Below are 72,089 nucleotides of genomic sequence, written 5' to 3' on the forward strand. Positions count from 1 at the left end.
TTGGGTATGAACTATGAGGTGATACATGCATGTCGTAACGATTGTATTCTGTACTGGAAGGAGCATGCCAATAAGGAAAGTTGTCCTACATGTAAAGCAAGCAGATGGAAAGTGAATAGTGTTGTAAGATCAAGAGTCTCACATATACCATGGAAGGTGTTAAGATACTTCCCATTAACACCAAGGTTAAAAAGACTTTATAGCATATCATGGATTGCAGAGAATATGTTGTGGCATTCAAAGGGGGCTAAAAATGACTCGTACATGCGTCATCCTGTGGATTCTTCTATGTGGAAGTTTGTAAATAGAAAATTTAGTGATTTTGTTGTAGATCCACGTAACGTTCGGTTGGGACTTGCAACAATCGGATTCAACCCCTTTGGGCATATGAGCATCTCATATAGTTGCTGGCCTGTTATGGTTGTTCCATACAATCTTCCACTTCATTTATGCATGCGGAAGGAATTTATTATGTTAACACTTTTAATTCCTGGAAAAAATGGTCCAGGGCATGACATCGACGTATATTTACAACCATTAATCGAAGAATTAAATGAATTGTGGAAAGGGTCGATAACATATGACTCGTTCGGGAAGAACAGGTTTACAATGAAGGCGATTTTATTATGGGCAATACATGATTTTCCAGCCTATGGACATCTTTCTGGGTGTAGGACAGGAGGAAAGTATGCATGTCCTGTTTGTAGTGAGGAGACTGACTCTGTTTGGCTAAAACATGGAAAGAAGTTTGCTTATATGGGGCACAGAAGATTCCTCCCAAGAGCTCATATCTTTAGGAGCCAAAGATCTCGATTCAATGGGAATGATGAAAATCGGCAGGCTCCAAAACGTTTGTCTGGAGAACAAGTATTGGTTAAAATGAATAATATACAAACTAAGTTTGGAAAGTATATAGGAAATAAGAGGAAGAAGACCACAGATGAGGAGTTTAACCTTACTACTTAGTCAAAGAGATCAATCTTCTTTACATTGCCGTATTGGGAGCATATGCCCATTCGTCATAATTTGGATGTGATGCATGTCGAGAAAAATGTTATTGAGAACTTTATTGCAACAATTATGGATATGAAGGACAAGTCTAAGGATGGTTTACAAGCCCGTCAGGATCTTATGGCTATGAAGATAAGATCAAAATATTGACCAGAGGAAAAAAATGGTAAGTTGTTATTGCCTAAGGCTCCTTTCACATTATCCAGATCTGAAAGAGAACTCATTTGTTGAACCTTGAGTGATTTAAAAGTTCCGAGAGGGTATAGTGCAAACTAGAAACGTCATATCAGTATGGATGACTATCATCTCAAGGGCCTTAAGTCACATGATTATCACATTCTAATGTAGCAATTACTACCTGTATTATTGATGCATTCATTCAAGAAAGAAAAGTCATTGCGCGCTACCATTATACAATTGTCAAGATTCTTTAACGTCATATGTTCTAAAGAAATTCATCGTATGGAGCTTCAAGAAATGAAAAATAAAATAGTGGAAACATTATGTGTTTTCGAAAAGTATTTTCCACCATCGTTTTTCGTTTCTATGACACACCTTGTTGTGCACTTAGCGGAGGAGGCACAAGTTTGCGGACCTGTCAGATATCGATGGATGTATCCTTTTGAGAGGTAACTTTAACTGTTTTAATTTATTAACCTTTTCAAAATACCATATATTTTTTCATCAATACCTGATTTTAATATTTAGCAAGATGATGAGAACATACAAGAAGTATGTGATGAATTAAGCTTACCTAGAGGGCTATATTGCGGAACGCTATATTATAGAGGAATCTATGATGTACTGCATGGAATATTATCCTGATAATACAATAGGAGGTCATAAGCAAGGACTAAAAATATTCAATGATGATGAAAATGCTGGTGATTCCCAGAATGATAAGAAAGGAAAAGTTCATGATCTTACTACAGTGCAATACCAACAAGCACGTAGATGGGTTTTGCAACATCACGTTGAAAATCATCAATGGGAGGAGTAAGTTAATGAAGTATATTATTCTTTTTTTATATTTTTAAATGGCTTATGGTAATAAATATTGTTATATATATATATATATAATTAATTGTTATGATGTGGAATTTGTAGGAAGTACCAAACATACATCCAGGGCCAAACACGTACGGGACAAAATCGAAAGGGTAATCTGTCAATAGGAAAACCAATGGAATACATTCCTTAGTTAAGACATCAACTAAATAATCAATAAATGTCTCAATTTAAGAGAATTGCTGATGGTCCTGACTTCAAATGCATATCATATAATACTTACTCAGTAAATGGATATGTTTTTAACACTGCGAATTCTGAAATGAACAGAACAACACAAAACAGTGGAGTCTCAATGAAAGCCCTAACTAGCTTTAGGGCAAGCGCCAGGGATAAGAATCCTATAGAAGAAGAAGTCACTTATTATGGCATCATTAGGCAAATTCTTGAGTTGAACTACTTCGACTTCAGAGTAGTACTCTTCTATTGTGATTGGGTGCATATTGAAGATAAAATGAATGGATGTTTCATAGATCCCGAAACAAATTTGATATTTGTCAATCTAGGAAGGTTTAGACGGAACTTAAAGGAAGACGATGAGCCGTTCATTCTTGCATCTCAGGTAGCTCAGGTCTTCTATTATAAGGATCCAACTAGAGATGATTGGCATGTTGTACTGGATGCTCCTAAGAGATTGACGAAAGATGCATATGCATTTGAAGATCCACTTGAGTTTGAGGCCAGAAGGAATGTAGGTTCTTCAGCACTTTCATTAATCGATGATTTAAATGAAGAAGAAGATGTACAGGAAAAATCATGGGTAGAGAGTGAGCCGAGTACCTCAGGTCATAGGAAACGGAAAAGAAACTAAAAAGATTCAAATCAGTTTGAAAGTGAGTTGAATTCTATTTAGTAATGATTGTTACAATTTTTTAGTTATCAAAATATTAATAGAATGCCAATTACATAATAATGAGATGTTGTTTTGTTTTATAAAATTGCAGGAATCATGTCGGATTTTGGTGGTTCATCAGCTTCAGCCCAAAGAAGCAATACAAGGAAGAGACTTGAATTGAATGAATATAAACAACCAGTTGGAGAAACATCAGCGCCTTTTAACACATTTTTAGGGCAACTTGGCAGGACACATTGTCCAATTTCATTTGCTGATTGGCGCAAAGTGCCTGGTGCAATTAAAGACAATATCTGGTCTATGGTTTTGGTGAGCATGTTTGTTCTTTATTTTATTTCTAATTCTTACTCGATAACATTGTTTGATTATTAATTTAATGAAATAGGCCACGTATGACATCAATGATGAGTTAAAAGAATATGCATTTTCAAAAGTAAGCAAAGCTTGGAAGGTATGGAAATACAATCTGCGAAAGGAATATGATAAATTTGATAATGATGTAGAAAGAAGAAGAAATTGTCCCATTGGTGTGAAGCAAGAGGATTGAGACATTTTCATTAATCTACAATCCACAGAATTATTAATCAATCTTCGTAAGAAGGGAAAGACTTCCAGAGCACAGGTGAAATGCCCTCACACGACTGGAAGACGAGGTGCTGCTAGGACATTAGAGAAAATGGTAATTTATACTACATTTTTTGACAATTTAATTGATGAATATAAATTATTGTTGACTAATTTGCTTATATAATTACAGCGAAAAGAAAATCCAAATACTATCATCACGAGGACTGATTTGTTTGTCGCCACTCATAGCAGATCTGATGGGTCTTACCCAACACAAACACATCTTGAAACGGCGGTGAGAATACTTTTTCAATTTTTAATCATTTTTTTATTTAAGTACAATGAAGGATTTATTTTAACAATTATCTTCTAACAGGAAAGAATATTATCGATAGCTGGCAGTGATCCTTCTAGTAAGCACAAGGATTTAGACCACGACCCAGTTTCACAGGTTTTCCATCAATTCTACTCACTTTACAAACATTGTCGTTGGTTTTTTTTAATAATAATATACACACATCACTAAACTCAAAAATTATTGGTTAGGTTTGTGGTCGTGATAGCAGAGGCCGGGTTAGGGGCATGGGTTTGGGTATTTCTAAGACTACTATGAAGGTTGCCACCCCCTACATCATAGAAGCTCGGTCGGAGAGGAATGCACGTATGTCCATTGAGGCTAAATTTGAAGCATCAATGACTCAAATGCAAGAATTCCGTACGATTGTTGAGCAACAATTTGCTGAACTTAGGCAACAAATTACTTATCAAAGCCAACTGCTTCACCGCTCCCCTGATACAGCTGCATCTCAGGTGCTGCATTTGCCGTGATCAAATGATATAATTATTATTTTTAAAGATAAAAGTAGCATTATTATTTACATGAAACCATTATTTTATTTATAGGCCCACCGTCGATCTGGTGAGCCCTCAAGTATTCGAGAAGACTCTGCAACAACTCCATCAATGGAACAAATTTGCCAATTGAGAGATATCCGTGGTCGGACTGTTGCTAGTGGGCGGATGGTGTCAGATACTACAGGCATCCCTCCAGAATGCATCAGAGTTGTAATAGATGATATTAATGTTCGCACAGCAGAGTTGTTTAATGATGACAGGACATTTGAAGATATTCAATTGGGTGAAATTGTTGTCTGGCCCAAGTTCCTGATGAAAATTTGAATATTCAGTAGTTTTGTTTTACTTTTTGAACTTTAGGACATTGTATGACGAAAACTTGATTATTCACTGAAATCCTTTTTTGATCAAGTTGTCTTTTTTATTTATTTAATAGTTAGCATCCTTTTTACTAATTATGGCTTGTTGTCATTTGTTTTTTATTAACCAAGTCACTAAAGGATTTCAATTTCAAATGTAACTGAAGTATTGATAGAACGTTATCTCTTGTTGCAGTAGGAGATGTAACAAGAATATACATTGATTGTGTATTTGAATTTTTTTAAATGCACCAACCAGAAACGATTTGAGACGACGTTCAATGATACTTTGTTAGATATGAAATTTATGACCTTTAGTTACTTGGTTAATTAAAAAGAACTACGTAGTGGCTTGATCCCAATCTGACTTTTTGGGTACGTAGGCAGCCGTTCATAATGTACTAGAATATCGGTGCAGCCACAAATCTTTTTCCTCCTTTGAATTGTAACAGACTGTATCGGTTGCATTTTTCTCTGTCATTCAAGTTGTGGCTATCAAAGATATAATATCATCTTCTTATAGGGAAACATTTAATGATGTGCGCAGGTAAATTCATTTTTTTATTATTCCTTATATTGTTTCCCAGTTATATTTGTGTTGGTTTCAGAGTACAAGTAGCAATAGAAAGTGTTGGTCGATTGTGGCTTGTGGACAAAGGGATGAGTAACCAACAATACGAATATGGGAGGCCTTCCCCGTATCTAAATGCATTTAGATATAATTTTGTTGTTTTTAAATGTATTAGATCGAAATTGATCGAGCAGACCCGGATGTGCGTCGGAGCTATCCGGGATGAGCGGGGGTCCCTGAAAGGTGGGAACCATTGTTATGACTATGATGAAGCTGTCCATTTCCTATGGACAGCATTGGAGTGGCATGACCATTTGGACAGGCCATGTTTATGTATTAACTCGAAATTGATGGAGCAGACCGGATGTGCGTCGGAGCTATCCGGATGTTGAGCGGGGTCCATAGAAGGTGGGAACCGCTGTTATGACCATGATGAAGCTGTCCATTTTCTATGGACAGCATTGGAGGGGCCTGGCCATTTGGACATGCCGTGTTTATGTACTTGATCGAAATTAATGGAGCAGGACCGGATGTGCGTCGGAGCTATTCGGAAGAGCGGGGTTCCCTGGAAAGAGGGAACCGCTATTATGACCATGATGAAGTTGTCCATTTTTTATGGACAGCATTGGAAGGGCCTGGCATTTATGTCGGATGGCCATATTTATATCTGTATTTGCTTTGCAGGGACCATACCCTTAACCTAAACCAAAACCTAAACTTGAACCTACACCTAATCCTAATCTTAACTCCCTAACCTAAACCTATACCTAAACTTGAAAACCCAATCATAAACCCCATCCCAAACCCAAACCCGATATCCTAAACCTACACCTTAACCTATTCTCAATTCCCTAAACCTAAACCTAGACCTAAACCTAAATCTATAGCCTAAACTTAAATCCCTAAACCTTAACCTATAACCTAACCCAAACCTTAACCTAAACCTTAACCTATAGCCTTAACCTAAACCCGTAACCTATAACCTAAACCTAAACCTAAAACCTAAATGTATTCTCAAATCCCTAAACCTAAACCTACACCTAATCCTAATCTAAACTCCCAAACCTAAACCTAAACCTAAACTTGATAACCCAAACCTAAACCCGATCCCGAACACGAATCCGATTTTCTAAACCTAAACCTTAACCTATTCTCAATTCCCTAAACCTATAGCTTAAAACCTAAACTTATACCTAAACCTTAACCTAAACCTTAACCTAAACCTATAACCTATACAATAAGCCTAAACCTAAACCTAAAACTGTAACCTATAACCAAAACCTAAACCCAAAACCTATATGTATTCTCAAATCCCTAAACCTAAACATACACCTAATCCTAATCTCAACTCCCTAATCTAAACCTAAACCTAAACCTAAAACTTAACCTATAACCTGATCCTGAACCCGAACCTGATTTCCTAAACCTAAACCTTAACCTATTCTCAATTCCCTAAACCTATAGCTTATAACCTAAACTTAAACTTAAACATAAACCTTAACCTAAACCTATAACCTGTAGCCTTAACCTAAACCTGTAACCTATAACCTAAATATAAACCTAAAACGTAAATGTATTCTCAAATCCCTAAGCCTAAACCTACACCTAATCCTAATCTCAACTCCCTAACCTAAACCTAAACCTAAACTTGAAAACTAAAACCTAAACCCAATCCCGAACCCGAACCCGATTTCCTAAACGTAAACCTTATACTATTCTCAATTCTCTAAACCTATTGCTTATAACCTAAACCGAAACCTAAACCTATACCTAAACCTAAACCTATAACCTAAACATAAACCTAAAACCTAAAAATGTATTCTCAAATCCCTAAACATAAACCTACACCTAATCCTAATCTAAAATCCCTAATCTAAACCTAAACCTAAACTTGATAACCCAAACCTAAACCCGATCCCGAACCCGAATTCGATTTTCTAAACCTAAACCTTAACCTATTCTCAATTCCCTAAACCCATTGCTTATAACCTAAACCGAAACCTAAACCTATACCTTAACCTAAATCTATAACCTATAACCTAAACATAAACCTAAAACCTAAATGTATTCTCAACTCCCTAACCTAAACCTAAACCTAAACTTAAAAACTCAAACCTAAACGTGATCCTGAACCCAAACTCGATTTCCTAAACCTAAACCTTAACCTATTCTCAATTCTCTAAACCTATAGCTTAAAACCTAAACTTAAACCTAAACCTTAACCTAAACCTTAACCTAAACCTATAACCTATACCATAAACCTAAACCTAAACCTAAAACTGTAACTTATAACCAAAACCTAAACCCAAAACTTAAATGTATTCTCAAATCCTTAAACCTAAATCTAAACCTTAACCTAAACCTATAACCTATAGCCTTAACCTAAACCTGTAACCTATAACCTAAATATAAACCTAAAACCTAAATGTATTCTCAAATCCCTAAACTTAAACCTACACCTAATCATAATCTCAACTCCCTAACCTAAACCTAAAACTAAACTTAAAAACCCAAACCTAAACCCGATCTCGAACCCGAACTTGATTTCCTAAACCTAAACCTTAACCTATTCTCAATTCCCTAAACCTATAGCTTATAACCTAAACTTAAACTTAAACATAAACCTTAACCTAAACCTATAACCTATAGCCTTAACCTAAACCTGTAACCTATAACCTAAATATAAACCTAAAACGTAAATGTATTCTCAAATCCCTAAGCCTAAACCTACACCTAATCCTAATCTCAACTCCCTAACCTAAACCTAAACCTAAACTTGAAAACTAAAACCTAAACCCGATCCCGAACCCGAACCCGATTTCCTAAACGTAAACCTTATACTATTCTCAATTCTCTAAACCTATTGCTTATAACCTAAACCGAAACCTAAACCTATACCTAAACCTAAACCTATAACCTATAACCTAAACATAAACCTAAAACCTAAAAATGTATTCTCAAATCCCTAAACATAAACCTACACCTAATCCTAATCTAAACTCCCTAACCTAAACCTAAACATAAACTTGATAACCCAAACCTAAACCCGATCCCGAACCCGAATCCGATTTTCTAAACCTAAACCTTAACCTATTCTCAATTCCCTAAACTCATTGCTTATAACCTAAACCGAAACCTAAACCTATACCTTAACCTAAATTTATAACCTATAACCTAAACATAAACCTAAAACCTAAATGTATTCTCAACTCCTTAACCTAAACCTAAACCTAAACTTAAAAACTCAAACCTAAACGTGATCCCGAACCCGAAACTGATTTCCTAAACCTAAACCTTAACCTATTCTCAATTTCCTAAACCTATAGCTTATAACCTAAACCTAAACCTAAACCTAAACATAAAACCTAAATGTATTCTCGAATCCTTAAACCTAAACCTACACCTAATCCTAATCTCAACTCCCTAACCTAAACCTAAACCTAAACTTGAAACTCAAACCTAAACCCGATCCCGAACCCGAACCCGATTTCCTAAACCTAAACCTTAACATATTCTCAATTACTTGAACCTATAGCTTAAAACCTAAACCTTAACCTAAACCTATAACGTATAGCATAAACCTAAACCTAAACCTAAACCTGTAACTTATAACATAAACCTAAACCCAAAACCTTAATGTATTCTCAAATCCTTAAACCTAAATCTAAACCTTAACCTAAACCTATAACCTATAGCCTTAACCTAAACCTGTAACCTATAACCTAAATATAAACCTAAAACCTAAATGTATTCTCAAATCCCTAAACCTAAACCTACACGTAATCCTAATCTCAATTCCCTAATCTAAACCTAAACCTAAACTTGAAAACCAAAACCTAAACCTGATCCCGAACCCGAACCTGATTTCCTAAACCTAAACCTTAACCTATTCTCAATTCCCTAAACCTATAGCTTATAACCTAAACTTAAACCTAAACATAAACCTTAACCTAAACCTATGACCTATAGCCTTAACCTAAACCTATAACCTATAATCTAAATATAAACCTAAAATCTAAATGTATTCTCAAATCCTTAAACTTAAACCTACACCTAATCCTAATCTCAACTCCCTAACCTAAACCTAAACCTAAACTTGAAAACTAAAACCTAAACCCGATCCCGAACCCGAACCCGATTTCCTAAACGTAAACCTTATACTATTCTCAATTCTCTAAACCTATTGCTTATAACCTAAACCGAAACCTAAACCTATACCTAAACCTAAACCTATAACCTATAACCTAAACATAAACCTAAAACCTAAAAATGTATTCTCAAATCCCTAAACATAAACCTACACCTAATCCTAATCTAAACTCCCTAACCTAAACCTAAACATAAACTTGATAACCCAAACCTAAACCCGATCCCGAACCCGAATCCGATTTTCTAAACCTAAACCTTAACCTATTCTCAATTCCCTAAACCCATTGCTTATAACCTAAACCGAAACCTAAACCTATACCTTAACCTAAATTTATAACCTATAACCTAAACATAAACCTAAAACCTAAATGTATTCTCAACTCCTTAACCTAAACCTAAACCTAAACTTAAAAACTCAAACCTAAACGTGATCCCGAACCCGAAACCGATTTCCTAAACCTAAACCTTAACCTATTCTCAATTTCCTAAACCTATAGCTTATAACCTAAACCTAAACCTAAACCTAAACATAAAACCTAAATGTATTCTCGAATCCTTAAACCTAAACCTACACCTAATCCTAATCTCAACTCCCTAACCTAAACCTAAACCTAAACTTGAAACTCAAACCTAAACCCGATCCCGAACCCGAACCCGATTTCCTAAACCTAAACCTTAACATATTCTCAATTACTTGAACCTATAGCTTAAAACCTAAACCTTAACCTAAACCTATAACCTATAGCATAAACCTAAACCTAAACCTAAACCTGTAACTTATAACATAAACCTAAACCCAAAACCTTAATGTATTCTCAAATCCTTAAACCTAAATCTAAACCTTAACCTAAACCTATAACCTATAGCCTTAACCTAAACCTGTAACCTATAACCTAAATATAAACCTAAAACCTAAATGTATTCTCAAATCCCTAAACCTAAACCTACACGTAATCCTAATCTCAATTCCCTAATCTAAACCTAAACCTAAACTTGAAAACCAAAACCTAAACCTGATCCCGAACCCGAACCTGATTTCCTAAACCTAAACCTTAACCTATTCTCAATTCCCTAAACCTATAGCTTATAACCTAAACTTAAACCTAAACATAAACCTTAACCTAAACCTATGACCTATAGCCTTAACCTAAACCTGTAACCTATAACCTAAATATAAACCTAAAACCTAAATGTATTCTCAAATCCTTAAACTTAAACCTACACCTAATCCTAATCTCAACTCCCTAACCTAAACCTAAACCTAAACTTGAAAACTAAATCCTAAACCCGATCCCGAACCCGAACCCGATTTCCTAAACCTAAACCTTAACCTAAACCTATAACCTATAGCATAAACCTAAACCTAGACCTAAACCTATAACCTATAACCTAAACCTAAAACCTAAATGCATTCTCAAATCCTTAAACCTAAACCTAAACCTTAACCTAAACCTATAACCTATAGCCTTAACCTAAACCTATAACCTATAACCTAAACCTAAACCTAAAACCTAAATGTATTCTCAAATCCCTAAACCTAAACCTATACCTAATCCTAATCTCAACTCCTTAACCTAAACCTAAACCTAAACTTGAAAATTCAAACGTAAATCCGATCCTGAATCCGAACCCGATTTCCTAAACGTAAACCTTATACTATTCTCAATTCCCTAAACCTATTGCTTATAACCTAAACCGAAACCTAAACTTATACCTAAACCTAAACCTATAACCTATAACCTAAACATAAACCTAAAACCTAAAAATGTATTCTCAAATCCCTAAACCTAAACCTACACCTAATCCTAATCTAAACTCCCTAACCTAAACCTAAACCTAAACTTGATAACCCAAACCTAAACCCGATCCCGAACCAGAACCCGATTTTCTAAACCTAAACCTTAACCTATTTCTCAATTCCCTAAACCTATTGCTTATAACCTAAACCGAAACCTAAACCTATACCTAAACCTAAACTTAAACCTATACCTATAACCTATAACCTAAACCTAAACCTAAAATCTAAATGTATTCTCAAATCCCTAAACCCAAACCTACACTTAATCCTAATCTCAACTCCCTAACCTAAACCTAAACCTAAACTTGAAAACTCAAACTTAAACCCGATCCCGAACCCAAAACCGATTTCCTAAACCTAAACATTAATGTATTCTCAAATCTCTAAACTTAAACCTACACCTAATCCTAATCTCAACTTACTAACTTAAATCTAAACCTAAACATGAAAACCAAAACCTAAACCCTATCCTGAACCCGAACCCGATTTCCTAAACTTAAACCTTAACCTATTCTCAATTCCCTAAACCTATTACTTATAACCTAAACTTATACCTTAACCTAAACCTATAACCTATAACCTAAACATAAACCTAAAACCTAAATGTATTCTCAAATTCCTAAACCTAAACCTACACATAATCCTAATCTCAACTCCCTAACCTAAACCTAAACCCAATCCCGAACCTATTGGAAGGGTTGAATGTACCATGCATGTGATAGAATAGAAGATATTTGTCCGGTAAACCAAGTATTTTAGTCTAAGTCCGTTTCTGTTGAGAGACAGAGAAGCATGCCCACCTGTCCACCTTTGCACATGTGTTATGGACCTAAACTCTAAATGGTCGATGGGATGCAACACTCCATGATAACTCTTAGGGACCAATTTTCATCTTAATCCAAAACTTTGGTGGGCTATAGCAAAGAGAAATGCAAATTAAGGGAAGAAATTATTTTCTTTGGCCATGGCCACCAAAGTTTTGGATCAAGGTAAAAGTTAGGCCGTAAGAGGTTTCATAGGGTGCTGAATTACATGGACCATTCAGATTTTGGGATGACAATCACATGTGATGAATTGGGCTATATATATAGTTTAGCTAGCAAATAACTTCTATTTTATTATGTGCATGTGATATCCAACCCTTCTAATACTTATATATGGTGTTGGATTTTTTTTTTTCAGGTGAAAGACAAAAAGAAAATTGCTGTTGATTTTTTTCCTTTTTTAATTTATGATGTTAAACTTATATGTATTTATGTGTGGATGAATGCAATGTGGATAAGATTGCTTGTGTTTGGATGGATGTAGTTTATGTTTGGATGAATGTAGTTTATGTTGGATTTACGTAGTTTGGGTTTAGATGGATGTAGTATTTGTTTGGATGAATGTAGTTTATGCTGGATTTACATAGTTTAGGTTTAGATGGATATGAATGTGAATATGATGAAATATATTATATAACAGGTGTATATCAGGAAGAATATGATGAAGTAACAGGTGTATATTGACCCTTTTTTAAGGACGGTCTGTGGCCGTCCTTTAAAGGCCCATAAGAGACGGACCATGACAGTCCTTTTTAAGGACGGTATATGACCGTCCTTTTAAAGGACGGTCTATGGCCGTCCTTTGAAGGACCATAAGAGACGGACCATGACAGTCCTTTTTAAGGACGGTCCATGACTGTCCTTGTAAAGGACGGTCTATGGCCGTCCTTTGAAGGCTCATTACAGACGGTCTACGACAATCTTTTTTAAGGACGGTCCATGACCGTCCTGTAAACAGTCTTTTTAAGGACGGTCCATGACCGTCTTGTAAAGGCTCGTAAGAGACTGTCCAAGACCGTCCTTTTTTAGGACGGTCCATGACCGTCCTTTTTTCGTCAATAAAAATGACTGTTTTCAACCGTCCTTTAAGTAATACGACACGTCAAAATTTGACGGCCCTTGCGACGGTCCATGACCGTCCTTTTTCGTCATTTGAGACGGTTTTGGACCGTCCTTTTTTTGCAGTTTTGGCGTAGTGATTTAGACAACAATAGGGCATAGTTTCACCATGGCCAAACTTACTTTTCAATGTGGTGGAGGAGACTGGGCATAGCTTTTCTCTCAACTGTTACTTTGATGTGGTTCATCTGAATCAAATGTTAGCCTATTTTTTGGCCGCGAGTCTATATAAGAGATTACAGATTTAATGGTTAGAATGGATTTGAGTTACGATACATTCAAGCTATATGGGGCTCACTGTGATGTTTAAGTGACATAGATCTTCATTAGATGCATTGCTCCACGCAGGCCTAGATCCTAAAATTAGTTGATCATTAAGTCAGGTGTGTTGCATCAAAGATAAAAATGGGGAATAGTTGGCTTGCCCTGCCTCAACCTATCTGTCGGACATCCTTGTATGTTCTTGTTCAGATGATCCCAACTGTTCATTTGGTGGATACTAAAATGTGGATGAGTCGAGGATCAAAGTTAATGCTGATTGGTCAACATAGTCAGCCAATGAATGAACTTTTTCCCATTAAGTGTGGACTATTTACTGTTTTTGACCTTCTTTTAGATCCAATAGAGATTACCAATAATTGACCTGAAAGGCAACTGTAAATGATTCATGAAGTCTACTCGATGATCTACACCTAGATTAGATATAGAGGGTTCAACTTTTTCCTTGTATGCAATCCAAGTTGGTTCCAAATAAAAGTTTGGAGAAGGGAACTCATATGGTTGATCTCAAAGTGATCTAGTAGTCCACTAGTAGGAAAGAGTTCAAGGAGGTGGCCAAAGACAGCAAGCTTATGGACCTTGAAATGGCTAGGGGAGGACTGGTCCAACTGAGGGTAAAGGCTGAAAAGCCTATTAACAAAATGCGCATGTTCTGCCCTTTTATTTATAGCCGTTTTCAAGCTACTAGGGCGCTGACGTTTTCTTTAAGGCTCCTTATATATATATCCATCAGTTTCTAGATGAAGAGCTGCGAATCATCTAACTGGATGGTAAGAACGATCGACTGGCATAATTCCTACATCATGGGCTATCCATGGTAAGTGCATGAATGATGTGTGGTTCAGATCAGTAGACCATGCTGTTTTGTGGTCCCTATTCAACATTTTATAATCCATCATGGATGATGAGCATCTCAATCTTGATTATATTTAACATTGGGCTCTGTATATCTCATTAAATGGACTATGTCACTTACCTCACACCCTCATCAGATTGACTTAAATTGATAGGGGGAGGAGATCGAGTCAGGGTGGGATAACACCGAGCTTGGACAAGCCGTGACAGCCTACTTTAATGTATGTGTTATATATGGACGTTGGACGAGGACCATTTGTTTTTCCAGCTCATTTTAAGGCATGGCCCCAAAAATGATATAGATCAAGATCTCTGGTGGACCACACCACATGAAGCATTGGTGATTGAGCACCCACCGTTAAAAACTTTTTTGGGTTTCAAAATTTTTAGATTAAGATGATAGTCGTGTCTTCCCATTATCCTTAAAAAAAAAAAATAATAAAAAAAAAATAAAATAAAATAAAAAAAACCCAACCTGTCGACTGATTGGATGGCAAATAAAGATTTTGGTGGGCATTTTGAAAATTTGTACATAGGTATGGTACAATTTCCTTATTGTAGTATACTTGACCCTTGGATCCGCCTATTTTTGGGAAACGGATTGGCTACTCCCCCTGCCACCAGCCAATGACTGGTGGTCGGTGTTTTGTAGGCTGCACCATGATGTATTTATTTCATCCATGCCATGGATCATTTTAAGGTATGAGAGCAAAATTAATGTATATTCCAATCTCAAGTGGACCACATTACAGGAGATAGAGTTGAATGAACGTGGGTCCCTACTCTTGGTCGGGTGGTAGACTCTTGGGAGTTTCAACACCCGTGAAGGGTTCGAGTACCCATAGGTAGTGAAATTCCACTAGCATGAGTGTGTGGGCTGTGTGTGCGTGTGTAAATATTTTTTATTTTTTTAAAGGTGAATGAACATAGACCATTAAAAACTTTTTAGAGCCCATAAAAGTTTTGGATCAAGCTAATATTTTCATCTAGGTCTTATGACCTAATCAATGGCTTGAATGACAAATAAACAGTACAATGGGGCCTTAGGAGGATTTTAATGGTGGATATCCAATCACTATTGTTTTCCTGTGGTGTGGTCCACTTAAGATTTATATCCCTCTCATTTTTGGTATCAAACCCTAAAATGATCCGTAAAAATGGATGAACGGCATGGATGAAACACACATCTTGGTTGGGTCCACATAGCACCAACCACCAGCCACCGGGCTAGTGGCAGTGGGAGTAGCCAATCCGTTTCCCTGTTTTTGAGCGCATCGCCTAAAATTACGTCAAAATCGATGGGAGTGGATAAACCCCCGCATCACCGGTTGGATAGGCGGATTGGGTACTACCCCACCATTGGAGACAGACGTTCCTATTTGAGACCCACTGTGATGTATATACTTTATCCACGCCGTTCATCTACTTTGATACATCATTTTAAGACATTAATATAATAACTAGGCAGATCAAAGGCACAAGTGTACCACACCACATGAAGCTGTAGGAACCGAACTTCTACTTTGAAAACTTACTAGTGCCACCGCGATGTTTATTTGCCATCCAACCTGCTCATAAGATTACCTGGACATGAACTGAAGGAAAACATAAATATCAGCTTGATTCAAAACTTCTGTAGCCCCTAAGAAGTTTTCCATAGTAGGCTTTCATTCCCATTGCTTACTTTGGTGTCGTCTACTTAAGCCTTCAACTTTCATATTTGTTGGGCCCATCCCAAAAATGATATTTCAAAATGGATGGACAGTAGGGATAAAATATATACATCTCACGGTGGGCTCTACAGAGCCCTGACAGGACCGTCCATCTCTACCTTGGTACTGGTGGTGGTATCGGCGTCCCATTTGGACAGGAGCGCGGATCCTTTGTTTCCAGCGGACGCGGTTTGCGTACTAGCCCCGCCTCTAGCCCCGAACAGGCAGTTCTGTGGGCAGGCCCACCGTGATGTATCTGTTTAAGCCATTAGAAAAAAATGAAGATGATCCAACGATCAAGTGGACCACACAAATAATAAGCTTGGTTGCATTAAATGCACAAAGCAGGAAATGCATGTTGCATTAAATGCAAGAGTCATACTGGTGTGGTTCATTTGAGCATTGGATCAACCATAAATTTTTTTTTTCTTCTTGCCTTAAAATGATCTGATAAAAGAGATGGACGGCTTAGATAAATAGATAGATCACGGTGGGCCCACCCACAGAATTGCCCGTTCGGGGCTAGAGACGGGCGGGGGTAGTACGCAATCCGCGTCCGTTTCGAGCTCAGGACATGCGGAGGCTCTGAGGGCCACTGAGGGGCTACCGTGATGTTTGAATTTTATCAACACCGTCAATTCATTTTTACATATCATTTTAGATTATTGGACTAAAAATAAAACTAATCAAAGGCTCAAATGGACCACACCACAGGAAGCAGCGGTGCTATGGATTCCCACCTCCGTATTTTTTATTTGCCATCCAATCTGTTGATACGGTCATATACACCGGGGTGAACTGAGAAAACAAATATCATCTTTATTCAAAACTTCCGTGGCCCTCGAGAAATTTTCAAAAATAGTAATTTAATCCCTAGTGTGTGGTCCATTTGAGCATTTTATTTTCTTTATTTTTGGTTTTATAATTTAAAATTGTATATATAAATGAATAGACGGTTAGGATAGAATTCAAACATCAGGGTGGCCCCTCAGTGGCCCTCAGAACCTCCGCCTGTACCGAGCTCGGACAGGCGGGGGTAGTACCTCGTCCACGCCCTTCCAGCGCACCCTGGCTCCCCGTATCCTGGAATGGATTTCCTGTGAAAGATTCTCGCAGGAAGTTCCTGCGCTGGGAAATGGATTGGATACTCCCCTGCCACCAGGTAATGGATGGTGATCGGTGCTCTGTGGGACCCACCATGATGTATGTGTTACATCATGCTGTCTATCTATTTTTATAGATTATTTTAGAGTATGGGACCAAAAATTAGGTATATCCCAATCTTAAGTGGACCACATTACAACAAACGGTGTTGAATGAACGTGGACTATTACAAACTTTTTTGGGGCCTATAAAAGTTTTGGATAAAGCTGATCTTTGCTTCTTTTTTTTTTTTTTTTTCCTTCATCTAGGTCTATATGACCTAATCAAGAGATTGGATGTAAAAATAGTACAATAGGCCTCAGGAGGATTTTAATGGTGGATATCTAATCATTATTGTTTTCCTATGGTGTGGTCAACCTGAGATTTATATACCTCTCATTTTTTAGATCAATCCCTAAAATGATAGGTAAAAATGGATGAACGGCATGGATGAAACACATACATCATGGTGGGGTCCACATAGCACTGACCACCAGCCACCGGGCTAGTGGCAAGGGGAGTAGCCAATCAGTTTCCCCTGCGCTAGAACCCACTGTGATGTTTGAAAGAAATCCTCCCCGTCCATCCGTTTTGTGAGTTCATTTTAAGACATGATGCCAAAAATGAACGGTTTTCAAAGCTCAAGTTTGCATGATTCAATGGGGCCACTACTATTGGTTTCTAGGGGATCAACCACCTTAATCAAAATATCCACGATGTGTTGCCGCAAGAACCAAAATATGAAGTAGGTCCGACCTCTAGGTTGGTCACACCATCAGTCAATGTGAGGACAATGTTAAGTTGAAACAGGCTTTCGTGTGGTCAGTTACGTCCTTCGCATTAATTTCTAGGTTAATGGATGACAAAAAGGTGGGGTCTAACATGGTGGTTGGTCTTTCGGGAAATCTGTGCCCTTGACCGGCTTTTTAAGGTCATGTTGGGCCATGGGCCCAAATATGAAGTAGATCTGAGTCATATATGGACCACGCGATTGATCACAGTAGGATAATGCTCACCACTAAAATAACTTACTTAGCCATGCATGGTGTTAATCATATTTACAAATTTGACATCGAATTCTCAAATAACTTCTATCATTCATTATGTCAGAATGTATCGTCTGATTGTCTTGAAATTGGACAGGCATTCCTCGTTTTTTATGCTTTTTTTGTCGGTTAAATTTAAATCTCGATCTCCCAAGTATATCCAAGATGCTCTTTTAACTAGTTAACACACCCCGTGCTTCAAGACCGAGGTTGCACACATCTAGTTAAAACATCACGCGACGGTTTGATCATATAATCTGAGATCTTTATAGTGACTGAATTATCCTAATATTTTGATGGCTCGTTTGGGAGATTCAAATATAATGGACGGTCAGATGACATGCTAAAAATATGAAGACTTGATGGTTAGTGTTCTAGTCATGTATCTAAATAATTGTACTGTTAGTTTTGTAAATGGATGAACATAAGGTGAATTTCTGGAGTGATTAAGAGATAAAACATGTGTATCCTTAGGTTGAGTGTCTTATTCACAAGTGTAAGTTTCTCAGATTGTAGTTTTGATGGTAGGTTAAACATATTCATACGTGATGAACAAGATGAACGGATCAGAATCTTAACTTAATATGTGTATGAGTAAATGTAGAGATCAAGTATCTAGTTTACTTTGATCGGGTGTTCCAAATTAAGTGGACGGTTACATGTCTCTATCTAGCAATGCATATTTAACTGAACGAGTTAGTTATGATAGACAAGTGAGAATATTTAGGTATATGATGAACATGTTTTAAAATTAACGGTCAAATTGCTTGAATTATAAATGAGGATTATTCGCAACGGTTAAATTCGTATTGGAGGATAGATGTAAGGCTAGGATAGCTAGATTGGCATCGTGTGTGTGTGTGTATAATAAGTTATATTTTATGGCAACATTCGATAACTTTAAATACTCGAGTATTGAAAAGTTTAGGGTGTTACACAAAGTGGCAAATTTCTACTAGACAAAATGACAGGATTATAGGTCAAAGTGATGGAGTTCTACTAGACAAAGGGACGAGCTTTCTATACAAAGTACCGTAGTTCTACTAGACAAAATGATGGGGTCTTATTTTATAAAGTAGTAATGGAATAATTTCCTTTGTGGTATATTTAAGCCTTGAATCCGCCTATATTTTAGCCCATCCTCTAAAATACTTTGTCAAAATCAATGTAAGTGGATAAAACCCCTGCATCACGTCCATTGGGTACTACCCACCATTGGAGATGGACAGTCCTATCAGGGAATCCGTGAGACCTACCATTCATCTATTTTGATGGATCATTTTAAGACATTTAACCATTAACGAGGCACATCAAAGGCTCAAGTGTACCGCACCACAGGAAGTAGGAAGCAGTACGGATTGAACTTCAACGGTTGAAAACTTACTGGTGTCCACCGTGATGTTTATTTCCCATACAACCTGCTCTGAAGATCACCTGGACATGAACGGAGGGAAAACATAAATATGAGCTTTGGTTTGGTAGGCTTTCTTCCTTTGGTGTGGTCGACTTAGCCTTCGATCTTCATATCTGTGTGGCTAATCCCGAAAATGATATCTAAAAATGATGGACGGTATGGATAAAAATATAGACATGACGTTGGACTCCGACTGTCCGTCTCTTGCTAGGTACGGGTGAGGGTAGTATCGAATCTGCGACACTTTTGGACAGCGACCTGATTCAGTATTATTTATAAATAAATAAATAAATAAGAACGAAAGAGAAACAGAAAATAATATGGTAAACTGGGACCCACCAAAATTATCTGATCATTCTTATAAGTAGATTCCTCAAGTCATCAAGCGTTCAGAATCCACTCCATATTTGTCTCCTCACTTTTGCTTTCCTTCTTCACAAACTCTAATATGGAGCTCCCACCTATGACCCTATGGGCATTTTGGTCATTTCTCCTTATCTCTTCCACTCACGTTCCATGCTTCTTCGGATCAGCCGCTCACTTCTCCAACGAAACCGAACACCTTGCGGTGCTCCACTTTAAAGATCTGATAACCGACGGTCCTCTCCATTCCTTGAGCTCATGGAACCATACTCTCCACTTCTGTCGCTGGCAAGGAGTCACATGCGGTGGTTGCCGCCATCCTCAAAGGGTCACTGCCTTGATCCTCACAAACAATAACTTGGTGGGCCCCATATCTCCCTTCGTAGGGAACCTCACCTTCCTCAAGAGAATCGATCTCGCAAACAACCGCTTTAGTGGACCGATTCCTGAACAGATGGGTCAACCGCTTTAGTGGACCGATTCCTGAACAGATGGGTCAGTTGTTCCGCTTGCGGTATCTCGGTCTGGACAATAACACACTCACCGGAGAGATTGCAACAAATCTGACCCACTGTTCGAAACTCGAAGTCCTTTATCTTCAGCGGAATCAGTTGTCAGTGAGGATTCCAACTGAGATTGGCTCTCTATCGAAACTCACTGTATTGTATCTTGGTGAGAACAATCTTACAGGAAGCATCCCACTTTCACATGGAAACCTTTCGTCTCTCTCTTTCCTTTACACTACAAGAAAATAGACCTTTAGCCACAATTTTTTAGCCTCAGTTAAAAAAATAGTGGCTAAATGTGTCTTTTAACCTCGGTTGTTAAGGAACTGAGGCTAAAAGTTCATCTTTCGCCTCAGTTGTATAGGTACCGAGGTGAAAAGTCTACCTTTTAGCCTCAGTTGTATAGGAACTAAGGCAAAAAGTCTACCTTTTAGCCTCAGTTGCACAGGAACCGAGGTGAAAAGTCTAGTTTTTAGCCTCAGTTGCATAGGAACCGAGGCGAAAAGTCTACCTTTTAGCCTCAGTTGCATAGGAACCGAGGCGAAAAGTCTAGTTTTTAGCCTCAGTTGCATAGGAACCGAGGCGAAAAGTCTACCTTTTAAGCTCGGTTGCATAGGAATCGAGGCGAAAAGTTTAGAGCCTCAGTTGCATAGAAACCGAGGCGAAAAGTCTACCTTTTAGCCTCAGTTGCATAGGAACCGAGGCGAAAAGTCTAGTTTTTAGCCTCAGTTACATTAGAACCGAGGCGAAAAGTCTACCTTTTAGCCTTAGTTGCATAAGAACCGAGGCGAAAAGTTTAATTTTTTAGCTTCAGTTGCATAGGAACCGAGGCGAAAAGTCTATCTTTTAGCCTCAGTTGCATAGGAACTGAGGCGAAAAGTCTATTTTTTAGCCTCAGTTGCATAGGAACCGAGGCGGAAAGTCTACCTTTTAGCCTCAATTCCATAAGAACCGAGACAAAAATTCTACCTTTTTAATACTACGAACACTGATTGTAATTCATGATCTTTCTTGTACCAGAAGGGTAGGGACTGGCACTACTGCAGATATGATCGGGCAGTTTAGAAAATCGCTACGTTAGGAAGGAAGATTTGTTAATATTTTCTCTTCAACATCATTTTAGCATGACTAACCAATTGTCTTGGAAAATTTTTTAATACTTCGAACACTGATTGTAAGTTTGGCACCTTTTTTGTTTAATTATATTATGAATTTATATTGGAAACCTGAGAATTAAGCAGTGGTATTGGTGGTGAGTGTAGAAACGTGAGTTGCAATCAACTTCAAGGCGAATTGGGTGGCCAATTTAGTGGACAACTAACTGGTCTCTCGACATTGTGAGTTAGTTCTCTCTTCTCATTAAAATGGCAACAATTCTTAGCTGCTTTAGCATCATGGGAAAATGTTTTCTCATTAATCTATTGTTGACAATGGGTGAAATTGGTTTTGTTGAGTTTCCTTATTCAAATACACTAGTGTATTATTTGTAAACAGGAGGAAAAAAATGTAAAGAAATGGTGGTCTTTTTAGATCTTCCTCGGCGAGTCATTCCGAGTATAGTAGAAGAATGGAAGAGAAAGATAAGCCTCGCAGTTATGATTTTATTTAGAAGAATGGAAGAGAAAGATAAGCCTCGCAGTTATGATTTTATTTTAATTTTGTGAAGAATAAAGCTTTAAGTTTTTGTTCCATAGACATACGGGTAAATTTTTGTACCTCTTATTTCTTTTTCTCTGTCTCTAAGATTTTTAGGTTTTGGTTTAACTCTTTTCTGAAAAACTAGAACCTTGCAATATTTTTCATCACCGTCATTCATTTTCCATTCCCACAGGTGTTGGCAAGTTTTTCTTGCTTTCCTAGTTCATGCCCATGGGCTGTGTCCGTTGCTATCTTGTCATGAAATGCTTATTATCCTCATGGATGATGTTATATGGTTTTTGTCGACTCTAACAGTTGCATGTGGAATGCGTCTTGAATGGTTTCTTGTCTATTTTTTGTTCTCATCCTTCCTCCTTAGGATGTGCCTGTAATGACATTGGTTTGCTTAATCCACACAACTATCCTTATTGGAGGGGTGAACAGTTCCTTAAAGATTAATATTTTATTTTACTTTTTGGTTGATTCACACTGCTGTTGTTTTCTGCTTGTGGTTGACCCATTCAAGCTGCACTTTTCTTATACATGTGATTGGTTCGGACAAAATCAATTTTGACCTGCTCTTAGATGTTGTACCCGTGCTTTCTTCTATTTCATTACATATTTTCTTTTCCAAGATTTTCGCATGATATGGGTCAAAAACATGTTTTTTGTTCTTTCTTCTATCTCTAAGTTCTTCCATTGAGGACCTAGTTCATCTTGCTGATCATGGTAGTCTTGCCTATGTCAGTCAATTCCTTTCAATAACATATTGCAATTTCTAGGCAACCTCATTGTAGTTTTCATTGCTTCGTACCTCACAGGGCACCTGAACTTCTATTGGGAGCAAAAGCAATATTCAACAGCTATTGACATGTGGTCGCTAGGTTGTATAATGGCAGAAATTTTAGTGAAGGAACTGTTATTCAATGGTAAAACTGAATTTGATCAGCTTGACAAGGTTTCTACTCTGCACAACTTCTTCTCATGCCTATTATTAGTTGCACTGTTTTAATCAGTTATTGTGGTTTTACTTCATTTCAGATATTCCGAACTCTGCGCACACCAAGCACAAAGATATGGCCGGAGTTTGTTGAATTGCCTGGGGTCAAGGTCCACTTTGTAAAGCAACAGTAAGTACTTGTTCTCCCTGTTTCTGATATTCATTCAAATTCATTAAGAGGCATACTAGATATTTAGTTGTGTTCTTATTCTCGCCACTGTTTTCCTAGGCTTCTAGCTATGGGTGATGCTGGTCAGGCTTTCTGGTTTGCCTTGTTGGCAATTTTCAGTTGCGCGGATGTAGCTTATGTTTGGAGTAACCACTGACCTGTTTTTTTCAGGTATAACAAGCTGCATGATAAGTTATTTGTTGTTTGTTATTTTGTAATGCAGCGGATAACACAATAGTGGAGGAAAAATGTGTTGACTCATTGTTCTGCACTTTGGTTTCTTTTTTGTGTTGTGATGAGTTATTTGTTGTTTGTTATTTTGTAATGCAGCGAATAACAGCAGAAGCAGCAGAAGATGGACGGGCAGTGTTATCTCAAGGTCCGCCAAGCATGACGGCACCGGTGATGACGGGCGCGACCATGACTTTGTATTATCTGTGGAATCTAATGTTGTGTAATAGTTTGATTGAGTTAAACTTTAAATAGACTGTTGTTAACTGTTTTGTTGGTATTGTGGCTTTCATGATTGATTGTTTCATGAGTGAATTGAATGAATGGATTAGTAGTTTAAATAAATATTTAAAAAAATATAAAAAAATAAATTTAGCCTCAATTTGTAACTGAGGCTTGAATTTAGCCTCCGTTGTTGATAACCAAGGCTGAAATTCCCGTGGCTAAAGACTTTTTAGCCTCAGTTGTTGAGAACCGAGGTTAAAAATAGATTTAGCTTCGGTTAGAGGCAATTGAGGCTAAAATTTGGATTTAGTCTCAGTTGAAAACAATAGAGGCTAAAATTTTGATTTAGCCTCATTTCGAGAAAATTGAAGTTAAAAAGATTTTTAGCCTCACTTGACGAACCGAGGCTATAATAGTCATTTTAGCCTCGGTTGCTAAAACTAAGGCTAAAGCCTTTAGCCACAAAGGTTTCAACCTCGGTTTGGATAACTGAGGCAAAACTGAGGTTAAAGGCTTTAGCTTCAGTTTTTAATCTTTTTAGCCTCAATTTTGAACCAAGGCTAAAACCCCCTTTTCTTGTAGTGTTATCTCACTAGAAACAATCTGGATGGCAGCATACCAGATGACCTTGGTCGGTTGGCAAGCTTAGAAGGGTTTGGCATTGGTCAAAATGAACTGTCAGGTAGGATTCCACCCCAGCTATACAATCTCTCCTCTATTAAGTTTTTGGACGTGGGATTGAACAAATTACACGGAAACCTTCCTCCTAACTTAGGCCTCAATCTTCCTAATCTCCAAGAGCTTTACGCTGGAACAAACCAATTCACAGGACCCATACCAATTTCATTATCCAATGCTTCAGGACTCGTAACTATTGACCTTGGTAGCAATAGCTTTAGCGGATCTGTACCTACGAATTTTGGAAGCCTCAAGGGTCTGTCCGTGTTACTTTTGTGGGGTAATAAACTTGGAATTGGAGAATCTAATGACTTGATTTTTCGCGATTCTTTGACCAAATGCAGTAGCTTACGAGCGCTGCAGGTAAGCAGTAATCATCTCAGCGGTGCGTTGCCTGACTCCATGTCTAATATTTCGACCCAACTGACTTGGCTAACTTTAGGAGATAACAAGATATTCGGAAGCATCCCATCTGGGATTCAGAATCTTGTCGACTTAACAGTACTGGATATGAGGAATAACTTTTTAACAGGGACTTTTCCCATTGGTATTGGGAAGCTTAACAAGGTAAGAAATCTTTTATTTCCAGCAAATGGATTATCGGGGCAAATTCCGTCTTCCTTGGGCAACATCTCCCAATTGTGGGTAATCAGTTTATCTGAAAACAATCTATCGGGGAGCATACCTTCAACACTTGGTAATTGCAAAAATCTACAAGCCATATACCTCGACAGTAATAGGTTCAGCAGTAGATTAACCAAACAACTTTTCATCTATCCATCTTTGATTCAACTTGACATTGGAAATAACTTTTTTACCGATAGTTTGCCAGTCGAAGTTGGTTACTTGAAAACTCTCTCGACATTGAGTGTTTCAAATAACAAATTGTCCGGAGAAATTCCAAGCTTGCTAGGCAATTGTCTCAGCCTAGAGTATCTCTTGTTGGATGGAAACTTCTTTCAAGGATCAATTCCTCCAACATTTAGTACTCTAAGAGGCCTTCGATCCCTGGATCTTTCACGCAACAACCTTTCTGGGGAGATTCCAAAATATCTGGAGAAGCTTGCTCTAGAGTCTCTAAATCTTTCCTTCAATAATTTCAAGGGTGACGTACTAAAACAAGGGGTCTTTGGAAATGCCAGTCAAGTTTCAGTGCTCGGAAATAATAAGCTTTGTGGGGTTATTCCAGAATTAAATTTGCCTCAATGCTCTAGCCAAGCTTCCAAGAAACGGAGAAAGTATCTTGCATCAAAATTAAAAATCTCAGTTGTTGTTGTTGTCCTGTGCCTTGTGTTAGTACCATGTATCTTTGCCACTCTTTATTGGGTGAGAAAGTCAAGAAGGAAACCTATTGGTGTGCCTTCTGCGGAGGATCCTTTCGTCACCATGTCTTATGCGGAGCTCTTTAAAGCAACAGATGGCTTCTCTTCTGCCAATTTGGTAGGCACCGGAAGTTTTGGCGCTATATATAAAGGGGCTCTAGATCGTGATGGAACTATGGTAGCAGTGAAAGTCTTCAATCTTCAACAACAAGGAGCTCTGAGGAGCTTCATGGCTGAATGCGAAGCCTTAAAAAACATTAGGCATCGGAATCTTCTTAAGATCTTAACTTGTTGTGTAAGCATTGATTTCAAGGGCAATGATTTTAAAGCTCTAGTTTACGACTACATGCCCAATGAAAGTCTAGACAAGTGGTTGCATAGAGATGGCGATGACAAGCTTGGAAGGAACTTGAAGTTTACTCAAATGCTAAACATAGCTATTGATGTGGCTTCTGCACTGGATTATCTGCACAATCATTGCCAAACGCCAATCATTCATCGAGATTTAAAGCCAAGCAATATTCTTCTTGATGATGACATGATTGCTCATGTGGGTGATTTCGGGCTAGCCAGGTTCTTACCTGAGGTTGCTCAAACTAGCTCGGTTGGAATCAAGGGATCTGTTGGATACATCGCTCCAGGTAACAATTTTGTCTATTACCTTATTTAATTCCTTGTATATAAACACATAAATATGAACAAAAACACACACCCACCTAGTCTGGCTATTCGCTTCGCAGGAGAGTACTGGAGGTGCGAGCAAAGTAGGGTGGGCTGGGGTAGGTCCACTGTGATATGCATCTGAAATCCATTCTAACTAATAGATGCATTAGCCCATGTTAGGCCCCAGGTCAAAAAATCAGACTCGTTCTGATTTAGGTGCATGAGCCATTCCAAGGGAAATAATTGGGGAGAGGGATGCCCACCATTGTTAATTTCTATATGGCCCACTGTGAAATCCACTCCGATCATTAGATATGTCATCCTGAGTAAGATTGGGGGCCAAAAATTAGGCTGACCTATGATTCAAGTGGGCCACATCAAACAAAAAGTTAGGAGAGAGGACAACCCTTAATTTTTACTGGGTCCACTACCATGATAATATGAAATCAACTCCAACCATTAGCTTGCACACTAAAATAAGCCCCAAGGCTCAAAAATCAGACCCATCCATGGTTTAGGTGAGCCATAGGAACTGAAACAGTTTAGAAGGTGAGTGTTTTCCCATATATTATTTCCAATTGTGTGGTCTACCTAAATCATGGAAGGGGATGTTTTTTGGGCCCTGGTGTGAAATAAGATGACAAACCTTGTGATCCGGGTGGATTTCAAATAAGCATCCAATCCAAGTAATAGATTGGCCCCATCACAAGGATTGCCTCATAAAAAAATCAACCATCAAATAATTGAGTAAGTCTATTTATCAATGGATGGTCATTATTTATTATTATTTTTTTTTTATAGATGTGATCCACCTTATGGGTGGATGAAGCTGATTTTTGCAGTGCAAATGATCCTCATGGCGGGCCTAACCTATTGGATTGGTTGGATGCTGCACTCACTTAAGAGGTTGTAGGTTATTCATTGGGTAGAGCGTAACTTGTGGTCCAACCAATTGGACGTGAAACATTCTCTTTCTACACACAAACACAAAAGGTGAGAGCACACCCTTAGTAATTGTATGGACAAAAGGGTATTCTAGCCCCCTACATATCTTTACAGTTATTTACTTGGGTGTGTGGGACAAGGTAATCCCAGCATGAAGAGAATCTTGCACAAAAGTAAGACTCATTCACTCGTATGGGCACTTTTAAGAGGTATACCAAATATACTAATTCATTATTTGGGTTCTAGCATGATCATTCTTGTGATCAAGTAGGCCACCTCTTGTACATTAAATGTGAAACACTGGTAAATCTTACCTGAACCTGATTTTATCTGGTTTCGGAGATCCTGAAAGAATGACCTCAGATTTAAACAATATACATAACAAGATGTAGATAGGCAAAGTTGCACTCACTTGCATCCCACATTAATCATACCATAGCAAGATATAAAGATTTATTTTCTTATAATGTCTTTAGTTAAGATATGTGTTATACAAAAATCATAACAATAAGTCTTTTGTTCAGTTGATGATTGACATGTTGAGTTCTTTCACTTTAGTAATAGAGTTTTGATCAATTTTAAACATCTTTGTAAGCACTTACAAGTTCATAGTACACCAATTGATGTTAGAAATTTAGATCCTTAAAATAGTAAAAATACTAATTACTTGTTTAAATATAATATTCCCCCTCTCTCTAAATTTAAGCTTTGATATTATTTGTATCTAAATGGTCACTTACATTCTAATATGAGATGTATAAATTACAGAATATGCGATGGGTAGTAAAGCATCTACATAAGGAGATGTTTACAGCTACGGAATCCTTCTATTAGAGATGATCACTGGAAAGGGGCCAACTGATGGCACGTTTATGGACAATCTAAGCCTTCATCATTTTGCTAAGTTGGCTTTGCCTGAACGAGTAATGGAGATTGTTGAGCCACAACTGCTTATAGAAGACACTGAAGTTACTCAGGGCAATGGAAATCATATCAATACAAGAAATAGAGTGCATGAATGCTTGATTTTGATGGTCAGAATCGGTGTATTGTGCTCTTCAGAGTCTCCAAGAGAACGAATGTGCATGAAAGATGTGGCTTCAAAAATGCATGCAATCAAGAACCAGTATCTCAGGGCCAGGATTCACAGAGACATACAAGTTCGATCACAAATGTTAGATGGAGGTTTGTTTTACCTCAGTCATTACTAAGTTATTATCGGTAGTTATGTTGAGAAATATTTTCAAACAAAGTTACTTTGTTGAATACGTTTCTAAACAAGCTCTGGATATATTTAGTCTTGGGTTAAGAGTGTACTTATATTCATATTGGATATATCAAAAGATGTGTTTCTTTTTCCTTATTTTATATTATGCTACACAATGAATGTAATATGAAAAAGACATTTTCATATTATAATAAGAAGAATATTGGGTTACTAAGATGTTTAATTGCTAATATTTTTTAGGCAAAAGTTTTAAAATTGATGTTTCAATAGTAAGGAATTAGTTTAGATGTTGGACTTTCAACTTATTATTAGTCAATGAGTGCTTTCATGCGAGCATGATGTCCTCACTTACTCAGCCTTTTCTTACTCTCCTTTAGCATTTATGTGATTAAGGTGCGGTTTTACTTAAATGAGATAATGCATATAACTTAAAGTCACCACTAGTCAAATAAGGGTTACATTCTAAGGTCTGCTAGATATCGTAAAATAACGCTTATAGGTTAGGAAATCATAGGACTCCCTATTGGAGTTCCGACACTTATCTCACACCACTATAATATAATCCTGGCCACAATAAATCCAAATCAACCTTAGGTATTAGAAATTTGGATCTAATACCATAATTAATTTATACACTTTGTGGAAGCATGTTCAACAAAGATAAAACAATCAAATAAATAATAACCAATAAAATAATCACACAAAGCATAAGATAATTAATGTAGAAAATTCTTGTTGGGAACAACTATGACACAAAATGATAGAAATCCACTATAATTAAAGACATTAGAGTTTACACCCTCATCTTCTTTGATTACAGCAAAAATCCAATCTCCCCTTATAATGTACACCTAGAAAAACTCTGGCCCCTTGAAAAAATCCCTTCTCATGCCTTTACAAGTGTAGAAACCGACTCATCTCACAAAACCCTTGCCCTTAGAGAGAAAGCACTCATATAATCTAAGTCCTAATTGAAAACAGACTTAAATACCACGATTTGTACTAATCTGTGTAACCTGTCAGTCGGACTGAATGAGACCTTCTGTCAAATCGAAATAAACCAACTCACATATTTTGGTTGAAATGAAAATGTGTAAATCTTCATAGTGAGAAAACTAAGAAACCTTCCCTAATTTGGTTGAACTGAAAAGACACCGGTTGAACTGATTAGGGCTTCTTTACACAAGCAGATCAGCAGAATCCAAGGCATCGCACACAATAATCTCCACATTGACTTACATTATGATAAGTCACCTTAAAAATCTCCCTTATAACCTCCACCTTGAGCATAAACTACTCCCAGCATTCTCCCCCTAGAATGCATATCCATTTACACCCCTGTGCGATGGTGCACAATCTTAATAATGGATGGAGAGATTGATCAAGCATAAGCAATGCATGAACTCTCTCTGGTCATCGGCTTAGTCAACATATTAATGGCATCCTTGTCCATGTGGATCTTTCGAAACAGAATCTATTTAAAAGTAATGAGTTCTTGTATCTTGTGGAACATCACGTTGATGTGCTTGGTTCTTGCATAAAACACCTGATTCATCACTAGATGGATAGAACTCTGACTATCGCAATATAAACGAATCACCTCTTACTTCAACCTGAGTTCTCCTATCAAACCTTTCAACCATAGTGCCTCCTTTGATGCCTCTGTCGCAACTATATATTATGCATCAGTTGTAGAGAACTCGATTATAGACTATAACATAGGTCTCCAACATATCGGTCAGCCTGCTAATGTGAAAATATATTCCGTAGCGGATCTCCTATTGTCTAGATCACTTGTATAATCCGAATCCACATAGTCTACAACTCCGCCTGAAGTTCCATGTCCTCCGAACATGATTCTAGTGTCAATTATGCACTTAAGATACCTCATAATCTACTTAACAACATTCCAATGCTTATTTCCTACATTCGCATATATCTATTGACCACACTAACTGTTCGTCAGATATTTGGCCTCGAACAAACCATTACATACATGAGACTCCCTACTATACTTGCATATGATACCCGTGACATATCTGAAATCTCATTTTCTATACTTGGACATAACCTTGTTGATAACTAAGAGTGACATGCTAGAGGCATGCTAACTGTCTTAGTACCTTCCTATTAGTGCACTTATTAATTAATCACATGTGTCTGTGTGTCGGTAAGTCGGTTGAGCCCTTGAAAACTAAAGATCGAGGACATAAGAGGATAGGAAATATCAAGGAGTGAAGAACAAGTAAATCATGAGGTACCTTGGTGATCCTAACCTTAGACCCAAATAGACTCAAAACAACCTTAAACTTTAGATGATCTATTCCTTAACAGGTAATCTTTATTTGATCATACCTTAGCGTTAGGATCCGTATTTAGACATGCTTAGATAGGCTATAGAGATTTAGAGCTGTTGTAAATTGTATAGCCCAAAGATAGCAGAACTCTAGGTGATTTCGATTGATCCTTGATCAATCGAACGAATCCTCAATCGATCGATCGATCAAGCGAATCCTCAAACCAGTGATCAAGAATGGCCAAAAAAATTAGTCCAGCAACATTTCTAGCCAAAGTGAAACTACGTTTGACCGATCGATACATCGATCGATCGATCAATTGAAGGTGTCACGCCCCAAACTCAGAAACCGGGCTCACAAAATTCTCAATCGCCGAATCTGGTGCCGACAGCCTCCGTAGTACCCCATTCTCAGCTCCCGGCATCCATATGCCAGATTCCAATCCTGGGATCCTACAAGGATGATTTTCCAATATACATTTTACTTGTAAGAAGCATAACCACAAGTTTACCCAAAAAGCAACATCATCATCACATATTCACTAATATAATCATTTGAATACAATGCTAAAAGGGAAATGCGTATATAAAAAATCAAAGCTCCAGAGGTCCACTGCATGCTCCAAGCTCAATGCTGCTGCAACCTAACGCCACCTGCACGTATCTATCGTGCTTAAGCTTATAAATAGCTTAGTGGCTGGTGAAAGTGTGTGCACATGGTAAGTGCCAAGTAAGCAATATTAGAGTAATCAAAGTAAGCAGAAATACTGACAAGTCTATAAACCATACGATATCAGAGTACGCAATACTGATCAGCTATGCAAATGAGTCATAGAGAGCAAAATATCAGATGTTAAGGATATAATGTAATATGTAAATCCTACTGAGTCTGTCTAGGCCATATAAGTGCAGAAACATAACAACTCAAAATGTCATATGCCTGTGGATGTAATGCAATATGCGTGCAAACGAAATGACCAAGCTGGAGTGTGAAGTCGGGATGATAGTACACAGTATCGCAGGCTATGGGGTCCATCACAAGGGACTTTTATCCAAACTAATCTCATACCTGAATTTGGATAGTCAGACTTAATGTGGTAGACTCTTGATCTCAGGTTGGTCATGTGCCCTAACCGAAATTGTGGCCATTACAAAGGTACAAGTAACAAATAGTTGTGCACCACCAGCCTGAGTAGATAGTGAATGAATGAATAAATGAGTATGCAACTCCTGCTCAATAAGTTCACATATCAGTATGGTTCCTTTTTGAGAAATCACCGGGGTCTAGTACACTCTACACAGCTTGCCGCCCCTATCCGAGCACACAACTGGGTCAGTGGAAGAGACCTTACTATCTGCTTGCCAATATCGGGCCCGGCTCCTTGATAGCAAACCCATTCCTCAAGCTGGTCAAACTCAACCTAGATAATGCCCTCTCACTCAGGCAGGTAAGGTCACACCCCCTCCCAACCGATCACGATACAGTAGGAGACGTGACCTACTGGTATGCAACCCTCATGCACTCATATATATCCACTCGGTCTCGACGTTGGGGCGTCCTCTTATCCTAAGAGGGTTTAGAGATTTTCTCCCAGGATGTCATGCCCCAAACTCGAAAAATGGGCTCACAAAATTCTCGATCGCCAAATCCGGCGCCGACACCTTCGTTGTGCCCTATTCTCGGATTCCAGCACTCACGTGCCAGATTTCGATCCTGGGATCCTACAAGAAGGATTTTCCAATGTACATTTATCTCGTAAGAGTATAACCACAAGTTTACCCAAATCACAAAGGCAACATCATCATCACATATCCACTAATATAAACATTTGGATACAATGCTAAAAGAAAAATACATATGAAAAATCCAAGCTTCATAAGTCAGCTACATGCTCTAAGCTCCACGCTGTTGCAACCTAACATCACCTGTACGCATCTATCATGCATAAGCTTATAGAAAGCTTAGAGGGTGGTGAAAGTGTGTGCACAAGATAAGTGTCAAGTATACTATAGAGTCCATAAATCATACATTAATGGAATAAGCAGAAATACTGACAAGATCATGAATCATACGATATCAAAGTAAGCAGAATATACTGGTAAGTCCATGAGTGCTATCAGTCGTACCAAGGCTATGCGATGTAAAACATAATGAGACAATAACAGATGCTGAGGATGCAATATAATATGCAAATGCTGACGAGCCACAAATACCATCAACCTCATCTAGGCCATATAGTGCAAAAACATAGTAACCCAAAATGCTAAGTATTGCAGATGCAATATAACATGCGGTGTAAATGAAATGACCATGCAAGAACGTGAAGTCGGGATGATAATATGTAGTATCACAGGCTACGGGGTCCACCACAAGGGACTTCTATCCAAACTAGTCCCATACCTAAATTTGGATAGTCTGACTCAATGCGGTAAACTCCTGATCTCAGGTTAGTCGTGCACCCAATTGAAATCCTGGCCATGCGAAGGTACACATAACAAATAGTTATGCACCACAAGCCCGAGTGGATAGTGAATGAATGAATGAATGGATATGCAATTCCTGCTGAATAAGTCCATATATCAGTACGGTTGCTCTCTGGGGAAAATCACTGGGGTCTATTACACTCCACACCGACTGCCTCCTCCCTAGCTGCATAGCCCAGTGAGTGGAAGAGACCTCACTATCTGCCTAGCCAGCAGTCTGCCAATACCTAGTCGGCTTGTCGATAACGGACCCATTTACGAGCTGGTCATACTCAGCCTAGCTTATAGCTCCCTCACTCAGGCAGATAAGGCCATACCCCCTTCCAACTGACCACGACATAGTGGGAGACACGGCCTCATGGTATAGGCATCGACGCTCATATTCCACTTGGTCTAGACGTTAGAGCATCTCCTGGTACCAAGGAGGTTCTTGGATTTTCACCCAAGGACATTCTACGTGCCCACAGTGCTAGAACCAAGTATTTTCGGTGTCCCATCTAGCCATCTACGATGTGTCTGTGGAGGCCACGACCCTGATGTCGCTAGGGCGTACAATGATCAAGTCACATATATATGCGAGATGCATGAGTCACACTATCCAGTCATGCAGCAATCCGCGCGTATGATGCGATAATGTGGGCACTCCGTCTCATAAGGAGCCCCGTAAATAGTCTGCCAATAGCGTATGCTATGATCAAACATTCCTCATATCAAGTATACATATGATGCGTATAGGCATGAATCATGGAGTTATACTAAGCATGTTATAAAGTGATGAATTATCAACAAGTATGGGCCTATCAATGGACCCTAAGGAGAGTTATAATGTGGACATTTAACCAACATTAATCTTACAATGTGGACGTCAAACCAACATTGCTCCCAAGGCATGACCCGCCATAAAACATCATTGTATATACCATGGTAAAATTACACATTGCAATGGTCCTATATACATCTCATTAGGCCTCGACCCATGGGCCTCATATACATCAAATGGGCCACATCAATGGGCCTTATGTATATTGCAATGAGCCATATCCCATGGGCCTTTGAATTTATCACAATGGGCCATATCCCATGGGCCTTTGAATTTATCATAATGGGCCTCAACCCACAGGCCCTAATACATCACAATGGGCCTCAACCCATGGTCCTCCAATACATCAAATGGGCCTCATAACATGGGTCTCATATATATCAAGGTGGGCCTCAGCGGATGGGCCATAACTACATCCAGATGGGCCTAATCACATGGCCTTATATAGGAATCATATCAAAAGATCAACTGGATATATATATATATATATATATATATATATATATATATATATATATATATATATATATATATATATACACACATACATACATACATACATACACACACACATAAATCATATCAAAAGATCAATCGGACCACACTTCCAAATAACAGTGGTCCACTTGATATTGGATTTGTCTCATTTTTGAACTCAAGCCTTAAATGAGCTTTCCAACATGGTTGGACGGTTTGGATGCAACAAATGCATCATGGTGGGTCCCATAAGAATGGATGGTGTGGAGAGAACACATACATCATAGGGGGGTCTCACCGTCCAGTGGTGTGGACGGTGTGGACAAAACACATGCATCATTGGGTGGGTTCCACGTGGGACTCACCATTATGTTTTTTTTTCACCCAACCAGTGGATAAGGTCACATAGACTTGGGGCCAACCATAATGTTTAATTTCCATCCAACCTGTTGGTGAGGTCACACGGACCTTTGCGAAGAGTAAAAACAAATTTCATATATGATCCAAAACTTTTGGACCACAAAAGGGTTTCAATGGTTGACGTTCAATCCTCACTGCCTTTGCGGTGTGGCCCATTTGATCGATGGCTGATGGCGTGGACAGAACATGTACATCACGATGGGTCCCACCGTCCAGTACCGTGGACAGTGTGGACAGAGCACATACATCATGGTGGTTCCCACCGTCCACAGCCGTGGACGGTGTGAATAAAACATATACATCAATGGTGGGTTCCACGTGGGGCCCACCATAACGTTTACTTTCCATCTAATCCGTTGATAAGGTCGCATGGACCCAGATGAATAGGAAAAACAAATTTCATAATGTTCCAAAACTTCTGTGACCCAGAAAGGGGTTTCAATGGCAGCGTTCAATCACACTGTTGCCTGTGACGTGGGCCACCTAACTTCTGGAAAGGGCTGATTTTTGGGGGGCCCATTGTCCCAAAGGGGACCCAACAATGCACGATGTGGATGTTTAAAACACATAACGGTGGGGCCCACGGCTGGGACCGTGGTCCCTGCCTCCAACGTCCATGGTAGTACGACGCTGCCTCTGCCAGTAGTAGCAGCAGACGCTGCTGTTGTTATATGTTTTATTTATTTTTTTGAAAAAAATGAAATTTTAGAGATTTTCACATGTGGGACCCGCATCAGGTGAATCCACTCCGGCCATTGCATTCCATGGCTCACGACAAGCTAAACAAGTCCAATATTAAATATATTTCGGTGTGTAGTAAAACTAAAGTAAATTTAAACGGTGAGAATCACTGTTTTGAAAGGTATGGCCCACCTAATGAGCGGATTACCTTCATTTTTTGGCTCAACGCCTAAAATCAAATGGGCAATAGAATGGACAGCATGGATTGGTCCCATACATCAAGGTGGGGCCTGCATGAGTGGTCCATCAAAAGGCCTAAAAACCCACTGTCTGTTCACACTTCATTTAGTTCACGTCCAGCGTCCAAGGACGCTGAACGGACGACTTGAATATAAAAATCAAGGTGGGTCCCACATGGACGTGGCCCACCTGATTTGAATCAATCTGATACTTGTGGTTTCCCATCACCATAAGGTAGGGCCCACATGGTTTGGACGGTGTAGATCCTACACGTCCATCAAGTGGGTCCCACAAAGGTGGGTAACTTGGATAAAATGTATACATCAAGGGGCCAACAACAAGAAAAAGAGAGAGAGAGAGAGAGAGAGAGAGAAAGAGAGAGATCGAGTGATGGAGGGACCCCGACACTATGGGCCCTCCCTTGCATGATTTAAAACATACATCAAGTGAGTTCCATTTCATATGAGCCCACCGATCAAAATCAACGGTAGAGATCCTTTCTCCACCGAAATACAAGGTCTAGATGACTCCTTTTCAAACTAGAAAGTAAAAAATCATGATGGGGTCCATGGAGAATGGCCCCATCATGGTATGATATTGAGAATGAAGGTGGGCCATCGGCCACATCTTAGGGTCCAAAGTGAGATCCATACCATTGATCTGTAGGCCTTACTTGGCCCATCATAAAAATATGAAAACTAGCCTATAGAAGCACCCACTATTCAATCTTCTTAGTCCGATGGAATGCCGGTCTCCTTGTGCTTCACTTTGATGGAAGGTGATGAGAGTTAAATGATTAGGATGAAGGATTTTGGGGGTGGGAAGTGGGCCACACACATGCATTTTTCTCTCATGGAAGAGCTTGGATGTGAGCCTCTTCTTTTGCTTGGGAAATGTGTTGGAGAAATGAGAGAGAGAGGGTTGTTGAAGGAGAGGTGATGGGTGTGAGGTGAGTGATGGGTGACGTGATGGTGTACTTGACATGTATAGGTGTGTAAGAGAGAGAGAGGGAGAGAGTTAACTTGGTGGTTGCTTGACTTGGGAAGAAAGAAAGCATTGATTGATTGATTGATTGATTGATTGTGAGACATATTGTAGAGATTCTCTTGGGATTGCAAACAGGCGGTATTTTCTTCGGACTGAACGCCGACCCACATCTTCCTGCCAGGGTATCGGATCAGTATGCAAGACGCGACGTTAGAATCACGGCGACAGTGTGGTCGCAATGGTACAAGTCTTGGATTAAGCTGACTTAAATCTATAGGATACGACTTAGGGTTGTGCGCAAACGTCGATCATAGGTCGTAAGTTGCCGGAATTCGACGAGAAGGATCGCAGGAGTCGACGGAATAGTATGAACTAGGATACGGGTCTTACACAGGGCCATCTATGACGCCCCAATGCTAGTAACAGATTTTCGGTGTCCCATCTGGCCATCCACGATATGCCTATGGAGGCTACGACCTTGATGTCGCTAGGGCATAATGTAATCATAATTACACAATGCGAGATGCATGAGTCACACAGTCCAATCATGCATCAATCTTACACATACCATGCGCTCATGTGGGATAACTCTACCTATCTGGGAGTCCCATAAACCATCTGTATTATGGCATATGCAATGGTCAATCACATCTCATAACAAACATGTAGATGATGCGTATGGGCATGTATCGTGATGCTATGCTGTCACATACTCATAATCGGTATCAATAACTACATTGATAATCAACATCGATAGTCGGCCTCAATAATCGGGATCGACAATTGGCTTCAACAATGTGGACATTTAACCAACATTGCCCTAAGGAATGACCCACATAGAGTTTAACATATAGTGGACCCATGACCTCACACGAGGGCCAAATATACAACACTATAGGCCTCACTCAACAGCTTAATACACATCACGATGGGTCTTTTATATGGGCCAAACATATATCACGATGGGCTCCATCGCCTGGCCCTCAAATGCATCACAATATTCCTCATCACATAGGCCACATGTACATCACATTGGGCCTTAAACACGGGCTGAATACACATTACAACGGGCCTCAAATATGGGCCGCATATATATCACATTAGGCCTCAAACATGAACCGAATGTACATCATAATGGGCCTCAAATATGAGCCGCATATGCATCTCATTGGGCCTCGACAATCGGAATTGGCCTTGATAATCGGCCTCGACAATTGGAATCGAAATTAGCCTCAACAATTGGCCTCGACAATCGGAATCGGCCTCATTAATCGAAATTGGAATCGTCCTAAATAATCAGCCTCGACAATCGGAATCGGTATCAACAATCGGAATCGGCCTCGACAATCGGAATCAGTATTGACAATCGGAATCGGTCTTGACAATTGGAATCGGAATTAACCTCAACAATTGGAATCTGAGGCCTTGATAATCGGAATCGACCTCGACAATCGAAATCGGTCTTGATAATCGGAATCGGCCTCGATAATTGGCCTCAACAATTGGAATTGGTCTTGATAATTGGAATCGGCCTCGACAATCAGAATCAGTCTTGATAGTCGGAATCGGCCACGACAATCGAAATAGGTCTCGATAATCGGAATTGGCTTCGACAATCGGAATCGACCTTGATAATCGGAATCGGCCTTGATAATTGGAATTAGCCTCAACAATCGGAATCGGTCTCGATAATTGGCCTCGACAATCGGAATCGGTCTCGATAGTCGAAATCGGTCTCGATAATTGGAATCGTCCTCGACAATCGGAATCAGTCTCGATAATTGGAATTAGCCTCGACAATCGTCCTGTCAAAGGGCCTAAGGGAAGGTCACAATTTGGACATTTAACCATCATTGCCCATCAATGTGGACATTTAACCAATATTGCTCCCCAGGAGTGGCCCCCATAGGGCCAAACATATAGTGGGCCTATAGCCTCTCACAAGGGCCTAATATACATCACAATGGGCCTCACTCATGGGCCACATATGCATCGATTGGGCCTCACCACATGGGCCCTTTAAACATCACATCAGGCCTGATATTCGGGCCTCAAATACACCACCATGAGCCTCATCACTTAGGTCGCGATTACATCATAATGGGTCACACTCCATGGCTCTCGAGTACATCACTATGGGCCTCACTAAATAGGTCAAAATATATCGCAATGGGCCTCATCAATGGGCCATAAATACATCAAATTGGGCTACATCCATGGGCCTTAAATATACATCATATTGGGCCTCATGGGTATACAATATATGGCTAGTGGGCCCCACACATACCCAGTATGGGCTAACTGGATATCCCATTGACAGATGGCCTAGATTAAACACACCATGGTGGACCCACTGCCACTGGATGACATGGATGAAACACATCCCGGTGGACATGTTGCCGCCGGCAACATGGATAAAACATATCACGGTGGGCCTGCTGCCGCCGGGCAGCGGATGCAACACATACATCATGGTAGGCCCCATGATCTGGACCAGCTAGGTGAAACACTTACATTAAGGTGGGGTTCACATCTAGCGCTGGACGACAAGGATAAAACACATCCATCAAGTTGGTCCCACGTCTAGCTGGATGGGACGGCGTGGGGACCACACGTACAGGTGGGCTCCACCCGTCCAAAAATTCAAGATGGTGTGGATATAACAAATACACTAAGGTGGGCCCACAGAACTTGCTGCCATACAAACAGCAGCCACATGGCTGCTTGATCCCCACCATCCCAAGGGACGGTTGGGATATAACATATATCTCATGATGGGCCCACAGAACTTGCTGCCATACAAACAACAGCTACATGGCTGCTTGATCCCCACCATCCAGATGGACGGTTGGGATATAACATATATCTCATGATGGGCACACGGAACTTTGCTGACATTAGTCAGTAGTGGGACCACCATCCTAGCTCTAACGGATAGTGTGGATTCAAAATACGTACTTCCAAGGTGGGCCTCACCCGCTGCCAGGGAAAAATAGATAGACGGTGTGAATGTACACCGGACGGTGCTTACATAGCACGTGTAGGCTCCACAGGATTACTGACATTAATCCATCAGCTATCTGTTACTGGATGAATGGTAGAGGTAAACACATATATCAGGGCAGGGCCCCACTAGCAAAATCGATGGACGGTAGTGGATATACAATACATCATGTTGCGGCCCATCGTCCAGCCATCTGGACGGTGGGGAGGCAAAACTATGGATGGTGTGAGTGACAGATACATCACGATAGTCCCTGCACAGCGTCCAGATGGACAGGTGATGAAACACATACCTTAAGGTGGAGCCACGTGGGCGGCCCACCAGCTAGGAGACCCAGCCGCTGTTGCAGTTGGTGTAACAGGTGGGTTCCACCATCCTTTGCTGGACGGTGGACAGCACGGATGCAACACACGTGTCAGGGCAGGCTCCTGGACGGTGTGAATACAATACATGCATCGTGGTGGTCCAAAGCACCGTCCATCCATATCCAGCATAGATGGACGGTGTAGATGTAATACATATACATTAAGTGGGGTCACGGCTGCTAGGCAGCGTGGATAATACACATACATCACAGCAGGGTTTCCACTACTGGATGGCATTGACACCACGCGCACATCAAGGTGCATCCATCACTACATCAAGGTGTGTCCAGCACCATCTGGATGGCTCGGAAAATACACACATCAGGTGGGCCATCATACAATAAAAAAGAGGGAGAGAGAGAGAGAGAATCGCATGATGGAGGGCTCTACCACTATGAGCCCTCCTAGGATTACAATACATACAACAAGATGGGTCCCACCAATGTGGGCCCTTAAATTAAAATGGTAAATACAAGATCACCCACCTTATATCTCTTCTTCCTTCTTCCGCCAATGCATGTTAGTGCTCCAAAGGTATAATTTCAACTATTGAGATAGGCTTTGGATGGTGGGATGAGAGGTAGGAAGGTGGGCCACACTAGCTTCTGCATGGAAGCCATGGACGTAGGGTGCTTGGGTTGCTTGGGAGTAATGAGAGAGAGAGAGAGATGTAAGAGAGAGAGATGGGTGAGTGATGGGGTGTGATGGGTGAGAGATGGGTGATGGGTGATGGGTGTGTACTTGTGTAAGGGAGAGAGTTGACTTTAGGGCTAGGGTGGTTGTACTTGGGGATGGGACATGATTGATTGATGTATACTCGATTGATGAGACATTTTTCTTAGAATTTTCAACGCGAGGCGTTTTCCTCGAATTGAACGCGGGCCCACATCTCCTGGCCTGGGTATCGCTTCGGCGCGCGAGACGTAGCATCGGAATCGCCCGACAGCGCGGTCACAAGGGTACAAGTTTCGAGTTGAGCTAACTCTGATACACGGGACACAACTTAGGATCATGCACAAATGCCGATAACAGATGGCTGGTCACCGAAATTCGACCGAGAGGACCGCAGAAGCCTACGGAACAGTACGTGGTAGGATACGGGTCTTACAAAAGGTGTCATTTTATGCTTATTTATAGTCATTAGAACTCAACTTCTTTATAAAAGGCATTTTGACCTTGGAATTTTTGATGATTTTTTATGTCATTAGAGCTCAGGTGATTCCCCATTCTTAAATCCACTTTTAAGCCTCTAAACCTAAGAGATTCAAGTCATGTTCCTTGACATTTACCACTCTAATGAGGATTTCAACCTCAATTATGAGGATGCACTTGGTCTCCATCATTTTCTAGTGAATAGACACAATTTCATAGGAAAATCCTTAGTCTATTAACCTTTAGAACACCCATCTAGGTGAATCTGCATTGGATAACAACTATCTATTTAGTTGTAGGAGATTCCACTTTCTCCCATTACTTGGTCATCTTATTAAAGTATCAAATACAAGGTGATTGATCATAGGAGCTAAAGCATCCACATCAATGATCGTGGGATCAAATGAGAAGTTAGTTCAAGAGCAAAAGAGCATTGAAGAAGCATCCCAAGAAGGCGTAACAATGGGGCTCAATCTTGAAATTGCTGTTTTACTGTTACAAGCGAAGCTTTAAGATATGGCTAATATTCTAGAGGTGGTGAATAGAACTTTTCAAAATTTAACTAAATAATCAACATGCACTTACTTCTACATACTTATGTAAAGGAATACAAACAAGAAGAAGTGCAAAAACAAAGTCTACTTAGTAAAAGCATCATTTAAGCATTTTGTCAAACATGTTTGCTGCGGTAAATAAATCAAGTATATTGTTCAACAAAATGTAACAGATAGAAATTTAAATCATTCAACTCATTGCATAAATTGTAAAGTGGTTTGGCTATATGCCTACTCCTGGCTAACGCACTCTCTTCTAGAGTGTACCAGATTTCACTATTCAGATGGAGTGTCACGCCCCAGACTCGGTAATCGGACTCACAAGGAATCCGATAGCTGGTTCTGGCTGCAACAACCTCCATAATACCCCATTCTCGGCTCCTAGGGCATGTTCCGATCCTGGGATCCTACAAGGAGGATTTCCATAACCGTATATTCATTTTCAATGCGAGCATACCCAAGATCACAACAAGTAAATCTCAAAAATAACAAAGGGATACATCACAAAATCTACTATAAATTTGAACTGTTATAAGTACAGAACAGGAATGAAATACATCAGATAACAAAAGAAGAAGGAAGAAGATCTGCAACACTAGGGGTCCTCGGCTCAACTCTAATCTAAGCTCTGCCACTACAATGCTGACCTAGGATCTCCTGCACACATTAATCGTGCATAAGCTTATAGAAGCTTAGAGGGTGGTGGAGGTATGTGATAATGGTGCGCAGAAGAATAACAGGAGATACATGAAGAGAAACATGATCAATGACAATATTACTAGCCTTATCGAGGCTTGTCATGAATACAATGCAATGAGTACTGGGCGCCATACTAAGGCGATGCATAAAGGGGCTTATGTAGCCGATGCAAATGCGAAGTGAAGTGATGCAAGTGCTCATATCCAAATCCACATATCAAGTACATTTCCATCATAAGAAAATCACCAGGGTCAATTATACTGCTGGATGACTGCCGCTCTCCAACCTACATAGTCAAACGAGCGTAAGGGACCTCACTACCCACCTGTGGATAGCCAACCACCAACAAGGCTCGTCAGCAGCGGACCCATTTATGAGCTGGTCTGACTCAGCCTAGTAATGTCTTCTTATACTAGGTGGGTAAGGCCACACCCCTACCCAACTGACTACATGACAGTGAGTGTCGCGGCCTAACGGTATAAGGCCCTTGTGTGCTCATAGTTTCCATCAGTCATGGTGTTAGGGCATATCATTGGTACTATGGAAGTTTTAAAAATTTCACCCATGGGCATCCTATGCACCCTATATGCTTAAGTAACATTTTCAGTGTCCACATATACGGCCATCCACGAATGTCCTTGTGGGGACAAGGCCCTGGTGACATAAAGGTGATATCATCATAAAATATTATGCCAATGCATGAGTCACGCGTACAATTCATGCACTAGCTTTAAGCACTCGATGTGCACAAGGGGAGAAATTCCACCCCTCTATCATACCAACCCAATGACCACACACAATGCAATCCATTCACACAGATGATGCATATGGGTTATAATGGCGTAAGTGTGCTACTCAGCGATGATGACGTGAAACATATTCCTCCTTCCTAAGGAGGGATAAGGTCTAGATACATAGGTATGTATTCTAAGGAGAAGTCCTCTAGTGGGGGTCCAATACTTTGGGGTAGCCCACAAGCTAAGAGGGTCATAAAAGCCTAAGGAGAAGTGGTCCTAATAAGGGTCCAAGGTGGGCCTTCAACCACCTATAACAACCCTATGGGCTTACCTTAGGGCCACCAAGGAGGACATCCAACCTCAACTGGGTCCCAAAAGGTAGTCCGCTACCTACATGCATACAAAGCAAGGCCTAAGGCCTAAGCAAGCCATAGGCTAGTGGGCTATACACCAAGCCCAACACATAGGCAATATAGTGGTCCCTCAAGCAGGGTTTGGGCCCAGCCATAAAGATCATGAGTCCACATATTGTGGTGAGCCTAATGGGCAGACGTTATTCCAACCATATGGGCAAATTCTTATGCTTGAAACAAGTGAGTTGGGCCTCACATCTTAGCCCAGGTATGGGGTTAATTTAATTGGCAACCATGGGCCCAACTACTTGAGTATTTTAGCCCATAAAACTTATCACAATAGTATGTGAAAAATAAGCCCAAAGGCCTAATGGAGGCTAACTTAGAAGATCCAAGACAAGTGGGCCTACCAAGGCCAATCAATACTATACATATAGGTCCACATAAGGTCTAATGGGGGTGGGCCTCCAAGCATACATAAATGAGGCCCAAGGATATCTTAGAAGAAGACAACTCAAGTGCATAATCTACCCTTAATCTGGTGGGCCATGCTGCCCCAAAACAAACTATTAGTGGTGGCCAGTTTGGGCCTTTTGCTGAAATTTCAACCTACCCATAATCTGGGCCTGTTGGGGCCTAACAAAATTATAAAGGGGGTAAGTATAAATCCCCTGGTGGTCCACATATGCCTCTATGGGTCCCACCTGATGAAGGTACTGAATTAAACATATAAAATAGGTGGACCGTGCTACTGGGCTGAAAGTCCAGCAGTGGTCCAATGGGCCTGGACTTCCCAAGGGTAGATAGTCCTATGAGCCTGGGTAATTAGCCCAAAACTCATTCAATTGGGACCCCAAATGGATGCCACTTGGGAGGGGGGGGGGGGGGGGGGATTATAATGCCCCATATGGACCCCACTTGGATGAATGGTGGGACACAAAATACATCAAGGTGGGCCCACAAGGTGGCCTGGACGCCCCAGCTTGGTGGGCCACTCCAGGCCGCACTACGGATGGTACAGGGGCCCGTTGACCCTGAAAATTTATAGGATGGTCCTTCCATGGGTGGGCCATACCTTTATAAAATTTCATGATTTTTAGATGATCGAAAGTATTTTAATTAAATTTAGGAATACAATCTGTACAAAATTCTGCGAAGTGCAGAATTCTGAATAGACCATGATTAAGCACCAAATGGGGTGGGCCCTGGATGTACAAAAATTGGGAAAATTGAATTTAAACCTTCCCATATATATGTAGTACAAGGTGGGGTCCACCAAAGTTTCCCACCTGATCAGAAAGTATTTTATAATTTTGAATTTCTAAATTGCAACCTTGCTGGAATTACAGTAGAAAACTCAGCAAGTACCCATATTGGCCCACCCTTTTAGGGATCCAAATGTGGTAAATTGGGGCTGAAATTTGGCATGCTTATAGGTGGGATATACATCTTCAAAAATCATATTTCACTTGCTATAAAATTCCTCACCAAAAGTCCCAAATCCTGGCCTCAAGTTGGCCCAAAATCTGTTCAAACAGATTTGGACATCAACATGTATTGAAAGAAATTAAATATAAACATCATTTAAGATGGGATTTAACTCCCAAAAATCATGTTGTACACCACCCCAGTGGTCCCCACAAATATACAGACCTTTTCCATCATCAAAAACCCCTTACATGTACCCCATTTAGGTGGATTTTGGGGCCACATGTCTAAGGATGAACCATCATGGACGTCCAACCTCCATGGATGGTCTGAATTTTTGTTGGTCCACAAAGGTGGGCCACACATGTATGATCAGAATGCTAACACCAGAAAAAAAATAAATGATCAGCAATAATAGGAGGGGCTCCGTCACATTGAGGCCTTCCCCTTCATCAATCACACCACACATTTCATTGACTTACATGATACAACATAGATCAAACACATGCATGGCCCATAATCACAATGGATGGTTGAGATGCCATCCCAACATGATGTTAAGGTCTAGATGACCTTGGAATGGTTTAGATCATGAGATACATCATGATGGGGTCCATGGAGAATGGCCCCAACATAGAACATTGCATGCATGTAGGATGGGCCAAAGGGCCACATCCATAGGATCAAATGGGATCCCCACTATAGATTGGTGGGTCCCATATGTTCCATTCATGAAGAAATAAGAGGATCAAGAGATGAAAAGGAAATCAGCAAGATATAGTCACTCACATGCAAACCAAGCTCTCAAACCTCCACACCATGTAAATCTTCGACCAAGGAAGAAGGTTTGATGGTTGAGATGAGTTTTTAATGGTGGGATTGGAGGAATTTTGGAGCTTTAAGGGCTAGAGAAATGGGAAAATATGGGACATTGGAAGAGGGGTTTGCTAGCATAGAGAGAAAATGAGAAGGAGGGAGAGAGATAAAAAGAGAGAGTGGTCATGATTGTTTTGTAAGAAGAAGTAATGATTGCCTATGGGAGGAGAAACCAAAGTGATAGGTTAGGGTAGGCTTTGGTAGTGTGTGGGGTGGGTCGTGTTTACTATGGAATTTTAAGTGGTGTGCATGTAGTATTGCATTGGAACTTGTGCCAAGAGTGGGGTCACATGCATCACATCTAAGTGGACCACATGATTAAGGGTCATACAATGAAATGTACACAACTTTTGTCTATATATCGGATGGACGCACAAGATACGTCATTGGAACCCCAACGACGATGCAAACAAGATGGCATGAGTCTCGAGTTGATCTGAGTCAGGTCAACGTGACCGAACTTAAAGATGACCGTAAATACTATCCGAGGGTCCCGGGTCGCCGAGATTCGATCGGTAAGACCGCGGGACCAAGAGAAATGAAATGCATACTTACACACACATGCATTCACAAGAACTCAAGTCAGGTCTTACATGGAGTTCGTTCAAAACTAGGATGAGACAATTTAGTTTGTGATGTAACCGAATTTAGTGAAGCTTAGTTCGTTTATGTCGACTTAGGTGTGGATATTTGGACTCCTAGTGGATCATATCTTTTGTGCTTTATAAGCCAAGCGATTGTATCTGCATCCTAAAGTGAGGTTTCCCCTCTTTAAGCTTATCACTTAAGTTCATTAATCTTATTATAGATGATGTTTTAATTACTTATATTTAGAACCTATTGAGTTACTTGATTAATCTATTTGTCTTAGTACATGAATATGCTAATCTTTTATGCAATTGACTCTTGAATTGAATAATTAACATGCCTCTTTAATTCTATTAAGGATAAGTGATTTGATTGTTACATGTTATCTCAAGTTAAAAAATAGGTTAATTAAATATATTTTGCCACTTCTGATTACTTGATGATATTTCGGAGGTCCTTAAACTAGTGGACATTAAAATTGCAGTGAGGACCGCTTTAGTTGAAGTAGGAATATGCCAATATGTCATAGAGGGGGGGTGAATGGGACTATTTAAAGGTTTTATGATTTATTAAAAATCCTATTACACTAATCCTAACAGATGGTACTTATTAGGATTACTCAAAAGTAACTCTACTGGCTTCCAAGCCCGGTAGAGGATCCAATCACAAACTATTTAAGAAATGAACAATATGCAAACTAATTTATGATGGATATGACTGTGTATGTGTGTGAGGTGTGATCTCAGATATGAAAGTATTAAAGTAAATCACACAATTAAAAGAATAACAATCTCAAACACAGTCATTTTTATAGTGGTTCGACTACTTGTCTACTCCACTCCCGGAAACCGCACTCAGCCCTTGAGTGTACAGGATTTCACTAAGGAGGTTTCACAGCGGTTCACCTTAAACCTAAGGTTTTAAATCAGGTTCACCTTCAACCTTTAAAACCTACACTAAGGTTGACTGCTTATGCTCCCTGAGCAAGGGTCAACACATAGCACCCGATTTTAGGCACACTGGCCAAGGATCCACACAAGGAACCTCGGCCTGCTCGACTTCTTGGACCTGCTAAAGTCTAGAAATTAGTCAAATAATCTCATTAAGGCCAATAATACTCATAGGAGGCCCCACTAGATGGAGGGTGTGTATATATCATGAAAAGATCAAGTGGACCTGCTACTGGACTGGGAGTCCAATAGCAACCCAAGGTAGAGAGTGCCTCTAAGATTAAGCGATCCAAGGCTTGGACTGCCTGAACCAAACATATGTTAAGGTAGGCTCCATATACATCCATATTGAGCCTTAAATAAATGACCTATGGTCTATGGTGGGCCTTAAACCACCCATAGAGAAACCCATGGGCCTACCTTAGGATCACCCAGGAGGACATCCAACCTCAATTGGTTCCCAAGAAGTAGCCTGTCTCTAACCAAATACAAATCAAGGCCCAAGGCCTAAACCAATTATGGGCCTAGTGGGCAAACATACAAAGCCTGACTCAAAGCAATATGGTGGGCCCATAGGCAAGGTTTGGGCCCAACCATGAAGACCATAAACCCACATATTGTGGTGGGCCTAATGGGCAGCCCGATAATCCAACCATATGGGCTATTCTTATGTTTGGAATAAGTAAGTTGGGCCTCACATCTTGGCCCAAGTATGGGGTAAATTTAATGGACAACCAAGGGCCCAACTACTTGAATATTTGGCCCATAAAACCCATCATAATAGTGTATTAAATATAGGCCCAAAGGTCCAATGGGCCTATCTAAAAGTTCCAGTCCAACTGAGCCTAGAGAATCCAACAATTAGCCATGTTCATGAACCCAATAAAATTCCAACTATGGCGGGCCTCAAAAGTGCATTTATTAAGCCTAAATGTTTAAGGGACTTAAGGCAAAAATGGGGGCCCAATATCTCAGAAAAATTCATGCATAGGGTGTACACAGAGTGTAAGGCCTGTATCCTAGTCTGTACTGTTCCGTCGATTTTCGCGATCCTTCCCATCGAATCCCAGCAACCTGCGGCCTATAATCAACATTTGCCCATGACCCTAAGTCGTATTTCATAGATTTGAGTCAGCTTAATCCGAGACTCCTACCATTGCGACCGCACCATTGTCGTACTTTCAATGCCGCGTCTTGCATACCGATCCGATACCCTGGCCAGGAGATGTGGGCGTGCATTCGGTTAGAGAAAAACGTCGTGCGTTGCAAAACCCAAAAGAATCTCTACAACATGTCACCTCAATCCATTAATCAATCCCATTAAGGGCCAAGTACATGTCAAATACACCATCACCTCTCACCCATCCCCAAGCAACCCCAAAAGTCAAAAAGTTCTTACACCATCTATCCCAAAGTCAAAAAGTTCTTACACCCATCAATCACCACATCCATCACTCCATCACCCATTGCTCTCTTTACAACCCCCTCTCTCTCTCATTTCTCAAACTCACCTTTCCCAAGCAAGAAAAATCACACGTCCAAAGCTCTCCCAAACCTCCATGAGGGAGCTTTGTGTGTGGCCCACTTCCTACCCCTCATCTTCCATCTCAACCATCCAAACTCCATCTCTTCCATAGGAATCAAACCTAAGGAGCAAAGGAAACCTAGGAAGCATGAAGAAGACGATGGGTGATCTTGGACCCACATTTTCTCTTTTGTTATTTAGTTGTTTTGTGATTTAAGGGCCACGTATGGTGGGACCCACCTTGATGTATGTTTGTATACAAGAGGGGCCCATAGTGGCTGGGCCCCTCCGTCATCGCGAGTCTTTCCTTCTCTCTCTCTCTCTCTCTCTCTCTCTCTCTCCTTCTATGATCATGGCCCACCTATGATGTGTATTTTTACCCATGCCATCAAACTTCTAGGCCACCCTGATCCCTGTTTGGGGCCTACATGACTGAACGGTCACACAGGCCCGGATGAAAGGGAAAATAAAAATATTGATTGATCCAAATCTGGTGGGCCACGTCCATGTGGGGCCCACCATGATGCTGTGTTGTATCCAACTATCCAGCGTCCAGAGATGCTTGATGTGGGCTAATAGTGATGAGTGGATTGACAGTGTGGTGTACTGGCAAGCTAATAAAAAAAGAAAGATAATAATAATAATAATATATATTATATTATCACAGAAATAATGGTGGGCCCTACGTGGGACCCACGTGATATATGTGTTTTATGTAGGTTGCCCAGCAGCGTGGGCCCCACACACGTGAGGACTCCACGTACTGTATGAGGGGGCACCCACGGTAGTGCATGCGTTTGATCCGTACCGTCCACACCATCCCTTGACCGTGGGACCTAGGTCCATAGCTCCAGTAGTAGGCTGAGTGAAAGATACCTCCTTTCAACGCTGAGGTCATGGCATTGATTCCCTAGTAGGGTGGCTAACAACGAAGTGCGATTGGATGGTGGGGTCCATGGGACCCATCCACGCCGTTCACCCATTTATTGGGCCACACTGTGATGCGTGTGGGACATCGACCATCCCTGGACGGTGGGATCCACCCCACGTGTGGGGCCACCTTGGTGCGTACGTCCGTTCAGGCCGTCCAAGGCCAGGACGTTACACACATATTAAATGTAATATTAATATATTATATTGTATTAATATAATATATGATATATATATTATATATATTATATATAATATAATATAATATCCTATATATATGTAAGGGTGGGCCTTACATGGGACCCACCTCTGTCCCCTTTTAGTGCTTAAAGAGCTACACAGCAGCAGCTATATTTTATATATCATATATACATGCCTTTAAATAAAACTGTGGTTACAGCAACTTAGTGTATATTATATATATATATATATATATATATATAGGAGAGTAGGCCCTGCCTCCAGCTGTTGTACAAGGCCTGTGGGTTTCACCTGTTCTATCCACACTGTCTACCTATGGGACCCACCATGATGCTTGTGTTGTATACAAACCGTCCAACCATTTGAAATATCATTTTATGGCATGAGCAAAGGAATGGGTCAGAGCTAAAGTTCAAGTGGGTCTCACCATTTAAATAGCGGATCGTGGCATCCACCGTTCAAACTTCTAAGGACCATGGTAGTTCCCAATTAAGTTGATATTGTTTTCACTTCATTTATCCCTATGTCATCTTATGACTAGGTTGGGCCTCAAAATATATAAGGGCAGGCCCGGTTTGATATATGTGAGGCCCACCGGTGTGACCTATTTAAGACATATGAAGCCCGATGGTGCAACCCATATAATGTGGCCCAGTGATGAGGCCCAGGTGCGAGGCCCGTTATGATATATTTGAGGCACAGGGACGAGGCCCACCTGTTGTGTATTAGAGGCCCAATGAGATGTATGTTGGCCCATATGACGAGGCTTATGTGACGTAAATGAGGCCCATCATGATTGTACATAAGGCCATGGGCCCATTATATGTTTGGCCCTATGTTGTCTGCTCCTTGGGAACAATGTTGGTAGATGTCCACATCGATGGGCAATGATGGTTGGATGCCCACATTATGACCTTCCCTTAGGCCATGTTAGGCCCATTCTCATAATTCCCTTGGTGGGATAACCCAAATAAGTGGGCCCCATTCACCCTAGACGGATGGCACCATGCTATCAGATTTGATATGACCACGACTGAGTGCTGATCTTTATACTATGGTTGATCGGCTAATCATCTATGAACCCAGCTTTGTTTACCCACTGATTATCGGTGGCAATTATCACGGTTGACGTCGATTATCGATCGATTCTGATTGTCGCGAACGATTTGTCGATTTTGATTGTCGTGACTGATGGCGGATTTCGATTGACTTGACCGATTGTCGATTAGCGATCGAGGCCATTTATCATGACTGATTGCCAATTCTGATTGACGTGACCGATTTGTCGATTTCGATTATCGTGGCTGATTGTCGATTACCGATCGAGGCTGATTATCATGATCGATTGCCAATTTTTGATTCATGTGACCGATTTACCGATTCCGATTATTGACCGATTTCGATTGTCGTGATCGATTCCTGATTAACGATCGAGGCCGATTGTTGATTTTCGATTGACATGACCGATTTTCTGATTTTGATTATCGATCAATTCCGATTGTCGTGACTGATTTGCCGATTTCGATTGTCGTGGCCGATTGCTGATTTCAATTGACTTGACTAATTACCGATTAGCGATCGAGGCTGTTTATCATGACCGACTGTCGATTCCAATTGACGTGACCGATTTGTCGATTCCGATTATTGACCGATTCCGATTGTCGTGGCCGATTGCCGATTAGCGATCGAGGCCGATTATCGTGACCGATTGCCGATTTCTGATTGACGTGATCGATTTGCCGATTTCGATTGTCGTGACCGATTGCAAATTTCGATTGTCAAGGCAGATGCTATAAGCCGATTCCAATTGTTGAGGCACATTGTGATGTATTCGAGGCCCATGGGATGTGGCCCATTGTGATATATTTTTGGCCCATATGGTGAGGCCCGACTTGATGTATATTAGGCCCATGGGAGCGGCCCATTACAATGTATATTAGACCTGTGAGATGCGACCCACTTGATGTATATGTGGCCCATGAGTGAGGCCCATCGTGATGTGTGTTAAGCTCTTGAGTGAGGCCCATGGTGTTAGCCTGGGTGGTGAGGCCATGAGTCCACTGTATGTTAGGCGCTATATGGGTCATTCCTTGGGGGCAATGTTGATTAAATGTCCACATTGTCGAGGTTGATTGTCGATGCCGGTTATTGATACCGATTATGAGTATGTGACCGCATAGCATCATGATACATGCCCATACACATCATCTGCATGTTTGTATGAGATGTGGTTGACCATTGCATATGTCATTAGGCAGGTTGTTATGACATTCCCTAATAAGCGAAGGTTATCTCACATGAGTGCACGGTATCCGTAGGATTGGTGCATGACTAGATTATATGACTCATGTATCTTGCACTATGTGCTACGATTATGGTACGCCCTAATGACATCAGGGTCGTAACCTCCATAAGTATATCATGGATGGCCAGATGGGATACCAAAAATGTTTGGTTCGAGCATCGAGCTGCCATAGATGGCCCTGGGTGAAAATTCTTAAAACCCTCTTAGTACCAGAGGACGCCCCAATATTGAGACCAAGTGGATGTATATGAGCGCCCGAGTGCCGAATACCAGGAGGCCTCGTCTTCCACTGTGTCATGGTCGGTTGAGAGGGGGTGTGGCCTTACCCGCCCGAGGGAGTAGGCATAGCTAGGCTGAGTTTGACCAGCTTAAGGAATGGGTCCGCTATCGATGAGCTGGGTAGGTATTGGCAGACTACTGGCCAGGCGGATAGTGAGGTCTCTTCCACTTACCCAGTTGTGAGCTTGATGGGGCGGTAGGTGGCGTGGAGTGTACTAGACACCGGTGATGATCCCAGAAAGGAATTGTACTAATATGTAAACTTATTGAGTAGGAGTTGTATACTCATGCATTCGTTTCATTCACTATCCATTGGGGCTAGTGGTGCGCAACTAATTGTTGTGTACCTTCGCATGTCTAGGCTTTCGGTTAGGCGCGCGACTAACCTGAGATCAAGAGTTCACCACATTGAGTTTGACTATCCAAATTTAGGTATGGGATTGGTTTGGATAGAAGTCCTTTGTGATGGACCCATAGGCTGCGATACTACGTACTATCATCCCGACTTCACTCTAGCTTGGTCATTTCATTTGCACCGCATATTACATTGCATCCACAGTTATTAGCATTTTGGGTTGCCATGTTTCTGCATTGATATGACCACTAGTACTCATGCCTTGCATCGCATAGCCTTGGTACGGCTAATGACACTCATAGACATATCAGTATATTTTCGCTTATTTCGATATTATATTATTTATGGCATTGTATCCTTGGCATCTAATATTTGGCTCGCTTTGACTCCCTATTTGCATAACTGATTTGCATTGTGTACCCTGATATTGTATGACTCATAGACTTGTGAGTACTTTCGCTTACTCTAATATTGCTTGCTTAGCACTTACCTTGCACACACACTTTCACCAATCACTAAGCTTTCTAAAAGCTTATGCACGATAGATGCGTGCAGGTGGCGTCAGGTTGCAACAGTATTGAGTTGGGGAGCATAAAGCGGACTTATAGAGCTTTAATTTTTTGACATATGTATTTCCCTTTCAGCACTGTATTCAACTGTTTATATTAGTGGATATGTGATGATGATGTTGCCTTTGTGACTTGGGTAAACTTGTGGTTATGCTTATTATAAGTTAAATGTACATTGAAAAATCCTCCTTGTACGATCCCAAGATCAGAATCTGGCGTATGGACGCTGGGAGCCGAGAATGGGATATTACGGAGGCTGTCGGCACCGGATTCGGCGATCGAGAATTTTGTGAGCCCGATTTCTGAGTTTGAGGGGTGACAGAAGTTGGTATCAGAGCATAACTTGGGAATACCTGAGGATAACATCACATATCTGCTGATAGCTACACTACACTGTGTGATTGCTGATAGCAACATGTACTTGAAAGAAATTAAATATAAATATCATTTAAGAAGGGATTTAACACCCAAAGATCATGTTGTGGACCACTATAGTGGGCCCTATAAATATCCAGACCTTCCCCATCATTAAAAACCCCTTGCATGTACCCCATTTAGGTGGATTTGGGGCCACATGTCTAAGGATGGACCATCATGGACGTCTAACCTCCATGGATGGTCTGAATTTTTGGTTGGTCCATAAGGTGGGCCACACATGCATGATCAAAATGTTAACATCAAAAAAATAAAGGATTGGTCATGGGGGTAGGGCCCCGCCATTAATGGGCCCTCCCAAGAATAAATTACACCCGTACAACTACATTGATTGTACATGCAATATGAAACTAATGCATGCATGATCCATAACTATAATAGATGGTTGGGATGTCATCCCAACATGATATTTAGGGTTTAGATGACCTAGGAATGGAGTAGATCATGGGATACATCATGATGGGGTCCATGGAGGATGGCCCCATCATGGATCATGACATGCATGTAGGATGGGCCAAAGGGCCACATCCATGGGACCAAATGGGATCCTCGCCATGGATTGGTGTGTCCCATATGATCCATTTATGAAGAAAAAGAAGATTAAAGGAAATAAAAGAAATCAGAAATTTATAATCACCCACTTGCAATCCAAGCCTTGAAACTCCCACACCATGAAGTTCTTGGGCCTATGAAGAAGTTTTAATGGTGGAGATTTGTTTTTAATGGTGGGATTGGAAGGATTTTGGGGATTAGAGGGCTAGAGAATTAGGGGAGAAAGGGACATTGGAGAGTGGGGTGTTGCTAGCAATGGAGGGAAATGAGAAAGAGGGAAAGATAGAGAGAGAGAGAGAGAGAGAGAGAGAGAGAGAGAGAGAGAGATCATCATTGTTTTATAAGAAAGGCCATCATTGCCTATAGGAGGAGATTACAATGTTTAGGCTTAGGGTAGGCTTGTGTACTGTGTGTGGGGTGAGTGGTGTTTTCCATAGAATTTTGTGTGGTGGGTGTGGTATGCCTTGGAACTTGTGCCAAGGGTGGTGGTCCACATGCATTCTAACAAAGTGGGCCACATGATTAAGGGTCAAACAATGTAATATTCATAACTTTTTATCTATATATCGGATGAACACATAAGACGCGTCATTGGAACTACAATGACAATGCGAACAAGATGACATAGGTCTCAGGTCAATCCAAGTTAGGTCTATATGACCGGACTTAAGGATGACCGCAAACGCTATTCGAGGGTCGCAGGTCACCGGGATTTGACCGGTAAGACCGCGAGACCACAAGAAATGAAATGCCTACTCACACACACACACATGCACATGGAAGAACTCGGGTTGGGTCTTATAAAAACCCTCTCACCTCGCAAAACACTTTCCCTTAGAGAGAAAACATGTGTCCATCAAGCCCTAATCTAAGACAAACTTAAATACCCCAATTTGGGTTAATCTGCGTAACCCGTCAATTAGACTTAATGGGACCTTCGGTCAGACCGAAACAAATTGACTCACACATATCAGTCGAACAAAAAATATGCAAATCTTTATAGAGTACAAACTAATATTCACCCATTATTTCAGTTGGATCGATGGGCTACCGGTTGAACCTATAGTGACCTTCTCTACACTATCAGATTGGCAAAATACAAGGCATCCCACATAACAATATCCACCTTGACTTACATTTTACCAAGTCACCCTGAAGATCTCCCATGAAATCTCTACCTTAAGCGTAAACCATTCCTTACATTCTCCACCTAGAATGCAACTCCATCCGCACCCCCGTATAAGGGTGCCCGATCTCATCAATGGTTGGAGAGATTGATCAAACCCAAGAAATGCTTGAACTTTTCTATGGTCACTGGCTTCGTCAACATACTTCAGTATTCTCATCCATGTGAATCTTATAAAATAGAATCTCTCCTAGAGTAATGAGTTCCTATATCTTGTGGAACCTCATGTTGATGTGCGTGGTTCTTGTGTGATACATCTAATTCATCACTAAATGGATAGCACCCTTACTATCGTAGTACAACTGAATTGTCTCATACTTCAACCCTAGTTCTCCTATTAGACTTTTGAAGCAAAATGCCTCCTTTGACACCTCTATCGCAGCTATATATTTTGCATTGCTTGCAGACAACGTTGTCATAGATTGTAGCATAGATCTCCAATATATCATTTCTCCTGCTAACATGAAAACATATCATGTAGTGAACCTCCTATTATCCAAATCACCTGCATAATCCAAATCTACGTAGCCTACAACTCCACCTAAAGCTCCACGTCCCCCAAACATGATCCCAAACCAATTGTGCCCTTGAGATACCTTAGAATCCACTTAATAGTATTACAATGCTCTTTTCTTGGATTCGTCATATATCTATTGAACACACTAACTACCTATGAGATATTCAGCCTCCAGCAAACCATTGCATACATGAGACTCCCCACTGCACTCTCATACAACACCCATGACATATCTCAAATCTCTTCGTTACTTGAACATGACCTAGCTAACAACTTAAAGTGACCTACTAGAGGTATGCTAATTGGCTTAACAACTTCCATGTGTAACCTCACTAACACATTTTGCACATATTCCCTTTGAAATAACCACGGCTTCCCAGACTCTCTATCTTTGTTAATCTTCATGCTTGGGATTCTCTTTACAGTGCTTAAATCATTCATGCCAAACTCCTTACTTAACAGATACTTAAGAAGAGTATCTCTTTCTTGTCATTCACAACAATCATCATACGATCAATGTACTATATAAGCAGAATGTAGGACCCATCCTTGAGCACCATGTAATATACTTAGCAATTGTACTCACATCTGATATACCCAATCTCCGCCATATAGGAATTGATCCACTTATACTACTACCTCAAAGGTTACTTCAGCCTATACACGTGACCTTCCTTAGTAAGCTCCTCGAATCCTTTAGGTTTCACTTCCTCTAGGTTCCCATGAAGAAATGTCTTCTTCACATCAAGCTACTCCAATTCCAAATTCGCTACCATTGCCAGTAACACCCTAATTAACATATGTTTCACGATCGAAGAGAAAACATCATTGTAATATACTCATATCCTCTGCGAGTACCCCTTTACTACAAGTCGTACCTTAAAATTTTTGCCCTTATTTCATGTTAATGCTACCTTCTTCCTAAACACCCACTTGCACCTCATAGCCCTCTGAGTTTTGAAAGTTCGACCAAGTTGCATGTCTAATTCATGTGTAAAGATTATATCTCCTCCTCCATGGCCAACATCCATTTATCGTTATACTTTCCAGATTTTGCATCTTAAAAGGTGGAGGGATCTCCACTCCTTATGAATAAGGGAAAAGAAACCATATCCTCAAATTCATATCAAATTGGGGCCCTAATGGTTCTTTTCTCTCTATTATTGGGTATACTCTCCTGAGTATCATGCTGATTGTTTTGGTCAATTTCTTAGTCATGTAAAATTTCACCTTCAATAACTAGCTCAACTGGTTCCAATTGTAATGTTAATTTCTCAGACTCACCATGTTTTTCTAACTTCTTTGCAGCATCCTTGTTGGCCTTCAACATTGATACATCATCAAAGATAACATCTACACTAATGACCACCTTCCGTGAAACTGAATTCCAAAGCTTGTAGCCCTTGTCACTTTTCTCATACCCAACAAAGATGAACTTTCTAAATTTGGGATCAAACTTTTTCATTTATCCACTTTGCACGCTGACATATGTTGGACACCCGAAGATCCTCATCACTGAGTAGTCGACATCCTTACTTGTCTAGAATTTCTCTACAACCTTGGAGTCTAGTGTTATATATAGTGGCTGATTTATAATATATCATGCCATGTTAACCTCTTCTGCCTAGAAGCTTTTAGAAAACCCCACGTGCATCGACATACTTTTTGCCATTTTCAATAGAGTTTTATTTATCCTTTCTACCACCCCATTCTGTTGTGGGTCTCTAGAGTTCAGAAATGCCTTGTGATGTCATATTCCTTATAGACTTTCATAAAATCTGCCTATCTGTACTCCATACCGTTATCTGACCTAAGACAGTTAACATGTTTTCTAATTTTTCTTCTTTACTTCAACCTTCTATTCATTGAACTTGGCGAACACCTCAAATTTGTTCTTTAAGAAATAGACCTAAACCTTCCTCGAGTAATCATTTATGAATCTCACGAAGTATCATGCTCCTCCCATAGATGGTACTATCACTAGCCTCCATACATCAGAATGAATATAATCGAGTACCCCACTATTAGAATATGTAATAGTCTTGAATCTTACCCTGCATTGCTTCCCATAGATGCAATGCTCATGGAAATTCACCTTGCATGCCTTAACTCCCTTCGACAACTTCCATTTATAGAATTCCATCATGCTTCTCGCTCATATGCCCTAGCCACATATGTCACAGACTAGTGTCATTTATGTTGGATTCTATATGTGAGGTGGTATTGGCCTCACCTATAACCATGCTCCTAACTAACTTGTATAGATTTCCCATTTTATGTCCATTCATTAACATCATTGCACTTCTAATGACCTTGATTACGCCACTAAGTGCAGTTAATGTGCACCTGTTTGTATCTAAAACCCCCAAGCATATTAAAATTTTCTTCAAATCTAGGACATGCCTAACATCACCTAGAGTCTGTATGACTGCATTAAATATCATTACATTGATGGTCCATCCAATGGCCTTGCATGCTACGTCATTCCCCATCAAATCACTTCCACCATCAGGGGACTGTAGGCATCGAACAAAGTTCTATCCATGCACATATGATACAAACATCCTGAATCGAATATACATATATCTGAGAGATGACTCATATTTGAAAAGACTGAGAGGAGATCTCCTTTTGAGGTCTCTTCCACTACGCTAGCTGATTCACATGTGTTCCTTTTACCCTTGCTTTCTAACTCATCCTTTCATTTATGGCAATATCTCTTGAAGTGCCCCTTCATGCCACAATAAAAGCTTCCATCCTTAGAATTTGATTTCGATCTAGACTTTTTCTTCTTGTCAGACTGAGATCGCTTCACAGATCTACCACGTCCCTGACCCCCTTTCGCAATTAACCCTTTTGCCCGAGAGTCTTCATCGCTTGACTTCTTCCTCATCTCATTAGCAATGAGAGACGTAATGATTTCTTCCAGCTTCATTGTATTCTTCCTATACAACAAAATAGTGATGAGATGGTCGTATGATGTGGAAAGTGATGCTAGAAGTCACAATAAGTTGTTTTCATCCTCGATCGTCACTTTAAGCCTTAATAACTCATTACAAACCTTCAGAAACGAGTTCATGTACTCTAGGAGGTTGGATCCTTCCTTTATGCATAGCCCAAAAAGTTATTTCTTCATAAATAACTTATTATTGAGGGATTTCGCCTTGTATAGATCTTCTAGTTTCTTGCACATCTCTAGGGGAGATTCCTCATTCAGAATATTGTACATGACTTCATCGAATAGATAGACGGATGGTGCTCATAACCTTCTCCTCAAGTTCACTCCAATCATCATCCGCCATATTCTCTGGTTTAGTATCCAAAAATGACTTGCTCAACCTTTGCGAGAAAAGAATAGCTTTAACTTTTCGCTGTCACAAACTAAAAATTTTCTTTCTATCTAATTTTTATATATCGAATTTTGACCTTGACATCTTCACAGAATTCCCAAACATCTTTAAACATGGCATTCTGATACCACTTTATTAGAATTCTAACACTTATCTCACACCACTATGATGTAATTCTAAGCCATAACAAACTGGGATCAACGTTATATATTAGAAATTTGGATCTAATACCACTGTTAATCTATGGGCTTCGTGGAAGCACATTCAACAAAGATAGAGCAATCACAATAATTAGAATAACCAAAATAAACAAGCAACCAAATACAAAACTCACTGATTTTACATGGAAAACCTTTGTGGAAAAATCCCATGGCATAAAGCGATAGAAATCCATTATGATCAAAAGGCTTACAGTTTACGTCACTCACCTTCTTTGATTTTAGATGAAACCTGATCTCCCCTTACAATGTGCACTTAGGAAAACCCTAGCCACTTGAGAAAGTCCATTCCCAAGCACTTACAAGCGTCTAGAACCCTCTCACATCGTAAAACTCTTGCCCTTAGAGAGAAAACATACTTTTGTCATTAAGTCCAATAAAAAATGGACTTAAATACCCTGATTTGCGCTAATCTGCAAAACACATCGGTTGAACTGAAATAAACCGACTCACACATATCGGTCAAACCAAAAATGTATGAATCTTCACAGTGTGCAAACTGAGATTCACCCACTAAATCAGTTGGACCGATGGAATACTGGTTGAACTGACAATGACCTTCTCCACACCTTCAAATTGGCAGAATCCAAGACATCCCACACAACACTTTAGCATGCTCAGTGTTGCATGGGCTACCCTATATCAACTCTAAATTCTTAGAATTAGCAAATTAAATGAGGTGGATATGGGGCATCACTTCTCTCTCCCAAACTAACTTTTCAAGATGATGGAGGATACACAACATCATTTTTTGTACCTAGACTTGCTCAGAGTAGCTAGCACATCACTTTTCTCAATAGACTTGAACTTTTTCCCACATTCATGAAGGCAGGGAGCAATTAGGAAATACAAGTCTAGCAGATAGTCAACATTAAATGAGAAAATTCATTTCCAATGGAGCCATCACTGGAAGAAGCTGTGAATCTATAATGTGTGCCATGTGTATAGTGATCAATTGTAGTTGATTAATATGTAAGACTCCATTAGGTGGGCCACACATGATCATCATTTTAGATCGGTAGGCCCCACTACAATTGTGATCATTAGAAATAGGTTTAGGGTGGGATGCTTGAACTGTGTTCCCTATACACTGTTATTAAATTGGATATGGAAACCTACTGTGTGGAGACCCTAGAGGAGAGAAGTCTGATGGCTAAGCTTCTTTATCCATCTTTCCTATAAATACATATCTTAGTCCCCTCACCAACACAAGAGAGAATCACATAGTTTCATTGAGAGATTCTCATAAGGGTGTAAGGTGCGGAAGACCAAAATCCTTTCTCAGCAAATCACTGCAAGATTACTTTGTCGAATCTCTATTATTGATGCATTGATGATCTGTCAATTTCACGATATACAGTTAATAGTTTGTATCAGACCATCTATGCATTGAATTGGTAGATTTGCAATCAATCAAGGTTTTCTCTTCTATATCTTTCTTCATCAGATTTATAGGCAGGATTGCCGTTCGTGGAAGTGTTGATAATCGGCACTAGGGGTCTGTAGCCAAATATCACAGATGTTGCAAATAGGGTTGCCTTGCTAGAATCCATGAGCATCATGACCGGCAGCTTTGGGAATTAAATTAAAACCGTAATCATATAATGTTCTTCATACTTATAATGCTGAACCGTAAAAACCTTGGATCCACACCTTATGTCGATGTTTTTTTTTCTTCCCAATCAACGACTGTCACCCCTCTTCGCATCGGCCTGCTGCCGCTGTCGGTACTTAGCATAGATGTAAGATCTCTAATAACTGTCCTGCAGGGCTAGTGTCCAAATTGATAGCCACGTCTTGATGTCAGAAGGTTGTTCTATCTGCCCTGGGCTAGCGGTGCAACCATTGACGCCGACGACCTCCTTTGAAGCTAAATTCCCTTTAGCAGTTATCATATAGTGAAGCAGATCATGAAGCAGAGGGATTTTCGAACAAATATGTCATGGATACTGGTGAGTTCTCTTTCTTTAAAAAAAAAGGCACCCAAAGCAACTCCGCTGCCATGGCCGTCAGCCCTGCACCTATCTCACGTCTAGTGGCAATGAAAGATGCCTGCTTCCCATCTCTTCTTCATCTGCATCGGTCAGTAATGTCGGCTAAAACCCCATCCGACATGGTTGCCAACCTTAGTAAGAAACCCACCAATCTTCCTTGATTGACCAAGGTGTCGGAACCAATCGTTAGTCTTGATCTCCCATTCAAATATATATATATATATATATATAAACTTTCGGTAGCCATGGTTGTGGTCGAGGATTGTTGCACGACAACCAGATTCCACCAAGGGAGATGGCGGCAGGTAGGGGTTCGTTCGGCTATGGTGAGAGCTAATAGTGGCTAGGTTTCAGCTTGTGAAGAAGTTGATGTGTGGCTAGAGTTTTGGGAACAATGGTTGAATTGGCTGCTAGTTGGGCGTGGCCCTGGGCTTTTAGAGTATTATGGCCCTATTGGTTTTAAGGCCGTCCATTAGGCTTTTTCCCAAGAACTTGTTTTGGGATTCAAGGCCCAGTTATGATGATTTTAGGCCCATTTTTTATAGTCTGATTGTCGACTATTCTAGGCCAATTGGACTGTGCTTCCTTGAATGTTTTGAAATGGACTATGTTTTGGGCCTGGCTATGGTCCTCCTCATATAAGGGTGTGATTTTTTTATTGGCATCAGGCCCAACATAAGGCATTTACAAATAATAAAATAAAAAACTATTCCCATGGATCCATGACACTTTGAATGATAGCCTAATTTTAGGGGTCTGATTGGATTTTATTTTGGGCCTAGCCTTAGGTCTATTGACACACTCTTTCTTTGGATTTTATAGGGCCCACATTAGTTTATGGGCTTATAGTCCAACATGATGATCTAAACAATTGAATCAATATACTTGGGCCATTTCAGTACAAATGAAACTTAAATATTATATGATAGTTGGTAGGTTAAACTTTTTAGACAACCTTGATAATTTAATAAATATGGTTAAATATATTATTTAGTTTTGATTTAACCCGAAATAGGGCCTTTACCCATTACTCTTGGCTGATATTAAGTAGTTGACCATGAAGAATTTAATTCAACCGTCACTTTAGAATATGTTTGAACCTACGGGCAGTCAACATCAACCATATTTTGGGTTGAATCGAATCTTTTGCGGAATGGTCCATTGTGAGCAGGACCATCTAATAATCATTAAGTCTGGGAGTAGGAATTAGAGTTGGTTGTGTTAGCCACCAAACTGACCTCAATTTGTAAAATATTTTGCTTTCAGACTTTAGGATATGGAATTTAGTGACCATCTATCATAAGATTGCATTCAGTAAAGTTGCATTTGTATCCATAGCTAGCAGTGATCAGAACAAAGAGGTATCATTGTTTTGCAAAATGCGAGCAGGGTGAAGTGATTGGTGATGGTGATATAAGTTTGAGAGATTCATTTTGCTCAAAGGTGATAAATGTCTTAGATTTACTTACCTAGCATTGGTTAGCTTCATGTTCAATATAGCCTCCTGTATGTTATAATTTCACCCAAAGGAGGAGTCGTGATAATACGCCGGGGCTCTTACCAAACTTCAATGATATAGGCCCATCATCATTCTGGGTTATTTAATTGAAGGCCACACTTAATCAAATGTTAGTACATGAATGATGTTTGTGGTTTATATTCATGTAGTATTATGTGGGACTTGTTTATTTATTAATGTGAGTGACATGCTTTGTATGTCCAGCTATGATTATTTTCAATGCTCCAAACTAATGTAATTTCATTCCTTTGCTTATTGGGTATAACTACTATAAATGGAAATCGTTCATTGAAAAAGTCATAAGTTGCATGGACTTAGGTCTGGCCCTGGAGGAAGTGGAGCCTCCCATTCCATCTGACTCCAGTATGGAATCAGAAAAGGCTTACTACAAGGCCTGCACCAAGTCAAATAATATATGTCTTAAGATCATAAAGAACTCGATTCTTAAGACCATATAAGATATCAAGTCCAACACTAAGAAAGCTAAAGAGTCCCTGACCGAAATAGGGAACCGATTCATGAAGTCGAATAAAGCTGAGATGAGTTAGTTTTGCATAAGCTGACTCAAGCAACTTATAATAGTTGAGGAAACACCAAGGAGTCATTGGTAGATTGTCCAATGTGGTGGCTAAAATTCACGCATTGGGCCTTAAGATTGATGATGAACTCTTGATTTTCTTGGTTCTGAATTCCCCACCTCCACAGTTCGGTCAATTCCAAATCATCTATAACACCCCAAAGGAAAATAAATATTAAATGAACTGATATCTCAGTGCATTCAAGAAGAAGAGAGACTTAGAAGGTTGATCAAGACGTAGAGTGCACACCTAGTGATATATGATAAAGGATTAAAGGGTAATAAGAAAAGAAAGCACAATTCAAGAAAGCATTCTACAGGTCATGTGAGTGACAATTAGCCTAACTCTAAGGGAAAAACAAAGAAGAAGAAGTGAGGTCCTAAAGATGGCTACTTACTTCTGCAAGATGCCTAGCCATCAAAAGAAGGATTACGAGTAATGTAAAGAATGACACATTATTAAGGGTAAGAATCAAGTTTTAGTCTGTTTTGAATCAATTTAGCTTATATGTCCATAGACTCCTAGTGGATAGACTCTAGTGAAACTATTCACATATGTAATTCCATGCATGATATGCTCTAAAGTCAGACACCAACAGATGCAAAAAATAAATAAATAAAATCAATCTATATGGGAAATGACATTAGAGTAGACATAGAAGCTATTAGAGTATGTATGCTTAGGTTATCGTCGGGACACTTTCTTGATCTAGTAAATACTGTTTGTGTGCATTATATAAGGCGTAATTTGGTTTTCATTTTTCTGTTATGAGTTTAAATTTAGAAATAAAAATTTGAGTATTTACTATGATTCAGTTGTGATTGGTTTTGGCAGTTTAGTTAATAACATTTATTAGCTAAATTTGCATGTTTCACATGTCTACAGCATTAACTCCTCACATGGAAATACTTAAGGCATCAAGCGAAGTTTGACTGTAAACATTTCTCCATGTTGTGGCACAGTCAATTAGGCTACATCTCTCATGAGAGATTGAAAAGACTTGTGCATAAAAGAATTCTCCACTCTCTAGACTTTTCAGACTTTGGGATTTGCGTAGATTGCATTAAAGGTAAATAGACTAAAAACAGGAAAAAGTGTGCCACTAGAAGCATATGATTCTTGGAAGTGATTCATACAGACATCTGCGAACCATTCCCTACAGCATATTGGAATGAGCAGAAGTATTTCATCACCTTCATAGATGACTACTCTCATTACGGGTACTTATACCTTATTAATGATAAGTCAGATGCCCTCGATACATTTAATATCTATAAGTCTTAAGTTGAGAAATAACTCGATAGAAAGATAAAAATTGTTTGATCCAAGCATGATGGTGAGTAGTACGAAAGGTATGATGAATCTAGGCATAATCCAGGGCCATTCATTTAATATCTACAAGATCAGGGCATCGTCGCATAGTATACCATGCTTGGTACCCCAGAGAAAAATGGTGCAACGAAAAGGCATAATCTCACCCTAAAGGACATGGTGTGGTTTATGATTAGTAATTCAACGTTACTAGAATCTTTATGAGGTGATGCGTTGAAAACAATGTGCATATCTTAAATAGAGTTCCAAGTAAGAGTGTAATGAAAACTCAATAAAAATTGTGGACAGGGCAAAAGGCTAGTTTATAATACTTTTATATATGGGGTTGTCCTGCAGAAGTCAAACCATATAACTCATATGAAAGAAAGCTTGACCATAGAATGGTTAGTCACCTCTTTATTGGATATCCAAAAAGATCTAAAGGATTTCAATTTTATTATTCATCCTATTTTATGAGAGTCATTAAGACTATGAATTCTAAGTTTATTGAGAGTATTGAAGATAGTGAGAGCACAAACTTAAGAAACATTGTGTTTGAGGAAGAGCGGATTGTGATTCTCACCACAATCTTTCAGAGTAACGAGGTCGTACGTCCAATAACAAACCCTAAGATCCTTATGGATGAACATGTAGAGCCTTAAATACAACTCACTGATGACAAAAAAGAAAACCTAATTCAAAATTTTGAGCATTTAAGATGATCACATAGAGAGAGAAGATCTGTGATTATAAACAATTACATCGTCTATCTGCAGGAGCATAAATTTGACATTGGGGCTGAAAATGATATTGTATGTTTTTCACTAGTAAAAAAAAGTATGAATTCTTTTCATTGATTCTATGTCATGAAAGATGAATTGAAATCCATGAGGGATAACAAAGCCCAGGACCTTGTTATATTGCTTAAAGGGATTAAGCCAATTGGTTGTTGTTTCGATCAGAAACGAAATGCATTTAATTTGGGAGGATTTCTTATTTAACATCGATAAAGAAAGAACAAAGGGAATATTCACCAATTTTATTTATTTTTTGAGTTCATTACATCCTCTTAATCCTCTGATTCCAAGATAGAAGCTCTTAACAAAGAAAAGAATACATGAAGTCAAATATAATCAAAATATAAAATTCGACAGCATTCCGCTGCATTTTTATCAAATCTCCAAGGGAGAAAAGTTGTGCAGGTTTCCCCTGCTGGGATCCTGTAGAAATATCTGAAATGGCTTGATCATCTATCAGAAATTTTAGCATAATAACTTCCCTCAAAGATAACCCGCGCAACTCATATAGGAGTTGTACGGTTCCTTCTTCCCCTCTCTCTGCCCTCAATACCTTCTAGAGAGACTGATCTCCTGAAGATCCAATCCGTCAAATGAGAGGGTGAGGGGGTATTTATAGGCATTCGCACATATGAGCCCTCGATTCCTGTGCCATGGCCCCCACCTCGCATTATTAGTTCAGTTGACGAAACTTGCACATCCCAGCCAACTCGGGCGAGTTACGTGGAACCACACGACTCATGTCCCGCGCAACTTAGGTCCTATGCAACTCAGGTCCTGCACAACTTGTTTTATCTTTCTCTCTCACTTTTTCATGCCTTTCTCTTTCCTTGATCATTTTTGGTGCCTCAACAGATGCCCCCTTGATCCAAAATTTGATTTTTTTTTTCTGAATCAATTTGAAGGATCAAACTTTGCCATGGAGGATTTGAGTCACACGGCTCCGCGCAACTCTCCTGCCCACGCAACTCGCCGACGCGTGCAACTCTCTGGCGATGCCTTGACCTATAAATAACAACTCTTCTTAATTATTTTCATCTCCCAATTTTCCATCTTCCAGCAATTCCCCTTTTCTACGCTACACTTCCGTGCAACTTGCCCGAGGAAGTCTTCCGCACAACTCATCCGCACTTAGTGCAGTGAATTCTTGCCTCAAAACTCTACCGAAATTTTGAACTTTTTTCGAACTTAACCATTTTTCCCAAACTTCCCAACTATGGCTTGTACTAAGAGAACTTTTCATGTAATAGAACCACCTACAAATTATCCCTCTCATGCTAGCCTTCCTAATTCTCCTCTTACTTCTGATCCTTCACCAACTCCTGCAACTCAAGTGGCTCCCTCTTCCCTAGCTCAAGCAGCCACTCCTCCTTCTTCAGCTCACGAAAGTCCACCACATAAGCGAGTTAAGGTGACTAAGAAACGACCCGCACATTTAAAGGAGTCAATATTACCCATCCTCGACTTTTCTGAAAGAATCAAGTCACTTTCTTGGTCAATATGTCAAGCAATCATCTCTGGAGCCATAACATCACCTCCAAAGCAAGGTCGAGAAATCGACTAGGAGACTTGGCTAGAATCCATAGCCAATCTGTGCACAGACACTGTTCGATCGCCAATAAGAGAAGATACACCACCAACCACTCTTTCTTAGAAGAAGCAAAAGAAGTCGAAACAGTAGATACTTCAAGAAAAGATCCAGGAACATAAAAAGAAAAAAATCTCGATCTCTTGGGACACGATAAAGATTCAGGATGGCTTTATAAAATTCAACAGCTCCCTCAGGAACGAATTGATGACAATTCCTTTGAATATTCGATGAAATCAGTCCATCCTTAAGAGCGAGCCAACAGATCAAACCTTGCAAAGCCATATGATGTATACTCCGAACTGGTCGATTCGAGAGCCCCAAATGTTAGAGGGCATTCTTTTAGAGAGGTTCAAAATAACAAATTGGTGAAGTACATCTTATGCGATTCCTGGTCCCAAGTTATAACCCTCATACACGCTTTTCTACAATCTTTTATGAGACGATACGACAACATTTCAGAGAGAGAAAATCGTTGTGGTAATCTGGAGAATTTCGCACACGAGGCTTGTAAATATTACACTGATTGGGCTAAGGCTATCCTTACCAAAAACTATGCGACACTAATGCACGTTGGCCTCCACGGCACTATTGAAGCAACTTTTGAATATTTTTACAAGGAACAGATGATTTATAAGGGTTTCTTGAGCTACTGGTGTCCCACCACAAACTCCTTTCATCTTCCTTTCGGTGAAGTCAGCATTACTTTATGGGACCTTCACAAGATGGCAGGTTTACCTGTGATAGGTTATTTCTATGATGAATACGTTCATACTAATGAAGAATTCTCACATTTCTCTTCTTCCAAAAGACAAGCGCTAGTCTCATATGCTACTGTTGAAATTTTCATGAAGATGTCTAAATTTTTCGACACTAGTAAAATCTCTCATTTCCTTTAGCTGGCTCATTTTTCCTAAGAGGTACAATATATTCTCTTCCTTTTCATTGTGATCTTCTTACATTCATCAATCATCATTTTTGCTCATAATCCCCCTTCTTTGGTAGGTTTAAGAACAGTAATTCGAACGAACTGGAAAATGCACATCATAGAATACGAAACCCATCAAAATTTTCATCCAAGGGGGAATTGGCCACTTTTTTAGCATACTGGCTGAGTACGGTAATACTTCCAAGTTTCAAATGGGTAGACGCCATTAGACCATTCATATTTATTGTTGTAGGTGGATTGACAGAAGGATGAAGATATTCATTAGCACCCTTTGTGCTTTGCTCATTGTACCGAGCCTTCGGGGACATTGCTACGCATTACCAAAATCCGTCCATCGAGGCCAGTTCAGCTTTCACCCCGTGGCACTACTTTTTCGGGTGGCTAGGTATATATTTCCCATGGACATATGATGACCCAGAAAAAGCTTACGTTCATCCGTCCCAACTCCCTTTATGTCATTATCAGAGGAGAGTTATGTCAAAATGAATGTATGAATGGGTCATCGATGGCATTGAGTCAGTGAATGCCTTTGATTTTTATCAATTCTTATTCGCCCAAACACAATGCCATCGTAGATCATGAAGCCATTGACGATGATGAGCTCCCTCTGCTAGAGCGAGCATTCTTCATATCAATATGGTCTAACAACCTGCCTTTGCGAGAAGGTAGTGAGTTTTGGAGAGAACCGTATTACCCTAGCCGATTCGCGCGACAATTTGGGAATGATTAGACCATCCCTGACCATTTAGAAGAAGTGACTCGCAACATGCGCTATTATGATATAGTGTCATTCAATTGGGGTTTAGTCTGGAGACAACTTCTTGCAACCCGCATCAACTCAAAGTTCATTATACCAGGCTTTGGTTGTTTTGTTCGCACAACCTATTTGTGGATGCGATGGTGGGCACATTAATCATTCCTCATTCGTTGATGCTTGCCAGTAAATTCACCAATCTGGATCCCTGCCCCTCGACTTAGGAAATGCGACAGAAGAGATGGGATAGGCTATACCGTTGAACATGATCACACCCCTGCTCCTGGTGATATTTGCGTGAAGATTTCCATAGGAGAACACATTCGTGAAGTTAAACTGGCTAACACTCTTGAAGGCTGGATTGCTCACGGGTTTCCATTGATGTATTTCAAATCTCAGAAAAAGCTCATGGCTAAGGAAAATGCCCCCACAGATGTTGACGAAGAAAGTGCTCCTGTGGATGTTAATAGAGCAACTCTTATTCCAGCTTCTACGATTCCTACTCACACCTCCGAAGCTGCTGGGCCTTCAGGACCCCAAGAAGTACCTCTGTCTGTTCCATCACCACCACCTCATAGAGAATCCTCATCACCTGTGACCCGATGACAAATGCGAGCAAGATCTTCTGCCTCTACTATGGCTGCTGCTATAGAAAATCTAGCCTCTGCTGAAAAGAGGGAATCTATACGGAAGGAGAAATAAGCAGTTACTGAAGAATCTCCCCTGAGATCGTCATCATCTCCATCATCTTCTAAGGAAGAAGATGAAGAGTTCATCTCTTGTAGCTCTACTTCTACCGATCGGACTTCCTCTTCTAGCAGCTCAGTAAAGAAGGTGAATTGGATGTCAGCACAGAAGGAGTTGAGGTCATAGAAGAAATGGAAGACGGGGAAGTAGATATTGGCGAGGACGATAGAGTTGAAGAAACTACTGGGATTAATGAAGAGCTTCCACAAGTAGAAATTCCTCAGGTCATCGTTGGAGATGCTGTTGAGGAAGAAGACCCCTTGGACTATGGAGACTATGAGGATATAACTGGAGCTGACTTAATTATATCTTTCAGCAGTAATTACTCTCCCCTCCAGCGTGTAGCGCCTTCGAATCCTTTGATAAACATTGTGGCATCTTCGGAATTCTCCCAGCTCCCGTGGATACAGTTCAAGTTACTCTTCCCACCTTTGGCTCCGCTAAGCGTTCTACTAAAAAGGAGAGAGAACCTCCCAAACTTCCCATCAAGAATAGTAAAGCAGTTTGTGGCATAACTTTTCAAACAGAGCCTACTACTGTCATGACTCTAACTACTGTGGCGTCCAGTATTGAACTTAGAGCTCCATCTTTTGTTGACATGGCTTCGGACTTACCTGAACCTCTCTCGGAGGAAAGGCCATCCATAAAAACGGCGACTCTAGTTCGATCAACTTTGGTAGTCACTGGTATACTTCACTTTATTTTCCTGTTTCATATTAACTTCCTTGCAATACGCATATATATCCTTTTACTTATGCATTTTACCTGTATTTCGCAGTTTATGCTGTTTCGAGTGGCTCTACAAGTTTAAAATATGTTGCCACTATATCAAATACCATATCTTTGGAACAGATTTCTCCCCTAGCGTTATCTTTATTGAGAAGCTCCATATCAACGGGCTTTTACATCTTTAAAGATCCATCTCAATGGTCTGACATAGAGATAGTGTTATCTTCCCTGGAAAATGCCGCACGAATTGCTAGGTTCAATATTTCTCCCTTGTGCGAGTCTTTATCGCAATTTTACAAAACCTTCCACGACTCGGTGGATGTCTGCAATATGATTATCGCACTCAAAATTTTTGCTCGGCAGCAGGAATTATTACAGCTAAAAGAAAAGTTTCAAAAATAGCAGCAACAATTTCCATTTATGATAAGGAGTTTCATTCTTTAGAGGAGCAGGTAAAGGCCGCCAAGCATTCCTCAGTGACAATAACAGAGAAAATTACAAACCTCAAGCAACAAATTCTGGATTTAGAGACTTAATAATGGGAAATAAATTCAAAGGCAAGTCAACTTGAGGCTTATATTGAAGTTAACACGTGGATAGCCGATTTGGAGCAGCTGGAAGTTTCACAAGGGAAAGAGGTGATAAATTCTTTGGAGCAGGAGCAAACTGACGCTCTAGACCAAGCTAAGCTTATCATTGAGGCTGAAGTCGAAAGAGGAACCATCGAAGTTCAACTAAAGGATGACTTGCATCATTACATGCTTGCTCTAGGGATTTCAGATGATATATGAACTTTTTAAAAAAATATATTTATCATAATTTATTTTCGTATTTGCTATTTCTTTTTCTTTGACATTATAGACAAACTTTGATGAATCATGCATGCTTATGTAAACAAATATCATGTTTTAAACATAATGGCTAAACATCATGTTTAATCATTCAATTTTCTTATGGTGCATTTTATTATTAATCATACAGTGTTCTCTATATGGTGTT

General features: G+C 40.1%; 1 protein-coding gene and 1 long non-coding RNA gene across 2 annotated transcripts; both read left to right on the plus strand.

The window, feature by feature from the left end:
* Nucleotides 1–23,267: 23,267 nt before the first annotated feature.
* On the plus strand, nt 23,268–23,837 carry LOC131256214 (uncharacterized). Its single transcript, XR_009176669.1, has 2 exons — nt 23,268–23,470; nt 23,630–23,837. It is a non-coding gene; the product is annotated as an uncharacterized LOC131256214 (long non-coding RNA).
* A 510-nt stretch (nt 23,838–24,347) lies between these two features.
* On the plus strand, nt 24,348–28,726 carry LOC131254811 (putative receptor-like protein kinase At3g47110). The gene is made up of 2 exons (XM_058255531.1): nt 24,348–26,396; nt 28,132–28,726. The coding sequence occupies exons 1-2, from the start codon at nt 24,836–24,838 to the stop codon at nt 28,161–28,163; spliced, it is 1,593 nt and encodes a 530-aa protein (XP_058111514.1). The 5' UTR covers nt 24,348–24,835; the 3' UTR covers nt 28,164–28,726.
* Nucleotides 28,727–72,089: the final 43,363 nt, after the last annotated feature.

This window comes from Magnolia sinica, chromosome 9 (genome assembly GCF_029962835.1).
Source record: "Magnolia sinica isolate HGM2019 chromosome 9, MsV1, whole genome shotgun sequence".
In the NCBI taxonomy this organism is placed as follows: domain Eukaryota; kingdom Viridiplantae; phylum Streptophyta; class Magnoliopsida; order Magnoliales; family Magnoliaceae; genus Magnolia; species Magnolia sinica.

Bases quoted from the DNA above. Each gene is read 5' to 3' on its own strand.
- LOC131254811 (XM_058255531.1), top strand. From the start codon at position 24,836: ATGTCTAATATTTCGACCCAACTGACTTGGCTAACTTTAGGAGATAAC. The intron at 26,397-28,131 runs GTAACAATTTTG...TATAAATTACAG, and splicing joins TGTTGGATACATCGCTCCAG to AATATGCGATGGGTAGTAAA.